The following is a 70829-nucleotide window of genomic DNA, read 5'->3' on the forward strand; positions in this document are numbered from 1 at the left end:
CAGAAAGCAAGTGGTCAGGCGCAGATCTGTTTAACGCTACTCGCTTTCTCACAGAGCTCAGGCTTGTCGCCGCTCCCCACGCCGGCATTCACTCACCGCCTGCCCCCTTTGAAAACCCTCCCGAGCAGCATCTGCGCGCTGCGGCGCGCCGGTGGCCCCTGTGTGTTCACACACGGGCGCACACGCACGCCCGTGCCCTCAAACAGCCCCCTCCCACGCGTGCACCCGCTCCGCCCACGCGTGCACCCGCTCCGCCCGCGCCCGCCTGCCGCGCCACCGTGACCACGCCGAGAGGGGCGGGGCCGGGGGGAGGGCGGGGCCAGCCGCAGGCCCCTCCCACCCCCGCGGCCCCGCGCCGTCGCCTCGGCGACGAGGCAGAGCGGCCCGGCGGCGGTTGGCGGCGGTTGGCGGGCGCGTCGGCGGCTCGGCGGCGGGGGCGGCGGCCCGGCTGGCACCGCCCGCAGCGCCGCAGTGAGTGGGCGGCCGCGGGGAGGGGGCTGGGGCCCCTGAGGGGGCATCGGGCGTCTCGGGCGGGTGTGGGTGTTCGCGCCCCGCCTGTCCGGGAGCGGGCAGTTTGGGGTGCGGGCGGCTCCAGGGTCCCACCAGGAAGAAGGAGCTGTCGGTTTAGGCTGGAGCAGCACGGGGTCTGTCATTTGTCCGCGAACAGAACGGCCTCTCCCAGGCCGATTTGTGATGGGCCGGGTCACCAGTGGTGTTCCCCCTTGTGTACGAGGAGCCAGCCCGCCCTTCAGTGCCGGGCGTGGGAGCAAAACCTCTGTTCACATCACAGCATGTGGAGATGGGGATCCTGCCTGCTTTGCTGCCAGTAAGGCAGGTCCAGGCCTTGACAGCCTGAAATCTTCATGGTTAACGGGAGGAAGCAAATTTATATTTATGAGAACCAGGGTGGAACTTCTAGGCCAAGTGGTCTTGAGTTTCACAGCCTGAATAAGTGAGAGGAGAGTTGTGCTCCCCTTTCCATGGTGAGCATATATTAAGGGAGGCAAGTATGCATGCTTGGGAAGACAGCTGAATGTCACCAGGTGAAACTAAAATGGGCCTCTGCTCTGGTGAGACCCCAGCCTGGAGTCCTGCGTCCAGCTCTGGAGCCCTCAGTGCAGGAAAGACATGGACCTGTTGGAGAGGGGCCAGAGGAGGCCACAAAGCTGGAACATCTCTGCTATGAGGACAGGCTGGAAGAGTTGAGGTTGTTCAGCCTGGAGAACACTCTGGGGAGACCTTATTGTGGCCTTTCAGTACTTAAAAGGGGCCTATAAGAAAGATGGGGACAGGCTTTTTAGCAGGGCCTGTTGCAATAGGACAAGGGGTAATGGTTTTAAACTAAAGGAGAGGAGATTCAGGCTAGACGTGAGGAAGAAACTTTTTACGAGGGTGGTAAAACACTGGCACAGGGTGCCAAGAGACGTGGTAGATGCCCCATCCCTGAAGACATTCAAGGCCAGGCTGGATGAGGCTCTGAGCAACCTGATCTAATTGAAGATGTCCCTTGCTCATTGCAGGGGGTTGGACTAGATGACCTTTGAAGGTCCCTTCTAACCCAAACTATTCTGTGAGTCTGTGGAAACAGGTATTTATTGAAACTTACAATGGTGCAGAGATGTTGAAAGATGAAAGTCTGTTTGTTCTGGATGCCACCCAAGGCTGGAGACTTGAAAGTCCAGCAGCAGGTCTCACTGAAACTATTACTGTTCTGAAACTTATAGTAGTGCCCATTGCATTGCAGAAGGAGGTTTCACAGGGGTGGGAAGAGGTAGCCTTGCTGGCATAGGGCAGCAGCATCCAGGCAAGTCACTGTTGAAACATCCTGAAAAAGTTGGTGTGGATCAATTTGTTTTCAAACAAAGGTGATGTGGAACAAAATGAGGGAAAATATTTCCAGCAAACTGGAGTTGCTGCTTTTTTGTATGCCTTATCCTGGATGTCCAGTACAAATAAGTGAAAGAACGTATCAGACTTTTGAAGATACTTTTAAAAAATTATTTAAGGTGGTATATTTGAAAGTACAAATATTTATTGTCATTGTTATTAACTTCTTGCTTGCAGCTGAGCAGTCATGCTTTTAAATAACCACTGGCGTTTGATTAGAGTAATGGATTTGTAGTTAATCTCCAGAACTGAATCCACTGAATCATGGGACCTGATTACTGTCAGCTTTACTAATATACAGTCACTACAAATAAGGTTCTTATAGCAACAATTTGTTTGTTGGTTTGTGGCTGGTTTTTTGGTTTTGTTTTGGGTTTTTTTAACTTTTAAAGTTTGTATCAGCATATATTCTGTACAGTGCAATACTGCCAGTTTTGATCATTGAGAGTAGTACCATGCTGTGTGAATGCTTTTGGTGATTTCAGCAACTGCGGTAAACAGGTTGGTGAAATTGGTTTGTGTTTTGCTTATCCATGTAGGAGGTCTTTATTGGGTCATCTAGTTTGTATTTTGATTTGAGAGTAGTTTGTTTTTCTTTAGCATGCAAACGTTTTATTTTTGGTAATGCATAATACTTGTGCAGCAGAAATGCAGATGATTTGCTGTTATTTATTACATTTTGAAGTGTAATTTAGACATCTAAAATAATTTAAAGTTCTAGTTATTGCTTAAAATAAAATACCAGTAATATAGTAAAAGTAAAAATTTGCTTAGGTTATTTAGTACTTGTTCAGGTTCTCTAAACTTATACAAATTACTAGATTCTTTAAAACTACTGTATTTTGTCCTCTATTTGTCCCCTGCTTTTATCCCTCCTTAATACTGTGTGAAAAGATTATGGGCAATATGTCATTAAGAGTATAAAACAAGCTGTTGTTTACAGTAGGACTTCTCTTTTCAGTTTGGTAGCTGACTACTATGACGATTTTACATTTTAGAACTTCATATAACTGAGGAAATAATATCGTATAAGCTTTACGATGGGAAAGGCAACTTCATAGGCTTGAGTTTACCAGAAAAGGTAGATTGAGCCCTTGCTGTTCCCGAGCTTGGTACAAAAGAGAAAACTGAACCACAAATTTGAAAAAAAGAGAGTAAAGAGAAAAAATGGCACACCTGAGCTAGGTACATGTGGTGCAAAGTACGAAGCATGCAGAATTCTGTTGTGGTGAGAAGTAAATCTCTAGAGAATTTATATTCTAACTCATGATGCTCTGTAATTCCAGTAAGAGTCAAAGAAGCCCTTGACCCTGATGTCACACCAGGCTGACAAACTCAAATGCTTGGCAGCATTATTTGTTCTAATATTGGTAGATAGTGGTGGTGAGAGTCTTGCAGGATCCGGTTCTGTGCTTCTTGGTCAACAAACATCGTTGCCCTCCAGCATTTCGTACAGATTACTGCGTGCCATAGCATTGCTGTAAAATTGAGTCTTTAAGTTGTCCACAGAACTCTATCAATTTTTTTAGATACTTCTGTTTGAAGGATGAATTCTCAAAAAAGTTGGAGAAGAGCTTAGAGTCAAGTGTGATACCTGCAGTCCTTTTTTTCACTGCACTTTCTTAGTTTTCAGTCGGTGGTGTCTCGCTATAAGAGTTCCTTCATTTGGCTTTTCTGTTAACTGTAAGTGACCAAGACAACTCTTTCCCAAGAGTCATTAGTGGAATGGCCTACCATGCATTGGTGTGGTGGTGAATGTATGCAATATGTATGATGGTACCTAAATATTGTTGTCAGGGTATGTAGTTTTCACACCTGGTTTTCTGCATATCTGTAGAGCAATTTGGACACTTCCATGTGACTATTGAAGAAATGTGCTGACATTTCTGTACTTTACTTGATTAAGGGGTTTCATTCCCTAAAAATTACAATATACAGCAGAAAAGGAATAAAGCAATAAAACATGTTACAGAACGGACAAAATACACAATTATGTCTGTGATGTGTTGCTTTACATAGGACTTGCGGGGGCAAGAAACACTTTGTGTGATGCTGTTTCAAGTGCACATGCTGAAATAATAGAATTGGACAAAAAGAATAATTGTAAAAACATGTGATTAATTTATACTCCGCAAATGACTTGGAAAGCCAATAGGATTTAGGCACCAAAATTAGAGGATTTACAGGTCAAAACTTGAGGTTTGTGTCCAGATCTGTGTCTATTTGTTGAAAATACAGACGTTTTTATCTTGATATTTTGGTTCACTTCATTAGAGAGCAAAAGGCTGGGCATGAAATGCATGCGTGTTCTCCAAATTTTTAATGTATGTAACTCCAGGATTTCAGGCTGGGGCCATCATTGGCAGATATTGCTGAATGCCGCTTGAAAACCATGTCTTAAACAACGTACAATGATATTTGTTGAAACAGAGAAATACAGGCACCCAAATCCTGTTACATTTAACGTCACTTCATGTTATATGTCTATGTATACCTATACACAAAAAGCATGCACAGTTTATCATTGCTGATGCTTTAGATGCAGATGCTGTGTTTAAAGATGTGCATTACAATACTTTCAGAAAGGTTTTGGGTTTGTTTTTTGTTAGTTTGGTTTTTTGGGGTTTTTTTGGGGGGAGGGGTTAAAATATATATATAAAACTAAAACCTGATAACTTGCAAGATATGAGTAGTTAGTATGTATCTTAACTTGGCATGAACACTTGATCATATGCTTATTACTGGGGTCAACAAATAGTCTTAAGGAAATTGCATTATTCAGGGTATTAAAGACTAGAGTGCATGCAGGCACTTTGGAAAGTAAGATATAAAGCTGAATTCTGAGAAAAACAGTAGACTTAAATATATGAAAGTCCAGTTTAAAACCCAGTCATAATTTGAATTGTCCATGACTGTTATGTTTCGTTAAGTCTGGTTTTTAGCTTTGTTATAGAATATGCTATTAACCAGCAGTCTTATTTTATTGTAGTGATGTTTTTTGGGGGGGATGGTTGAAAACTTCTTTATATTTTTCACTGCTAAACTGGTGGTTGTCTGACACAAAGATTATAAACTCAGATGTCCACTCAGTCACTTGCTGCTGGCATCTTGACAGCTGATGTAAGATACGTTCCTGGTAACAGGAGCAACAGTGAGTAACAAGGTGCATGTTACACCTTCTCCAAGGAAGCAGCATTTCAAGTCATAACAGCTTAGAAACATTGCTGTATTGTCCAGGCAGATGTTTCCTTTACAGAGCAGGCTAGTTTACTCGACAATGCTGCATTCACACTCATAAAAGTCCAATTTTGTTGTTGAATTTTGCCAGGTCTGTAAATCTCAAGCGCGAGGCTTGTTGCCAGCTGAATGTGAGTTCCTTAATCTGTTTGGACAGCCTTAGCAGCCTGTAGGTAATTCTGGCATAAGGATAAGGACTACATACAGAGCTGCATGCTGACTTCTGCATATCTTGTAGGGATAGGCTGACAGTCCATGTCAGTTGATTTGAACTTTATTTTGCATTTTCAGACAGCAGAGGCAAAAGATAGAGGTGATGCTGGAGCAGTCAATGGTTTGGTTGTATTTAAGCATTTGGGTTATGGTGAATAAATGGTGTGGTGATTGATTGTTAGTTTTTCCGAGGCCTACATAAATAAGTGCATGACTATTGTGAATTGCCTAAGTGCCTTAACGTCAGTTTTTAGGATTGTGTCTAGTAGGCAGCTGGTGCTAAGGTTAGAATCGGGATTTGTGCATAGGACCGATGGGCACAGGCATTCATCTTAAGCATTGGTGACAGTATTGTGTATAATGAAAGGTAAGGTTCAGGTTCAATTTTGGATCAGGATTCAAATTAAGGTTTACATATATTCAAAGATGAAGATTCAGCATTGTTTAATGTGAGTTCTCTTTCAAATGACAATTCAGATCTAGTCTCCCAATGCAGATGAGCTCTATACTTCTTTCTGCAGGTTTGTAAAACTGAACAATAAACTCTTCAGCCATTACTATGCCTAATCCTAACCATAACTATAGACTAAGAATTCTGTGACCTTCAGAGCAAGATATCCAAGTACATTTATAACTCAATTTACCTTGGCAAATAATGCAGGGTTTATCTCGCTTCTCCACCTCCCTTCCTCACTACTGTTACACATAGCAAGCCTGCTTACACTACCAATCCAAAATACAGCATTCAGACCCTAGGTTTCCCATAGCACCCTGTGCAAAATGTGGGTTCTTCTGTCTGTTTTCTCAAACTTCAGACCTGCCCTCATTACAAATTAGAAACCTGCAGCTGTCTGCAAATTAAGAATGAGTTCCATCAGAGGACACCAGCCTTAAACACACTACTCTGGTTCTAGGGAATGATGATAGTAATCTTGAATCTCCAGTCCCTGTTTACTCTAATGTTAATCTAGACTAGACACCTGCTGTCGTTTGAAGGATTTAAAATAACACAGTACAGTGAAGTGTCCTATTTAAAGAGCACATACAGTTCTAGGGGTTGTTATTGTTAGGTACAAGTAGTAGAGTTTTCTTTCCTAAAATACTGTAAAAATACTTTTTTTTTTTTTTTTTAAGGATCTTTGTGAGAATGACCGTGTTCTTCTGTCTCTTAAACTTTATATCTGGATCACAAAGTAGCCATAATTTGGAGGAAACTAGTGAATATTGTGCTCAGTTACGAGAAGACATTCACCAATGTAAAACAGGCTGGAAGAAGGTTTCTCTAAGAAAATAAAATAACACAGAATCCTTTAATAAAACAGAAGACATTTAGAATTTCATAAGGTATTGGCTATCCGGGCCTTGAAAAAAAAAATGAACCGTTACACAATCATGAAACAACTAGGTGATGGCACCTATGGCAGTGTGTTGATGGGGAAGAGCAACGAGTCAGGAGAGCTTGTGGCTATCAAAAGGTATGTAATATCTAAATTTAATAAAGGTATTTGGAAAAGCTTAAAGATTTTCACTTTTAAGTTTATTGTTGGATGCCATCTGTGTAGAATAGGAAAAAATGTCCCTTTTTAAGAAAATTAACATCATTGTTTTTTAAATTAAGCTGCTTAATAAGGTGATCGTGGATCAGACTTCAGCTGAGAGATCTGTAGTGAGACACATCAGTTTGTATAAGTTACTGATTAATATTGGCTTATAAAATGTTATGCTGCTTTTGTTCAGTTCAAACATGCTTCTTTCTAAAAATGTTGTTAGCTTAACACCAAAGGAAAAGCAAAATTGAATGTGCAGTTGATTAATTAGGGAGTTTGTTCATTTTATGTGGATTGTAAGAACACCCATCTTGATGGGTAGATTCAAATACCTTCCAAGCACGCCAAATCTTTTTAGGTACTGCATTAAGTTTCAAATATTGCTACAATGATAAATATCAGGTAACAATCTGGCCAGGTAAATGAAAGCTGTCTCCTTGGATCTAGTAAAGTTGTGTTGTTTGTAACCATCAGCATTGTTGTACTTGCCTAAAAAGATTATTACAGAACAACAAAAATTGTGCTAGAGGAGAGGGGAAGTTCTCCTTGTATTCCTACAGAATTGCAAGCAGGATGTAAAGCATAAGTTGAAATAACAGAAGTTGTATGTTGCTGAGATATTTTTTCCATTTATGGATTTACTGCAGAAAGAATTGTAATATAATTGACTTTTTCTTAAGAATTTCTGATCATTTCAGGTTCCTCCATATACTGCTAGTACTGTTACCTAAGTTAATACCAACCTAAACTAAAAAAATTGCAGTTGAATATTTTTATTATTTTTAGGCAAAAGGAACAATGTTTTGCAGGAAGTATTTTTCATTCTTACGATTTCAGGATTTGGAATTCTTTTGTGTGATGTTTAAGTTTGAGATTTGAGGGGGAACAGTTTTGGTTGAAGATGCATTTATTTTAAATTAAAATCATGGGTTTAAACGGCTTCACTCCAGGCACTAAAACTTTACAGAAATACAGCAAATAACGTGACATTCACAACCCCATCCCAAGATCTAAGCAACCGTGAATATCCATGTTTGTGTCTATGCAAGACTTACAAATAGATGTATTGCACTGTTCTATATAATGAATAGTTTAGACACTATTGTATATATATAAGTATTGCTTGAAAAAATGGAATCATTTTTATTCACTGTTTAATACCTTGGAACAGGTTTGTGAAAATGACTGATCAAGTCACATGGTTAATTATAATGTTAAGCAGTTAAGATACTTTGCAGATTTCAAAAATCTATTTTTCTTGTTTTCTTAGAATGGATTTAGGCACGAAGAGGTGATTTTTCTGCTTTCTAATGACCATGATTTATGTGCAGTGTCACTGTCGCTTTCCTTGTTATTAAGGGCACAATTCAAATGATACAACAGGATTTTTGTGTCTCTGATGTTTTTAGAAATACCTTGTATCACCATGGTCTCTCTGGGTAACTACTCCTCTAAAAATATGTTTGCAGTGATTAGTCATCAAACAATGAAATTTCTAGCAAATTTAAGAGTTGGGCTTGGTTTTAATTATGTTGATGGTGGGTATTCTAGAATGTTTTAATTTTAGTTCAAAATACAGTTAATGCTATACTTGGAAAATAACATGTTTAGACTTCTTTGTTCTAAAACCCTTCTATACTGTTCACTGAAAATACTTTATCTTGGACTTTTATTTTAGGATGAAAAGAAAGTTCTATTCATGGGATGAATGTATGAATTTGAGAGAAGTCAAGGTAAAGTGGTGAACATACCACATTTTAAAAAGAGTGCCTAGTTAGGTGTGCATGAAGGAAAAGGGCATCTGCAATTCCCAGCATAAGGCCAAACTTCATGAACTCTAAATGGGGGTGATGGGTTCCACAAAACCATGGGGCGCTGACGCTCCTAGAGCCGCTTCGGTTTTGTAGAATATCCCACTGTTCTCAACCAGTGGCCATATCTCTTAGCCAAGCCTCATGTCTTTGAGAGAAGATAAAGAAATTGATTTTTGTGTTTGACCAACCTGCTCCTTCATTTCACTAGCAGGTTTCTAGGTGTGTATCTGGTCCTCATATCTTGTATTTGGGGTATTTGTAGAAAGCACTGGGAGTTCTGGCCAGCCAAATGGTACAATAACACTTGAAAACCTGGGTTTAAATTCCAACTCATCCCATGTATCAGGTATCTGATTTTCTGTATATACAAAACTCCCTAACAAATAAATTGGGTATCCATAATTTAGGTTTAATTTACTGGAGATTGCACATAATCAGTATCTCCAAAAAGAAGACCCATAAGAGAGTGTGCTTGTTAATGAAAATTTCATAACATGTCATTGATGGGTTTTCTTATTCAGTTCTCTGAGCAAGAGCTGTTACAGCTTCAGAACTGTCTTTCATTGTAGGGAATTAGGTTTTTGTGTTAATCTTCACCTTAACTATGATGTAATCCCTAGAAATAGAGATTTTAAACTACTATTAATAACTTCACTGCTTTTATTTTGAAATTAATTTAAAATGCTGCTTTGTTGTTCTTTGAAACAGAGATTACAAGATCAATACAGATGATCAAATGGACATGTTTTAAAATTCCGTGTTAGAAACTTTTACATGTTAAAAATGTAATGCTGGTAAGGAATCAAAGTCACTGTTGAGTTATCTGAAGCCATATTTTGATCTGTTACAGTCTCTGAAGAAGCTAAATCATGCCAATGTAATAAAATTGAAAGAAGTTATACGAGAAAATGACCACCTTTACTTTATATTTGAATACATGAAGGAAAATCTCTATCAGTTAATGAAGGACAGGTATGTCTCCTTCACAGAACAAGTAGCGTGCTATCATGCTTTATTTAGTGATTCTTACGCTATCTTAAATAACACATTGGAATTTCTGGGTTTGGCTCTTCTTGCAGCCGCACTGATGTGAACAGGAGTTGCTGCACCTGCTCATCTGAGGGTACAATTCTGCATTGCTCTGCATTACAATATTGCATATTGTAATGCTTTTGGAAATAACAGTTTGTTCAGTTGTTAACAACAATAGTTTGCATGTCTTTGGTGTGTAGAACCATGAGAGAAATTCCAAATACCTTTTTTTCTTTATTAGCCTTCACTTTAATGTATGAAGGATTGGATAAACACTGTTCTTTCTTCTTTTGCTCATGGATTTGGCTTAAGGTGGGGATGGTCATCTGCACATATATGCATGTATGCTCAGAAGAAAGACCTGTATATGGACTGACTGTGTGATGTTGCAGTCTTGGATAAACAGTACCTAGCAAAGCTTGCAAGGTGGACTTTGGAATAGGACCTGCCTTTCCAATAACGTTTTTCTTTGGTGAATTCTTTTGCCTTTATTGTGTGTTTCCTTCAGATATTGTCGTGTACCTTTATCTCCTAATGTGCAAAGCTCTTAGATTTGCATCCCGAGATAGCTACTAGTGATAGTAGCACAATGTTACCCAATAGCTGAGCAGCATCACCCTGAATCAGGGTTCCCTGAAATGTAACGCACCTACCACAGTGCTGTGCTGTGCAGTCTCTTCCTTGCTACGTGACTGTGCATTCCATGTTCATCTGGTCAAGCACGTTACTGGCCAGCCAGCTTCTACACAGAGGTAGGATCATGAACCTCTGCAGAGAAGTTCTGCACTCAGTGAGTGAAATTAAGGCCTGGCAGCAAGCGAGTTTTGAGGTGAGAGCCAGTTGCATCTGTCTTTGTGTGCAAGGCTTAATGGCTCTGTTTTCTTCTGTTCATTATGTGTTGTGGAAAATGAAGGAATATGTATGTTCTGAAAATACATTATTTGTTCTAATTATGTGAAGCTGTTAATCTTTTTCTTTACAGAAACAAGTTGTTCCCTGAGTCAGTCATCAGAAACATGATGTATCAGATATTGCAAGGGCTAGCTTTTATCCATAAACACGGTAGGTTCTGTACTAGAGTTTAACTTTGTAGCACTTTTAAAGAAAATAAGATAATGCACAGTAATAACATGAATGAAAATATCTAGGAAAGGCTATTAACTAATTACTATCTGCTTCAAGTATGGTACCTCTTTAAAGCATACCTGAAGTTGCACCTTGTTGTTCTTGGATCAGATACTCCTCTTTCTTTTTGAAAGCACTGGATATTTTTCATACACTGTTCAATTCTTAGTTACCAGATGAATAAACAAACTAAAGAAACCTGTATGCTGTGCTATACTATGCGTTTCTGTTTCATTGAAAAGATCTCTTTAAAGAGCATTGCTACTTTACAGATGGCAATTTCTGCTGTCATGAGATACTATAACTAATATGATACCCTACATCTAAAAAAATATTAAAATATTTTGTTCACTAATAAATTCAAAAAGTCTCCTTATAAAACACAACCTGGATTTAAATATTTTAAGAGATGGGTCTTTTCTAGCAATTGCAAACACAGTATAAAGAAGGGATGCTGTGTGTTCACAACATCAACAAAAAGTTTCACAGCATTTACAGAGCTTTTAATTCTCGTGTTTTATATCTGTCTGCAAACTGCATTCTGAAATATTGGTATTAAGCTCCTTTGCATTTAAAACAGAAGTAGTTTATTCTCTTGCTCAACTCTTTTATTTTGTACTTGTCCTTCACATCACATTGGTATCCCTAAAACTTTCCAAGGGCAATAAAATATTAGCTGAAATGAAATAAGAAACAATGTTCCCAGTGATCTCTGGCTTTCATTTACCCTGGAAAGGCCTGTTGATGAATTAAAATAAATAATTAGTTCTGTTCAGTATTATCGAATACTCGGAAATTGCCATTTTATGTCTTTCTGATAAAGATCATATACTTTTCTCTGATTATTAGCATCCTCTTTTTGTTCCTCATTTCTACATGAAAAGACTTCAAAATTAGAATTTAAGAAAAAACTGCCATTTTGAAGTTACAATATTAATATTTTGTTCCAACCATAATGTTTGGGAACGAAGTGTATGATGAATTTGAACATTTACATTTCCCTAATAATTGCAGCCCATTTCTTACAGCGCTTGTCAGTATCTGCACCCAGCAATTGAATGCTTTAGTGTAGGCAAGTGAATTTCAATTAAATTGATTCATATTAACATTTATACCAGTTTAACAGCAGAATTGATTTGCTTAGCAGCTTAACTGCTGTCCAGGTATATAGGTGCTCAAGCCAGCAGTAAGCATTACAGAAACTTGATGTGCCTGCATTACTAATATTAGCATTCCTGAACAGAATTTTTATATCTTTTATATGACCATGTCTGCAAATTGTTGTCACAATGATAAATAAACTGGTTAAAAATCATTCAAGGAATTTTATAAATCAATTAAGTGTGTCAGGTGCTCAATTTTCCATTATCCAAAATGGACAAAGCAGTTGTAGTTTTTGCAAAAGATTTATTCTGAAATTGATTTGTTATTTTGTATTGCTGCAATAGCCAATTCGTTTTCCTTAGTGTGTTCATGACGGTTTACATTTGTTACCTTAAGAACACGTGGTGTATTAATCGCTGGAGGGAAAATGTGTGTGTTTGTTTGGGGGAGGGTTATTATTAATTTAATTTAATTTTTTAATTAAAAATAAATAATTAAAGTTATATTCTTCCAAAACATCCCGAAGTAAATTCTGGATTACTCTATTAGAGTTTGCTGTTTAAGAAGTGGTAACACAATAATTTGCCATTCTTTTCTGTCTGGTCTTCTGTAGGATTTTTTCATAGAGATATGAAGCCTGAAAACCTTCTCTGTATTGGACCAGAACTTGTGAAAATAGCAGATTTTGGTTTGGCTAGAGAACTAAGATCTCAGCCACCTTATACAGATTATGTTTCTACCAGGTGGTAAGTATATTAAGAAATTAATAATACGTTATCTTGACTAATTACCTTTCTCTTACCATTTTAATTTATCTATTATTTCTTTCCATCCTCATAGGTACCGAGCTCCTGAAGTTTTGCTAAGATCATCTATTTATAGCTCACCTATTGACATGTGGGCAGTTGGCAGCATAATGGCTGAATTATACACACTAAGACCTCTTTTCCCAGGCACAAGTGAAGTAGATGAAATCTTCAAAATTTGCCAAGTCTTGGGGACTCCAAAAAAGGTAAAGCTTCTAGAAAAATTCACACAATAGGATTGAAAAAAAAGTTAAATTATTATAAAACATTGAATGTTATATCTGTTTCAGAACATACATATAAATTATTGTTTTAGTAAGTGTCCTGCAGACTTAGTTTTCTCAACTATATTTATTTTAAGCTTCCATTAAGGCATGTAATGCTAGTCTTTTGTTGTATGTTAGCATCCATTGTATATCATACTATTATGAGTAGCCTTGTTCTCCTCCATGAAAGCCAGATAAAATTAGTTATTTAAAGCTATGCATATTAGAAAGAAAATCAGGTCTCCTAGGATTTCATATTGTCACAATGGAATGGTGAGGCTGGTACCTAGATTTTGGAGCTTATAAAGACAAATTATGCTTTTCTTCTTTTTAAAGCATAGAGGAAACATTTGATCTCAAATACAGATCTCATAAAATTTGATTATCTATAAAAAGTGATGGAGGAAAATGTGTAATATTTTAAAGAGGAAACAATTATTTTCTGGAAGGGCTAAATACCATTTGTAATTACAAGGAAGGTTTGGGTAGTACATACAAAAATGTATGCAATTATATTTACTTCAGTTAAAAAGTTGTTCTAGCAAATGGATACATGAACATGTGACAAAATAATGTTTACCCTCAAAATTTGGAATAAACTGAAAAAAGACCATATAAAATAAACATTTTTTTGAGGATAAGAGATGGCAGATGTGTATCGGTACCTTATGGATGCAAGCAGAGCTTTGTGAAATAACTGACTGAACACAGAGTCTCTAGATCTGGAAAGCCTAAGGGTGGGAGAGAAAAACATCCATTTCACTGGTGTTCCACTGATGTAAAATAAAGCATATTTCTTGTCCAATAAAGGAGCTATTATCAATAGACAAGTAAGGAACAAAACTTAAAACAGAAATAGATTAAGCTTAGCTAGGAACATGCAGAGCTTGAAGTGGTGGGAAGAGATCCAAGAGAACATATTGAGAAGCAGGTGCAAATTCATGGCAGCAGAGTAAAAGGTCAGAGGTGGAGAGTTATAGATGATATGTTGTGGAAGTGAAAACTGAGTCTGGAGGACTAAGTGGAAATTGCTATAATGTGTAAAATAGTCCCTAGTATGACAATTGTGCATCAGAAATGATGTGTCATATGAGCAGTATTTTAAGACTTGAGTTTTCAAACACAGAGGTTAAGTTTCTTAAGCAGCTCACAAGTCTAGGATAGTAAGAAAAACATTTTGAGTTCTTAAGTTGATAGATAGTAGGCTGGGAGGGACTGTGTTAGAAGACAAGATTAGAATTCAGAATTTCTTACAAAATTAGAGATGTAGCTTTAAAAAAAATGTATTTAGTAGTGTGTAGAGTGCTATACTCAGGCAGGAGTAACCAGCCACATAAGTATCTGGGGATAACTATCCAGCTAACACATCTGTAGAAGAGGATGTAAGAGCTATAATACATAGTACATTGTACATCAACAGTATTTTGTTGCAACAAAGATCCCATACTGGTGTGTAGAGAAAAGACTACTGTCCACTGACATGAAATAGTCTTTCTGTTTCACTTGCTATATTATAACCTGTTATAAGTTTTGCCTTTCAAGAGAGTCTAGAGAAGAAGAAAAACTTAAAAAGCCTAGACCCAGGAATTCAATTGTTTGCGTTTCTTTAGCCTATACAAAGGAAGACTGGAAGAAAGGAGAAGAAATACACCTTCTAATGCACAAAAAAAGCTGGTTTAGAGAGAAGAAGGAAATAGTTCTTGGTAGCCATGGACGATAACACACTCGGTAACGATCTTGGATTGTCACAGAGAAACCTACATTTTTCTAATTTTGAGGAGAATTTTGCTGGAAACTGGAAGCTTTTTGAGACTAATGCCTGTCTGGAAGGGACAAGGGCATGGACTATATGATCTCTTGAGTATGTTGAAGTTGCCTGTTTGAGCTCATTTCTGTGGCAGCTGGGATGTTCAGTACTGCTCCTGGTACGGCTGCACTCTCTCCTCCTTCAGACAGAATATGTCCGAGTGTGGTATCCACAATGACGGTTCCACCTTTACCTATAGGAGGGCTTGAGAAGGACTGCCATTGGAGACTGATGTTGTAATGATGTTCACTGGTGTTGTAATAATTGTAATGGGAAATAGGAATGCCCCTTTTTTTTCTATATAGGAAGGATCTATGCAGAACAAGCATGACTTAAGCTGCATAAAATTAAATTTGATCTAATACCTCAATGATATATAGTCTTTGGTCTTTTCTGGTACTCATTTTTCTTTCCTCTGAAACAGAGCGATTGGCCAGAAGGATACCACCTCGCTTCTGCCATGAATTTCCGTTTCCCACAATGTGTCCCTATAAGCCTAAAAACACTCATCCCAAATGCAAGCAATGAAGCAATACAGCTTATGAGTGATATGCTGAACTGGAATCCAAAGAAGAGACCTACAGCAAGTCAGGTCTGAGCACATGAATGATTAAGTACAAGACTGAATGTTCTTGCATTGTTAAAAATTCTAAATACAGAAACCAATTGATTGCCATAATACTGATGGCCAGATAAACATGTCATTTTGAACACATTGGTGGGATTGAGACTGCATAGTGAGGAGAGAAAGTTCTAAACCTGGTTCAGCAGACATTGTAAACTCTTTAGTTATTTCTGGAATATTGTCTTCTGTATTGGCATATTCTAAAACTTTCTCTGTACCAGACAGAGAAAAATCCGAGCTGCAAATTCTGTTTTCTGAATTGTTACTGTAAGTCACTTTTGCTGCCCTCTTTTTTCCTCCCCATCTGTACAAAGGGGAATATTGAAAATTAAGCTTTGCTTTTTGTGAAGCTGCAGATGGAATGCAGTATGGAAGAGCTAAGAATTATTTTCACTTGGAGATGGGACGTAAACTGTACTAAGTGACAAGGAAAGAACTTTGTGAAGAACGTACCAAGAGTTCACAAAGGTCACAGGTTTTTTTTCCAAGTTAATTTTAAAAAAAACATTTCAAGTACCAAAGATTGTTACATTCTACTGTTTGTTGTTGTGGTGGTGTTTGGTTTTTTTTCTCTAGTATTTCTACCTATTGCAGTCCTATTTAGAAGGTTTAAAAGGGGAATACAATTGGGAATGCTCTGTGTCTAGTGGACATGAAAAGGTCAGAGAAAAAGAATGAGATACACATCTGCATGAAGGCAAACACTGTAGTTTCCTGATAAACACCATGAAGGCACAGCAAGCACAATGAATGTACTTCAAAGCAAAACAAAAACAGGGGAAGCTGGTGATAAGAAAATGGAGAAACCTTTTTCATTAACATCCTCTAATTGTAAAAACCCATACATTAATATTAAATGGCAGTCATCACAACTGTTTGGTTTTGTTTTTTTAAATTAAAAACAAACTGTTTATCAACTTGCCAAAACATAGTTAGCAATGGAAGCATGTAATAAAGCCCATGCTAAAGGTAGCGGAGACAACCTGTTTTAAGATGATCGAAATTTGTTATTGCATGATTATAGGATGGTGTTGAATGTAAAATGCACCTCAAAACACAGATTGCACAAAACCTAGAAGTAAAGGAGGGAAAGAAAGGACATCACTGGTGTAACATGTACAAGGGGATCAATCTTACTCAATTATATGATGGGAAGAGTTTAAAATACAGAGCTGACAGTTATGAATACACACTGTTTACATATGATCCCATTATGCATCCATCTTGCATCTGTGCTGTAGAGCTCGCTCAAATGCTTCGGAAACCTAGATCCTTGGTGAGGTTACCAAAGTCAACTTCTTGAAGTAAAATTAGCATGTTATATCTTTTTCTCCAGGCTTTGAAGTACCCTTACTTTCAAGTTGGCCAAGTTCTAGGACCTCCTCCACAGTACCTGGAGAAGCAGACTCCTATTAAACCAGTTCAGTCAATCGAGGCAAAGGCAGCTTTACCCAAACTGGAAGCTATATCCAAGCCAGAACCTCTGTCTTCCCCTGATGTACCTGAAAAAACACCGCCACAGCTCCTGTCAAAGGTTAACCACCAGCCTCTCCAGCAAATTCAGTTGCCTCAGAGTACAACTAACCAGCACATACCAAAACAGCAGCAGCCGCAGGCACAACCATTTTTTCCCTCTATCAATAAAAATTCATCACCAGTAAGTTGTTTTCAATAAATATTTAGGTGGTTTTATTAAAAGTTCTTACTATATTCAACCAGATGATCCCTTGAAAATTGTCATACTTTTTATTAGAGGAAATACAGATAGATAATTTGGGACTAATTAAGGATATAACTGGCCACTTATTTTCCAGCAAATCAGAAGAACAGATTGCTTGTAACAACAACATATGTTCCTTTATAGTAGACTTTTTGACGTGCTTATGCAGTAATGTAGTTACGACAGTTATCATTTATTGACCTGTGAGAAACAACTCACAAAAATATTGCTAGTATACAACAGAGAAGTGGAAAGAGAGGACTTTGCATGCCTCAAGCAGGAAAATACCTGAGAAATTTCATCCAATTCCTAAGCTTGTAAGAATTTAACAAGATTTTTAGCAAGATAAATATTAAAATTTGGTTTGCAATCTTCATTTTGCTTTCCACTTATACTAACTGAACTACAATATGAAGTATGTTAATAGGTATTCAGAAAATACTGGAAAGCAAAGTATAGTCAGATGAAAGGACAGTTGCTAAATCTAATAATTTCATTGGAAGAGGATGTTAAGTAAAGGCCTGACTAACTTCTTTTATTTGCTGTATTTACTTTGGGGCCACAGCCACTGGCACTCCTAAACCCTAAGCGTGATTGCCATGAATGTTCTGCACCACTGTGCTCTACTTCTTGACAGTTCATCTACCACTGTTGAGAGCATGAGTTCAGCAAGACACCAGTAGCAGAGACTGAGCACTGAACTGGGTCTGCAAATAGAACGTTAACTTCACTACTTCAGGTAGATTTGAGCAATTTAAGGATGACGGTCCAAAAAAGCTACATTCAAAATATTTGCTGGCATTATTGTTATATTTTGAGTTTAAAATCATTCTGAGACTGTGACCGAAACAGGCACAACACAATGTGAAAAATTCTCGCAAAGTTCTTAAGTGATAGTCAGGAAGTGAACTTGCTACAAAATATAAAATTTTAGAATTGAATTCAAGCTTTATTTTTTCCTATTTAAAATAGAAACAAGCAGCTAGTGGCTCTCAGAATGGTACAGTAGGTCCTAAAAACTGCAGAAGACGATGGGGTCAGACTTTGGTAAAGGCTGTGGATAGCTGGGATGACTTGGATGACACTGAATTTGGAATGTCATGTTCAAAGAAGCCTAGCATTGCACTGTTAAAAGAAAAGAAAAACAAGGAATGTCTTTTTAGGTAAGTCCTACAATTCTAAAATCACTTTTTTTTTTTTTCAGTAAACAGTGTCCAGTACATTTTAGATTGATTAAGACAAATCTAAATTTTAAGTCACCAAAATTCTGTAAGAATGGAAAGAGCTGTATGAGCAGCTTTGCGTGTGTGTTGATACAGTGCCAGTAATATCCAAACTGAATCAAATTTGGTTTTAGGCGCTGTATGGTTTAGGTGTTTGTCTGTTATTAAGAAACCGTGTGTTTTACTAAAATCAGATACACTAACTTCATTTCCTTTATTGGTTAAGTTTGGTACTAAGTTCTGCCACAGTTATCCACATTTGCTTTTATTTCATAGTGCTGGATACACTTTTTGCTTCAAAGCCCCAAGTTAACTCTCATGAGGTATGAGATTTGGCTATTCCTTTGTAGGAATTAATTCTACTGAGGAAACTAGGATAAGAGAAGAGCACTTCAGGCTAGGGTCTGCTTGTGGTATTCCGAGCTGGAGATGTTGGTCACATTATTTGAGCATTTTGATTTTTCAGTGTGCCAGAACCAAAAGCTTCACACTGTATCCAGCCAGGAGGGGAAAATAAGGTTCTGATGAGAAATGATTCTGGAAGATCAAATACATCAGCAAAACAGTACTATCTAAGACAATCAAGATATCTACCTGGTAAGGCTAAAAGTCAATACATAAGGAAAATACAAGCTGTGAACAATCTACATACAGTACATTTAAACTTTAGATTTCACACTGGATAATTTCACTTTTTGTAACCAGGCTAAATGTACAAGTTTTGGACTAAATGCCTTTCCCATAATGTCTCATCACAATCAATGCAGAAGTTCCTGGCTACGTAAATGTGGAAGGGAGCTCAACACTGCTTGTACACCATAAAAGCTAATAGGCCCCCTTATGACCAGTAGCATGTAAAACCCTCAGTAATATGAATCCAACATCTCTTGGATTCCTAGGAACATATCCTGATTGACCCATAAGCAGGTGTGCCTGAGGACTAAATAATCTATCCATATATATAAATACATATGTAGTGAATAGTTCTCAGGTTTGCAGCATCAGGAGGTTTGGGGGTTTTTTTAACCTAAAGTTCTGATAAGCACAGTTCCCCTTCTTGGTAGGAAGCGTTTAGGAAAAGTGTTCAGCTACTCACACTGGCAGGAATTCAGACACTCACTTCCCTTCCCAAGGCAGTCATCCTCCTTAGAAATAGATAGCTCAGTCTAAATCTGGATGATTTTATCAGGAAAATAACGTGAAATTATGTAATTGCTAGGAATAAGAATGGGAAGGAGGAGAAAGAAAAAGGAATGTTTCCTTCAGTTAGTATTCTGAATATATTCTATAGTCAAATTATTTCCTTGGTGTCTCATGTAGTATCTTTATTACCATGATCCTTTGCACAATTACAGTAAGTGTATCATGACTTCTACTGTAATCCACATATGAGAATTTAGGTGACTTGCACAGGAATTCCTGATTGTTGGGCAAGGTTTGGGTTACAATGTATCACTGCTTTCTCAGGAATTCATTAGGCCAGTGATGACTTTTGAAATGAAATAAGTCCTTGAATGTTAAATAGGATGCCCAGAGACTCAACAGTTTAAGTCCAAAAGAGAAAAAAAAGAAAAAAATGGGGAGAGAGGGAAGCTTCCCTATCTAAAGGTAACATAAATGGAAAGTTCATCTGTATTTCTTATTCTTTTTTAAACATGCTTCTAATGTCTAACTGGTTTTAGTAGAGTTTTCAATGGGAAAGGCATAGACGTAAAAAACAATTTCAGCACTTAAGAGAATAATAGCTTCGAGGAGCACATTTGTTATCCATATTACTTTAGTTCTGTTATCACTAGATCTGGGAGCTGTTTTCGTGCTGGGTAATCCCATTGACTCTTGTAATACTCATGCTGAAGTAACAAAAACCTCTTTGTCCTACTTTTTAATTTATCTGTTGATGAGATAGTTTATTTTCAACCTTGAGAACCCTGGCTTTTGACAGGTATATTTAATTTGTGTTAATTGTTTGTGAGTCAAAAATATCAATAATGAGATTATGATTTTATAGAAACCAAGTAATTCTACTAAAAAGGCTTTTAAAAGTTCTCTTGAAAGCATGAAGATAATGTTTCTTAAATTACTGTCTCTAGTTTTCATGGTTTGGCTGAAAAATCTAACCTAGTCCATGGGCATTGTTCTTTTACATGAATGGTGTTTACATTATACCACAAATAATTCAGTGCTGTTTACTGTTCTAGAAATGTCCATTTTTCATTGGTTGCATTATGTTTGAAAATCGATATTTATAACATTTTTCACAATTTGTTTCCTAAGGTGTAAACCCTAAAAGTGTTTCTTTAGTGGCAGTCAATAAAGATGGATCACATGGAACGTGGAACAACCAGTTGTTTTCTAAACCGCTCGCACATGCTGGAGGAGGAGTGACTTTCAACAGAAATACTACAGGTAAAAGTGTAATTAAAAATTTCACATTATGTCTTCTTATACTTTATTCAGTTATTTTAGTTAAGACCATCTGGTTTAACTTCTGTTGTTAGGCTTAGCTTCCAGGCTAACATTTTTTTTCTTGTTTTAATGACAGACTCTTAAAATAACAACTTTTTCATATGTAAACTGTGTCTTTTGCTTTCAGAGCATAAAGTACAGGCCAGCCCATATTATATAATAAAGTCCTGTCAAGATACATTTTCTCCATTGTCCTCTTAGACCATTATTTTTACTGTGTTACTAATAATTTAAGCAAATAGTTTGGCCTCATTACTGCCTGGTCAGTGTGCTGTGGAACACTATTGAACAGTGGTCTCTCATATGAAAACAAGGTGGTAGGTGGTGTGCTCATGTAATAACAGTACTGCCTAATATTCTAAAGATGTCTTTAACAATCTACCAGCCTTGTCCTAAATACTCTGCTGCATGAAAACTCCCCTTATTTTCAGCAAGGAACTAGCAATAAGGCGCCTTTTGGTACAACGTTTTGTGAACTGTACAGAAAGAATTTTAGGTTTGCTTACATGCAGATGCTGCACCCTTTTTTAAGAGGACTTTAGTAGCCATTCTGCAGTGTCAACAAACCTGATTTTTCACTCTGAACGTCTGGTGAGCTGTAAATTGTTCATGTGAAATTATGTGAAAGGTTTTGTGAAAGATTTATGTGAAAGATTTTAGGAAGTGGAAAAATAACACCACCTACTAGAATTTTGATGGAATAGAACAGACTTATTTAATCAATCATCATATGTACCTTTTTGTTTTCCAAAATACAGTATCTAGGTGCCTCAGAATTAATAATATATTCATAAAATAGTCTTGCAAGGGAATTAGGCACAAAAAGGCAAAGAGCTGTTTCCAAAAGTATGCATCAGTAAGCTAGACATCTACCTACTGAATTGCACTGAAAATAAGATGAATGCTAATGGTGAAAATCCTGCTTTTGTCTAACTGGCTTAATTTGGGTATGTACCAAATGTTTACAGAAAAAAAAAAAAAACCTAAAACTGATTATTTTGTATGTTTGAAAATACTTGGCATTATTTCCTTCAGTATCTTAAATTGCATGATGTTTTATATAGTGGGGAGGCAGTAACATTTAAGACAGACACACATGAAACCAGGATAGCTGGAGCACTGATCACAGAAATACAACACGTAAATTATGTATGTTTTCTTTTTTTGTATTGACGGCATTGAAAGCTGACATTGTGCTGTTTACTGTTTAAATAACTATGGTTAGTTTATTTACATGGCTTTTTTTCTTTCTCATCCACAACATTGCCCTAAGGTGAAATAAGAGCAAATAGTTACAAATGCTTTATGAAGAACTGGAAGGTTATGATCAGTCGACTTTGTAGATACACCTGAGTGCTTAAACTTTGGATTTATGTATGGCTGGAATGTGATTGCATTGTTGCTAAATCACATTTTTATTCCTTTATTAGGAAGGACCTTGTAAGGTAACTAGTTAGAGTAACATTTCCTGCTTGATAAAACATAGGAATTAGACATTATAGTTATAAAAATGTCAGATATTTATTCTTTCTTGCTTTGTTTTCCCTCATTTCTTTTACATCACCTAGCTGGCTTCTTAGTATGCCTTTTCTAAACTTCTGTCTTTCCATCTTTTTTCTTCATTTTCCTTGTCTACAGATGAGAACTTAATTATACCTATTGAAAAGCTATCATGCAAAGAAAGATTGAATGAAAAATTAGAGGATCCAAAAGGTAATTTGTAGCCATTATAGCCTGGTTCTTTGCACATTTCATATTTATGTTTTACATTTTCTTGTAAAAGTTGCACTTGCAATGCAGATTCTGGATGATCATACACTTCATTTTCACTTGTAATCAATTTTGTCAAACCTTGCTCTCTTTATTGTGACTTCTTCTGGACTCTTGGCACTTACCGTGCTTTAAAAGACAGAGAATATTGTATTACCCTAATAATAATTTATAGCATGTCACTGCAGTGTTGCTGGATAATGGTGAAGAAGCGATCCTAAAGCAGCAGCATAGGCATTTCTCCTAAAGGGCTGCTTGTTCTTAACAGCACATGGGACTTGCAGCATTGACTGCATTCAGATTCTCCATCTGTTACACTGATTTTACAGCACTGTGACTGCACAGATTTTGGTGGACTTACTGTAGTGTAAGAGGTTGGAAAGTCAGGTCTAAACACACAGTTCACTATGAGTATTGTAAAGCTGCTGGAATGTTTCACCTCTGCCCCAGTTCCTGTTCCCTCTGGCATGTACTGCCTGTGTGATATGTCTCATTGCAACTATTCATAGGGTTGTTTGAACTCTCTACCCAGCTCAAACAATTCAATGACTTTATCCTTTATGAAGAATCAGGTCCGTGTTGTTTGAGGTAGGGGATACAGCTTGGGCCATGGTTACACTTGCTGACATCATGGCCATGAGTGCTTGCCTGTACACCTGCTGCCAGACCTCCTGGCTGCCTGATGGATGAATACCTCTATAGCAAGAACCTCTTCTTTTGGACAGTAGTGGTTAGAGGTAAGGAACTGTGTTCTTCAAAAGTTGTTTGGGTTTTTTTTATTTGTAATTATTCTTTTATATTGAACTTCTTTTTCCTCCTTCCCTTGTTCTCATCCAACAAAAGACCAGCTCTCCAGACCTCTCTGTTTCGCTAAGTCTGTTCCTCCTGGCTGCACTCTTCCATTTCCTGCAGAAGGGGTCATAAAGGACATTGGACATTGAGAGGTAAGGAGAACCAAAAAATGGTTGAGCGATTTTTGACAGATAGGCAGCTTTGCTGAGCTGTGGATAAGAAGTAGACAGAAGTAGTCTTTTTGAGGTTGTATTCATTGAGGCCTGTTATGTTCTTATTTTCAGACCTCAGAATTTTAAAGTATACTACTCAGCTGTTAGATCTATGAACCACTCCCAGTGAAATAAATAGGAACTGGAGGAATAAGAAAATGTGTGTATGTGCACAGGCAGGTGAACGAACCACTAAAACTGTGTTGCTTTTGTTTTTCAGGGAAATTCCTGAAAAGGAAGAACAAGTGAAAGACTACAAGAAAGTTAAATTTTATTAGAATACTTTATTAAAGTTGTATTTTGAACCAGGACTTTTGCGTCTTTCTTTGCTGGAGACTGGCATCAAATGGACACCGGGAAGCCACATTGAGAACCAACTATTTGTGGGACTGATAGAAGTGACAGTTTGGGGAGACTGACAGAACTGAGTTAGCTGAATGCTTTTTGTTAATGCTACTGAACAGGGAGGTGTGCAATGACCCGACATAGCTGAAATTAGCTGAGGATACCTTTTGGAGTTTGTAGATGACCAATTTTGAAGCTTATAGATCCACTGCTCTGAGCTCTAAAATTATCACAGAAGGAGTGCTTGTGGGAAGAGGAACATTTTGGGATTGCACTGAGGCCAGAGATTTAGGAGACAGAAAAACCGTTGATTGAGATATTGCATGTTTTACTGCAACTATCATTGAAACCATACTGAATATTAATATGATAAAAATGTTCACACTTGATAAAGGTCAAATTAAAACTGTGTATGGCCTTGTAGTTCACAAATTTACTACTACTCAATACAGAACCATACCACTAGAGAAAAGCATTTCTCTCTGGACACTGTGCCAGCACAGTCTTAACACTGTCCCAAGTGATGACAGACATGGAAGAGGAAGAAATTTTCTTGGTGCAGGGAGTCTTAAGTATTGTGACAGATCCCTCTGCCTTTGGATGATAATTTCAGTAATAATTTTGTGTGTAAATGCACGATGTTTCGTAGCTTCCAGATGAGGATGGTTATGGCAGCCTTTCCAAGGTAGCACTGCTCTGAAGAAAGATCTGGACCAAAACTATGCACAATAAAATTATAACCAGGGTTAAAGAAAGAGGGTAATTGGGTCTGACTTTTGTAGCAGGCCTTTAACACTGGAACCAGCAAAGTCAACCTCAAGTGGTGCACCACTTCCCACAGAAGTTTGGTTCCATTATTTTAGATAGATGTAGGCCGAACATGTTGAGCACAAGAATATCTTTGAGTGCTAGTTTTCAAATACTGAAATGCTTTAACCATCTTCCAATAAAGCAAGTAGCTGTAAGTAAAGGTAAGATCGTGCCTTTCTCTAAAACTCAGTGTAAACCTTTCTGTGTGGTCTGAGTTTAATATAAGTACTAATGAAATGTCCATCCTGCTCTGTTGTCTTTATTCCTGCTGAATTGCAGATCAGAGGTACTGGAAATGCAACTTAGCGAGCCTGTTAGTTGCTGTAAAAGGTCCAACCAATATACAAAGCAAATAACTAATATATACTTTTTCTTTTTTAAAACAGACAAGCACTAGGGAGTTTTTATAGAACACTCACTATTGTGGTACTGCAAATGTATTTTGAAGTGACTATAATAAGTAGGCAAGGTTTTCTGAATGCAACTGAAAATACTAAAACTCTCCTACGTCAACAGGAAATCCCGGTTTTGTGAGTGGTGCTGCTTACAACCCATCAGGAGTATATGTCCCTTCCTTTCATAAAAAAGAAGTTGGATCAGCTGGACAACGGATACAGCTAGCTCCTCTTGGTGCACCTGTATCAGGTAAGACACATCCTTTTACCATACATATCTGAAACAAAGAGAAATGTTAATTTCCCATGCTTCCTGAAAGATTTATGAGCCCTTTCTTCAAGGTTTTTAAATAAAATTTTGGGGCATAAATTGTTCTTAATGTAAGTCAATTGAATGTAGGTGTCTAGAGGCAGTCCTGATACCCTGAGAAACTATTGCTACTATTATTTGTTAGATAAAAAAGAAAATAAAGCTGCAAATAATTCGTAGTTCTAGAAGGTTTGGACCACTTGCTAAGCTACTGTTCATTAGTGGTGAAGGGCTAAGCAGAATTGTAAAAATATGTAACTCCACAACTCTATAGTAAATGGTCATGTAGACTGGACACAAATATAAATCCATGATTTATGCAGGTAGTAGGAATTGGTGCAGTCACCAACTGTAAAGTATGCAAAATAGATAATTTCAAGTTTTTAAAAAAAGCCTTATATTTGAGTGGATTGAGAGGAACTTTATTGACAGTGATTTTCATGTAGCTTGGGGCTGTCTTGGGTGGGTCTTTAATGTCACTTAATGCAATTGAACGATGATGATCCATGCCTACAGTGGCCTCAACAATTTCAAAAAAGGCAAAGATCTTTATCAAGTGACCTAGTAAATTCAGAAATAACGTTGCAGATATGGTATATGACACTACACTTGTACCCCTGAAATATCACAAGAGTGCTTTGTGAAATGAAACTTTCAATGTTGCTACATTACAGAAGGTAAAAGCCAAACAAGAGAATGCAAATGACCAGTTTTTAATAGTTATGATACAGTAATGATGTAGCTGTACATTGCATTAACAAACACATTAAAAGACTCTTCTATTCATCCATCAAAAACAACGTGAAATCTGTTCTGAATGTAACCATTCCCATGGTATGGATGACATTCTGAGCACCTTATTTGTTGGTACGTTTGTGATTCAGAGAAGATGAACAGAAGTGCTCAGGACATAGGAGAAACTGTTTTGTGAGTGAAGATTTAGGGCTGTTGTCCAAATGCAACAGCACACTTCAGAGGAAAGAGCAAGGCCCTAAACTAATTGTGAATTGTTTAACTAAAGGGCCTACGGCAGACCAATCGGATATGGTCCTGCTTAATAATGTTGTCTTTTTGCTGACTTGCTCTTTTTAATTACTTGTTCCCCTTAGGAACTTACAAGTGACTTCTGAGAAGGAGAGAGGGAGGGAGGGAAGAAAGGAGATGGCACACATATACAACATACGCTTAGATGTATGCATATTCTGAGTTGACCAGACACCCACCAGGGAAGGCTGGAGCTGCACTTAGTTGCGAGAGTTTTAATTTGTCACAGTGTGTGGATCAAGAAGTTCACAGGAAGACAAAATCTGCAACTATCTCTAGACTGCTGTGAACAGCGAGAATGAAAAGGAATTACTTGCAGTGATCCAAAGGGAAATAGATGCACTGTTAATCTGTAATTAGAAATGGAAAATGTGTAGTAAAACTCAGAAAGGCTGGCAGATGGGAGGTCAATTAAGAGACTCTTCCATGTCCCGGAGAAGAGCAAGAATCCTATTGCTAAACCCCTCATATTTAGCCTAAATTCTGCAGACTTGCATGGGAAGAGCGATAAGGTTGAAGGCAAATAGCAGGTTTTTTATCTCCCATCTGACAATATTTGAACATTAACATTTTTGGTGACCCTTTGCTTTGTGTTATCCAAACATTTGAAATAAGTTATGCTCTCAATTGTTTTTGCTCTCTTCATTTGTTAAGTTTTGTAATGCCATAATTTAAATAATTTAATGTAGTATAAAAGATCAATTTCTCTGAGGAAAATGCAATGCCAAGACCCGAGAAAAGTGACCTTCATTGCCAAGAGAGATTAGGCTGGAATCATACTTGCTGATGAATGATAGAGAATGCCAGCCTACAATAAAAAGGAACAATATTAGTTTTCAAAGAGGTGGAGACCTGACCTCCAGTTTCAGTTCCTTGAGATTCCTTCTTTTTAAATGTCTTGATCTTCACCTGTTCCTGAGTGGGTTCAACTCACTGTTGAGAAATGCCACCAAAAGTAGGTCATTTTCCATAAGAAACAGAATGATACATAGGCATGAAAAAAATCCGTAACATGTTAATAATAAAAAAAACAACCAAACAAACAATCAGTAATACCTAATAAAAGATGACTAAACTAAGAAAGTAGGAATGGAAGGGGCAGGACATACTTTAGGAAATAATGGTAAGGTATTAGCACGTATATGTATTTCTTATATGTACAAATCCTAATAGGATTTTTTCTTATATATAAGAGAGGTCCCAAATGATTGACCTTAAAGGCCTGGGAGAATAGCAGAATTGGTGATGAACATGGAACTTAAATCACAGGAAGCTTGAGGAAGCTGTGACTGTCTGACATGCAGAAAGGGGAAATCTGAGAAAAAAAGGCTGGGAATATAGTAGTGCACTAATACCAGGTGGATGCCAATATAAGGGGCTTAGAACAGATCCTGTGAAGTTGATAGAGAAATGGGAAACAGAGATGAAAAGGGCTCATGACCAGGTAAGGTACACCAGGAGTTCTCAGCCAAGCAGGAGGGCACTGAAAGGCATAAAATCTTAAAAGGAACAAGAGGGTCTCCAGAAGCTGTCCATCCGTCTAGGCTTTCTGGGTTTTAGTTAAGTTTAGTGATGTTATAATTATATGCTTTTTCAAATATTTGAGATAGAGGAAAGAACACTTCCACTCTGTAGCCATTTTGTAATAGAAGATGCAGCATTGTAGACATACACACTGAATTTCAGTCTCGATGTCTTCTCAAAGGATTGTTGCAAAGCAAGTATCCAGTGGATGAGGATTACTAATAAGATACACAAACTATGGGAAACATTCACCTTATCTGAAAACAAGCATAGAGAGCATTTCAGAGACCAAAGCATCCTGCTGCATTAGCATCCTTGCGTACCCCAAGTCATCTTTAAGCTCTCATTCTTTTATTTGTAAAAGAGTGAAATACCTGTTGAGTCATAACTAATTCTCGGTTCTTGTTCCTTTCAGATTATTCCTGGAAAACCAAAGCTGTTCATGCTCAGTTACCAGGTCCTACTTTCAATTCAGCGGCAAAAAACATTACTATTTTAAATCGCCCACCAACTATTCAGCCAGTACATGGAAGAACAGACTGGGTGGCCAAATATGGAGGAAACAGATAGAAAACGCCATCAGGTATAGATATTATGTGAGCTGTGTTCAGTTCTCCTGCACTGGAAAACTATTTGCTTAAACTTCTCCTAAGACTATGCAATAGTAAAGAAGAAAAAAAGACCTTGTGTTCTGCTACCTGTGGAAGAATATAATACCATGTAAAAAACTGGCTATAAAGTAGGATTTGTTGAAGTATTGTATAAAGCATATTGCCAAAACTACTGAGAAGCAGATTTCACTCGACATGCTTTTCTAGATGGATCTCCTACCATCATACTCCTAAAACAAGTTATGGTTGTTCACCCAATTCAACATCCACTATTGGCTTATGTTTGCCTTCATGTACCCAAGCAGCTAGAAGCAGGGCTAAAGCAGAGCAGCACCAAGCTTTCAGGTATTAGGCTGCTTCCTCACCAAAAAGATGAGAGTGAAAGCACAGATGGGGCTTGGTGAAGACCACCACACTCCCATACAAGAATTTCAGAACTCACTTGTACCGAAGAGTTACTTAGGGTCTGTAATGTGCAAATATGCATAATAGCAATGAGAACTTAGCTCCTTGTAGCGGGACATGAGCAATCCACTGATAAATACTACACAAAGAAAAGTCTAAAAACTTGGCTCATGTAAGGCTATAGAATGATGTAGCAATATTGGAAAATAGCTAAACAAGTATTAAGTGGTAGACTTACCTCACCAAGCTGTAATGAAACCTAAAAATTAGATGCTACTGTTATAATTAACTTAACGACCATTTTTGGGTGAAGATCTGTGGAGATTTATATCTGTCCTGCAAGGGAGTGTCACAGTGACATTTTAAGGAGCCTGAATCACTGCAGTCTGTCAGTCATTTTAAGGGTGAATTAGCCAAAAAGGCCTAACTTATCAATAAACTCGTCTTTCTACATGTCTTTATCGGGTGATCAAACTAAACTACAGAATTTGAATAAGCTGCACAAGGAACGATATTGGGCTGTTCTTCTGCTTTCTGGTTTAGACCTTAAAAGGCCAACTTAGGTACCTGAAAACACATGCAAACTTTAATAATGCAATACCTCACTGTTTATATGCTCATTAAGTACTTTGTCTGGTTTCTATGCTAAGTTTTATAGTAATATCCCACAAAGGACCTCACAATATACAATTAATTGTTTTTAGGATGTTGAACTAGGCTACTTCTGTTAACAGCTGCATTTAGAATAGATGCTTTAGATTTAGTAGTTACATTAAACCTGCCATTTTAAGTACAAAATGAGTATGTTCTTTAAAGATGTAAAGCTGTTAATGATTAAGCACTGTAAAAAATAAATGTATTTGTATTGCTTTTATAACTGCATATAAAAATTTAAATGCCTGTTGTTGACCTCATGTGCCATAATATATGGGTTACGTTAATTTACATCAATTTAATCTAAACCATTTGTACCAAAAAGTCAAGTATGTTGTTACAAAAACTGCACCTTAAGAAAATGTCAGTACTGGAAGAGCTATATAAGGATAGGGATATCTGGTTGGTAATGCACCAGTGACTTTAATTCAATTGCCATTGGTCGAGGCTTAAGTATGTCATTCCCTTAGTACTAACACATGTCCCTATGCTATTTATCTGTAGAATATATGTGTAACTCACTATGGCAATGAAGGACAACCTCAGACTTTCTATAACAGGCATAAATGCACTAGTTTGATAATTTAAAAAAAAAAAAAAAAATCACTCATCTCTAGTACAAGATGCCAGTGACTTAGTTAAATCACAGTCTGGTCAAGGAATTAACTGATAATGTGTCCATAGCTCACATGTCCATAAGGCACCTAGAGCAGAAAAACAAATAGGTACTATTTATGGCACTAAATACGGCAAGAAGAAACATGCTGTCCTTACCATATGCTAATGAACATTGGAATGGCTTTGACATAACCATAATAGCCTTTACCTTTCCATAATCGAAGCATGGTAAGTGTTAAATTCTTCTCGCAAAGAGCAAGAAAAAACAGTAATAAGAGGCTAATAGGCTTTGTACAGTCATTTTAGCTCAGAGCCATTGACATACACTGAACTGTTAGTGCAGAAATGCCATCTAATGCCTAAGAAATGTAGTATATGCTGATAAAGTTCCAAGGGGCTAAAAAATAAGTAAGACTCAAGCTTTTATTTCATCCATTTATCTGGATTACTACTGTTTCTCCTGAAAATGAAAAGTGGTAACGAGTTCTACCAGCAGTTCTCAATTCAAGCTACAGCTTTCCCAAAGCTCATGGAACAGCAGCAAGCCTTAACACTTTGGTCTAAGAGTTTAAAAGTGCATCAGTCCAATTCCCTGCTTTCTTACCATCCACCAAGAAGAAAGGTTGAGGAAATGGAAGCTCAGGATCAGTGCAGAAAGGGAGATTGGTTAAAGGAGACCAGAAAAGGGATACATTACCATCCATGTGTAGCTCACAGGATTACTTCTGCATGGCAGGTTTATATTTACACTGATTTCAGGCATCAAGGGAATCAACTGAGGACAAAGGCTGATCAACTGAGCCCTTCAGTCTTTAAATAAAGTTTCATAGAGCATTTTTCAAATCTGAAATAGATGGTTCCTCTCAAAAAAAAAAACCTAACACTTGTCTGAATATATGGTTAGTATGCTTTTGTTCTCTACACTTCCTCCCAGTTCATGGGATTTTTATATTTACAATTCACAAGATTCAGGAATGGCATAGAGATAGTTTCTACAATCTATGTTGATAAATATATTCAGACACTTGCCAGAAAGGCACTAAACTGTATCAACCCAGACGAACAACTACCAAAAAAAAAAAAATAGTTGTGTAGAACACAAATTTTTGTAATAATAATCTGTTGGTTTATTTATAATAACATTTTAATTCTCATGAAATGCAAGAGCTATGCCTACAATTCAGCATTATCTAATAAAGCATATTTTTGATTTATGAATAATAATCTGTAAAAGTGAAATTAGTGACATTTGGCTGGGCACTTTTGCTTGCAAGTAACAGGTTTGCATTCATTGTATTACAGCAGAACCTTGATAGCCTGCTCCATGATTGTGTTTTTTGAGACCAAGTTCTAATGCATAGTGCTGGGAAAACAAACATGATGGATAAACTTGCAGGGAAGCAGAAGGGGAGAGGTAATGTAATAAACATGTTTGTTATATTACTAGTGAAAAATTGGCAACTCCTCTCCCCTTGTTTTAGAGGTACAGATTATTTTAGAATGACAGGTCCAAATGTACATTTAAGCTTCAATCCTGCAACTATCTGTATGCAAGTGCCCAGAGGTCGTTGCCTACAGTAAGTTGCAGGACCAGAAGCTAAACTAATGCTATACTCATATTTTCTTGCTTCACAGAGCAGAAAACGTTAAGGAAAATACTATTTTGGAAGACGTAACAAGGGTTCTCAATGTCAGTCTTTTAAGACAAAAATCACTTGCATTAGGATATGAAAAATACAACATACAGACAGCAGTGCCTTTTCCACTTTTGTGTAGCACATTTAGGCAGTCGCATTTTCAATCTTCTCAATCACATATCTTCAAGTGACTTCATGCAGACTTATGGCTTAAGAGGCTTTTCCATTATCTGCAATCCAAGCCGTCCAACCATCAGTAAACTGTTGAATAGAACAATCATTGTAAAGAAAAAAAAAAAGGAGGGAGGCAAAAATCCCATAAAGAACAAGAAGGGAGGAAATATTGACATGATTTCATTTAGCTGAACTCTACCGTAAGATTTCATTTTTCACAGAACTTACCACATAACATTTTTAAAACAATATAATCCACAAATAAGTTAAATAAAATGCCTACTTGAAAATACAGACAAGAACAAAAGACAGGTGACTACCTGGCACCAGCAATTATCCCAGGCATTGCTTTTCTGGAGTTGTAAAACCTCATTCCCATAACAGCAGACAAGGTTCCAGACGCCACTGTTGAAAAGAAGCCCAGTCAGAACCATTTGGAATAGAAATACCAGCGCAGTGCTGCAACGCTTGGGCATTGAGCAGGGCCAACCAAACAGGCCTATGGCTACGGACACGAACACGAGGAACCATACACAGACATGTCACTTATTTTTGTTAAACAGTAGAGCTGTTGCAAGCTTCTCAGCAGCTTTGGCAAGTGTGTTCCACTGCTCGTTAGAAGCACATAGATCTCATCAGAGTTGAGACCGCTACCTAATCGCCCACAACCTCCAATCCTCTGGGCAGATTAACTCTCCCTCGCTTTCTCTTTATTTGCAGAAGGATTATTTCCTTCAATACAGATAGGCTTAAAACTCCCAGAAAGGTGGGACAGTGACAAAGTTCCATATGTGGGAGGTAAATATTACAGTTTCTCTGTGACATTCTGAACTGGGAAGTGGCACTAAATATGACAACTAAAAATAAAACACCACCATCAGAAAATATGAATTAGCAAACAGAAAGCAATCTAAGGGATCAAATTGAAAGAGCATTACTCCAAATCATTTAATCTCCAAGTCCAGAAAAATAATCCTACTGATATTCACATAAAAGTTACAGGGCCATTGTTTCCTCAAAAGGCAGGTGGAGGTGTTATATATCTTTCTCCAAAGCTTCAAGTTTGTTTGCATCAGACAGCACAAAAGATATTCTAAAGATATTCTATCAAGATTCTTTTTCTGGATTTCTACCTTGATGTACTGTGACCAACCTAAAGCTTAGTGGGAGCCACAAACTCATGCTGGAGATGCACAGCCACGCCCACAACATACCAGAGTGGAGGAGAAAGTCCAGAAGTGGAAAGTTTGCTTCACATTAAGCTGTTTTACTTTTAATTCCTTACTGATGAGGCAGTTTGGTCCTCTGCAGTATCTACCAGGGGCTTCATAAAGCCTTTCAGCAAATTACATGATCAAGTCCTATTGGTTTGAAATAGTCTTAAATCACTGTAATGCTATAGTATCATAACGCTAATAATACTACAGCGTAGTTACAGAACTAGAAGGAACCTCAAGAGGTCATCTAGGCTAACCTAGTGCACAAGGCGAGATCTATTCCTGATGGAATAGATGGAATCCAGTTATTAAAGTCCTGCAGTGGTGGAAGTACCTGAGGTTCACCCGATTTCTTCCAGTGCTTCATAATACTTTCCACTGTCATTTTATCCTTCTGCTTCACTCAAAGGGTTAAGTGCAAGCTAAGCCCACGACTTCTTGTCCCATCTACCACAAGCAAGGAGAATATATCATTCCCTCCTTTCTTCTACATACTTCAGACTGTTTCTTCCACAGCATATGATGCATTAAAACATATACTGTTCTTCTTCTGAGATGCTTGTGCAAACCAATATTCCACAAAGCCACGTACTACTTGTCACAGTGCTGTCACTGTTGCTAAAATGCCTGTTCTATGACCATAAATTAAAAATGCTGCACCACAACCAAACATTTTTCATGTACTTCTCCTGTGCCTACATTAGTTTAACATGGTTATCTTGTCTGGCAGAGGAGATGGTTTTTTCTCACCAACTCTGGCTTCCAGAAGGGTGACCTAGGTCTTGGAATCAGGTACTGTGCTCTTACACAAATACCTCCTGGCTATGGGCAGGAGGCCTTGCCACTGCTTAAAACATTTGTATAAATAAAAGGGCACAGACAGGCTGAAATGTGCTAGAAAAAAGGTTACTGCTCCCACTGCTAGCAGCAATGCTTAGTCCTTGGGCGCTGAGTAAACTTACCAAGGGAAAGCCAGACATTCTTTGGATCTTTGGACTGCTGGTAGGCACCCAGTCCTGCTAAGCCACCAAAGAGAAGACCAGCTGCGAGAGAAGGGGTGCTGCCTTGAATAAAACAGAAGATAAAGCAGTTAGTGAAAGTGCACTTATAAAGCGAGCCTGCAAAACAAACAAAACCACTTGCAAGTTCGCATTCACTACTACTAAAAAAAAAAAAAAAAATAAAAATTTTAAAAAACGTAAACCACAAAGCCAATCTAAACCAAAGAGAAGAGTTGCTTTTACTAGTACGGTACTTCGCAGGCCTCGGCCGAGCACCGTTTCCATGCAGCAAGGGTTTCGCGCAGCTTGCCGGGGTGACTCCCCGCGGAAGACCGGGCCCGGGCACCCGAACTCCCCGCGGCCCCGGCTGAGGCGGCAGCCCCCCGCGGCGCCGGCAGACACCCCGCCAGCTCCCAGGGCGGGATTTAAGCCCCGGACGCCGGCCCGGCAGCGAAACAACCCTTCCCCGCGAAGCGCTGGGACACCCGCCGCCGGGCCGGCCGAAGCAGAGCCGGGCGCTGCCTGCGGGCAGGCCGGGAAGCCGGGCCAGCCCCCGCGCCGCCGCTGCCGGCACCCACCTGCCTTGGCGTAGCCCACGACGCCGCCCGCCGCCACCAGCGCCGCGTAGCCGAAGCCCAGCCAGTCGTACTCCATCTGCGGGCAGCGCAGGCCGCAGGCAGCGCCCGGCCTCGCCCCGCCAGCCCCGCTCCGACCTTGGGCCGCCCTCCCCGCGGCGGCGCCGCCTCTGCCGGAGGTCCCGCCCGCCGGCCGTGACGGGCACCCGGGGGCAGGTCGCTCGTCCCGGCGGGCGGCAGCTGCGTGGCCAGGGCGCGGGGCCAGTGCGGGGGCAGCGCTGCCGGGGCTCCGGCCGGGCTGCCTGGGCTGCGGTGCGGCCCGGCCCTGGGGTTCCGCGGGAGTAAAGATCCCGCACCGGGTACTGACATAGGCCAAACAGGCTCGGCTTAGGAGGTTAAATTTATTGCCGATTAATAACAGAGTAGGAAAGTGAGAAATAAAACAAGATAAAACCTCCTCTTCCTTCCCGTCTTCCCAGGCTCAGCATCACTCTAGAATCCCCGGCGAAAGGGGAACGGGGCTTGCAGTCAGTCCCTAATTCCTCATCTCCACTGCTCCTTCCTCCTGATGCTCTTCCCTTGCTCCAACGTGGGTCATTCCTGCGGGCTGCAGTTCTTCACAAACTGCTCCAGCGTGGGTCCTTTCTGCAGGGTGCCATCCTTCAGGAACAGACTGCTCCAGCCTGGGTCCCCCACAGGGCCACAGGTTCTGGCAGCAAACCTGCTCCAGCCTGGCTTCTCTCCACCTGTGTGGGGTCCTCCCCGGGCTGCAGGTGGATCTCTGCTCCACTGTGGACCTCCATGTGCTGCAGGGGCACAGCCGGCCTCACCACGGGCTGCAAGGGAATCTCTGCTCCTGTTCCTGGTGCATTCCTCCCTTCTTTCTGCTCTGACCTTGGTGTCTGTAGGGCTGTTCTCTCACATTTTCTCACTCTACTCTCTCAGTTGCTACTGTGCAGCATTTTTACCTTTTCTGAAACATGTACCACAGAGGCACCACCAGCATCAATGATGGGCTCGGCTTTGGCCAGCAGCAGATCCATCTAGGAGATGGATAGAGCTGTCTCTGTCTGACATGGAGGCAGCTCCTGGTGTCTTAGAATCGTAGAATCATTTCAGTTGGAAGAGACCCTCAGGATCATCAAGTCCAACCATAACCTAGCTCAAGCACTAAACCATGTCCCTAAGAACCTCGTCTAAATGCCTTTTAAACACCTCCAGGGACGGTGGATGGTGACTCCACCACTTCCCTGGGCAGCCTGTTCCAATGCCTGACAACCCTTTTATGGGAAGAATTTTTTCCTAATATTCAAACTAAACCTCCTCTGGCACAACTTGAGGCCATTTCCTCTTGTCCTATCACTTGCCACTTGGGAGAAGAGACCAACCCCCTCCATGCTACAACCTCCTTTCAGGCAGTTGCAGACAGCGATCAGGTCTCCCCTCAGCCTCCTTTTCTCCAGGCTGAACAGCCCCAGTTCCCTCAGCCGCTCCTCATCAGACTTGTGCTCCAGGCCCCTCACCAGCTTTGTTGCTCTCCTCTGCACTCTTTCTAGTATTTCAATATCCTTCTTATGATGAGGGGCCCAAAACTAAACACAGTATTCAAGGTGGGGCCTCACCAGCACCGAGTACAGTGGCACGATCACTTCTCTAGTCCTGCTGACCACACTATTCCTGATACAAGCCAGGATGCTGTTGGCAGCTGTCTTCTCACAGAAGCCAGCCCTGCAGCCCCTCACTGCCACAACCTTGCCACATAAGCCCAATACAGATGTCAAAAGAAGGCCTGTGGATTCCCTGGAAACTCTGCTGACAGTGTGCACGTGCTGAGCAATGGTGGTGATGTGCTACAGGGCACAATCCCCAGCACCACGTGGAGCAGCCGCCCTGGCACTGCACTGGATACAGCCCCGGATTCCCCGGGAGGGTGCAGCTCTCCCGGACTGGGACTGCAGAGGTGCCTGGGACTGCTCAGCTGGAGAGTAGCTTTGCATGAAAGGCCTTTGGAATCCCAGGGTGTCACAAGAAGCTGCACATGAGGCAGCAGCAAAGGTAGATGGCACCCTGAGTTGCATTAGGCAGGTGAAGGGAGGTGATCCTCCCACTCTGCTCTGTGGTGAGACACAGCTGGAGCGCTGGGTCCAGTTCTAGGCTCACTGGTGCAAGGCAGACATGGACATGCTGAAGCAGGTCCAGCAAAGGGCTATGAAGGTCATTAACAGCTTGGAGTATCGTTCACACAAGAAGTGGCTGAGAAAGCTCGGACTGTTTAGCTTGGAGAACAGGAGGCTCAGGGGTATCTTATCAATGTGTATAAATACCTGATGAGGAAGAATAAAGATGACGGATCCAGAGACTTCTCAGTGGTACCCAGTGACAGGACAAGGGGCAGTAGACACAAGTTGAAATACAGGAAATTACATTTAAACTTAAGTAACATAATTTTCACTGTGAAAGTGGCCAAACACTGGAAGAGGCACTCAAGGAAGCTGTGAAATATCTCTCCATGGAGATATTAAAAACCCAACTGGACACAGCCCTGATCAAGTTGACCTTGCTTTGAGAAATGAAGATTGGACTCAATGATCTTCAGAGGTCCCTTCCAACCTCAGCAGGTCCGTGATTCTGTGTGACACAAGTTCCACGAGGTTGGTGCAAGTTTCCCAGCTGATCTCTACCTCCTTCTTTCCCACCTGTGCTTTGAGAACTGAGCACTGAGGTCTGTGCTTGTGACAAGATCTTTTATGTATGTTACAGAAAAGAAAATATCATGAGGTCCACCTGACACAATAAGCAAATTACCTTCTGACCCCTGGCAGGGCTTGTTCATTAATGTGTACCCACAGGTTTACCGAACTTGGCAAGTTTCAAGGCCTGCCTGTACGACAACAAAAATGACCTGTCGATCATGCATTCTGCTTTGTGGGCTTTTTCCCCCCAACTGTGCTACTGATGATAGCTATGCTTGGGCCCGGATATATTTGCAAAGAAAAAAACTAGAAGATCTGAAGCTTGCACGATGACACCAAAGAAGGGGTGAAGCAAACGGGATTTCTCTTCCCTACCACTGACAGAAGGTGCAATGCTAGCTCCTCCAAATGTCCTCTCTTACCTACATCATGTATGGAGTGACAAAAGAGGAATGCCTCCTCCTTCTCTTGCTCATTTTTAATGTATTGGACATCTTAGATGATAGAGAATGAAGGAAAAATGTTGCAGTATTTAAAACAGGCACAGAGGTTTGCAAGGTCTTGGAGCTGCTCATAGGTTCGCGGGGTCTTGGAGCTGCTCGTACAGCATCATATGATATGTAAAAAAGTCCTTAATGTTAGGAATGAAGAAGGGAATGGCTGGTTCTCATTCATAGGCATGAATCCTAACCTGTGATCCCAAAGAGGTGACAGCCTGTGCACGTGCACTTGTCAGGACTTCAGGGCTTTGTCCAGTGGGGTCCTGAGCCCCTCCAAGGAGGGAGACTGCACAGCCCCCCTGCACAGCCTGCTCCTGTGCTCGTTTGACTGTCCTTGAAGTCAAAAGGCTGCAGCTGCATGTGCCTTAGATCTTACAGTGATATTTTGTCTCCTTGGGTGAGGTGTATAGAAGTCTTCAGGAGCTCAATAAGCAGAAAGGCATCCAGTGGGTTGTCTAAGCAAGTCAAACTCACTTCAGTGGGAAGTCTGACCTGCTTGGAAATCCCGCTAGAGAGAGCAAGTTCTTTACGTGCCCCATCCCAGTCAGCTTCTCAGTGAGCAACTGAGCAGAACTGAAAACTTAGCTCCACTGTTCATACTGATTTGGAAAGGCAGCTGCAAGTTGCATTTGGAAAGATTTTACATTTTTTTCCCCCTTGCCTTAATTGTGAAAAACAAGGAGGTACAGATGAGAGTTACTCAGAAAGCAAGCTCCTTCAGTGGAGGTGTGCTGCAGTTGCTGTACTGAATCACTGTTGTTACCGTTGCACACAGGAGTGCAACCCTCCTTAACATCCTTTCTACCAGCCACCTCCTCCAGTTTTTCATCTCTCCCTGTCTTTTACTGCCATTACAAGCACTGCTGATACTGTTAGGTCACGTTGGTTCAGATGTATTTGTGGAATTCAGCTGCCAGAAGTTGTTCTGTTCTCTCTTTTGTTTCCACATCACTTCACAAATGGTGTTTAACTGTTAATGTTATTTCTTTAAAAAGAAAAAAAAAAGAGGCTGATGAGACAGCTGTTGCGCCCCAAAACCAGGCACACAGTGAAAAATTGACTTGCAGTAAAATGGAACATGCAGTAGCATTCCTGAAATAACCCCCTAAATCATGGCTGGACAGAAATCTAGGTCTCTCAGTAGACTAACCAGCTGTGATGTTTTTCTGGGTTCTTACTTAAACAGATACAACCCAATCTTAAAACACCTATATTTGTTCAGGCTCAGAGTACAACACCTTTTTATATCCATAGTTTCAAACTGCCAAGTTTACTGCTTCTGCTGTTGGGTGATATTTTGCCATTTGCCTGGGGAGTCTAAGCAATGAAATGTAATCTTATTTGTACTCAGGCCACTTTAAATATTCACATAAATTTGTGAGAATGCCTGTATTTTATTTGGGACATTTCAACTTGGGGAATATTCAGCATGGTAAAACAAAGTGGGGGCTGGTTCCAGACCTCTCAAGTTGGACACCCTAAAACTCCCTCTTTAAAAGAACGACTCTTGGATGCGCTTCTCTCTTCAGCTGCCACCATGGCAGCAAATGAGCAAAGCCCTCTTCTCCTCCCCTCCACAAAAAACTGAACAGGATTTCCACCAAAGTTCTGCTCTGGTGATAAATTCTTGGTGCCTTTCTGCAGGGATCTGCTTTATGAGGTGGTGGCAGCTATAAATGCCGAATCAGCTGACTGAAGCAGATCCTGCCTGTTCAGACCCTTCGCTGGGGGTTACCTCCCGTGCTTCAGGATGTCTCAATATGATGTGCCGTCATTTCTGAACTGCTGCAAGTTACAATCCAGTTTGCTAAAAGACCCTGAAATTAGCAATGGGTTAATAAAGTTGATGGTAAATTGCTGTTGTTCAAGAGGTGCCCTTTGAGCTGTCTTATTCAGAAGAGAGACGGGAGAGCAGCACATCCCGATTTATACTACCTCTGTGATGCTGACTAGGTCACTCAACAGTGCTGCTAAAATGCCACATAAACACAACCATCATAGCCACAGGAAGAAGCATTTGTAGTTTTGCTTCCTTGCTTTGATTTTTAGGACATGATGACTGGTACTCATAACTTTTACCTTCTGCTTGCCATGCTAAAATATTCCCGAGCACTGATTTGTTCTCTGCAGTATGTCTAGTCTGTTGAGCTTTTGTGTGCTTTGAAGGGTTGTGTAGACTTAGAAGGGAAAATCTGACCTCCCTCTAGTGGCCGTTACTGGGGAATAAAAATAGGGCTGTGATGAAGTGAATCCCAAGGTTAAGCAGGTGCATTAACCATTATATTAAGATGAAAGGAAGTAAATATGGGCAGAAGGCTTATGTTATGCCATAGGAAAAATATGACACAGAATTACTGAGTTATTGCCAAAGGTCAGTTACTGCTCTTTAAGTCCTGAAAATATTTTTCTTGCTACTTCCTTTCCCACTTTCCATCTCTCCCTCCATGTCCTTACAGGTGATGATCTAAGGACACCAGTGGGACAGAGTTTTGGGGTTTTTTGGGGGGTTTTTTTTGAGTTTTTGTTTATTTGTTTTTTTTTTTTTTGTTTTGGGTGTTTGTTTGTTTGTTTGGGGTTTTTTTTGGTTGGTTGGTTGGTTGGTTTTGGTTTTTTCCCCCAGCTCTGTTAGTTGGCCATGTAAGACAAATATGCAAATTCCTGTTTTTCAGACATGGAGAAGGGCTCCTGTGCCTGAAAGCCTTATCTGATTTTTCTAGCCACATCCACTGATCTAGTAAAAGATCCTGTTTTCTCTTACAAACCTTGTCGCAACAGATACTTAAAAAACAGGTAAGATCTGGCAAGTGCAGCAACTTTATTACATTTCCAGTACTTTTCTGTCAGTTCTCTGCAGTAAATATAAGTATCTTTGACAAAATGATATTTGGATATACAGCCATCAGTTGTGTTCCTGTTTTTAAGATCTTGCTGACAGTGACTCCTCACCTTTTTGATTACCAAGTGTGCATAGTTGTCTTTCAGACATGAGAAGTGCCAGGGATGTGTGACTCCATATTTTTATAGAAAAAGTTAGCAATGCCAGTGTAGCAAGATAAAAGCTAGAGCTGGAAAACAGCCCATTAAAAATGGCAAAACTGCAAAGCTCTTCCAGCTGCAAGAGGAGCTTTGCCCTGGTGTCTCTTTTGGGATCTCTTGCACTTTGGCCCCCAGGTGTTAAGTGGAAGGTGAGGTTTGCTGGCAGTGTGAGACAAGCCAACCCAAGCTGTATCTGCAGAACATCCTAAAGAAAATCATCTCGCGAGTTTATGCTTCTGGCACAGCAGAAATTAAGATTGCTGCTGCTATTCTCTTGACAGCTTTTACTGATGTTGTAGCCTGGGGTTTTGCTTGCTAAAAATACCAGTTGGGTTCCACCTCAACCTCACTCTGGGACAAGGTTCTCTGCCGATGTCTCAGCTCCAGGCACTCCACAGTCAGGGGGTATGTTCTGAGCTCAAACTTATTTGCAAACATACAACTGGAGTTAAAAAGCCACTTGAGGTCACCTGTTCCATATATGCAAATGCCTCTAACGTAGTGGCCTGCCAAAAGAAAACGAAAAGAAAGCAATGTCAGAATCAAGGATCCAAATCATTCTTTTTGAGAAGTTTTATCTGCAAAGCCATGATAAATAATCTCCTACACAATAAACATGTTAAAAGGCCTATTGGACATGCAATGGGATGAAATGAAGAAAGTTACTTCAGAATAAATAATGAGTTAAATAAGGAGAAAGTTCAGAAAAGAAGTGTTACTTCTTGAGACTCTTCCTCAGAAAAGACTGAAACACACACGGATTTTTCTTCTGTCAATGAAGAGAAACTGATATTTCTCCTCATACTGAATTTTCCACTGACTAATTCTGGGTGGTATTGGTGTAATTTCACTGATTTCAATGCAGTTATGCTGATGTGAAACTGCTGCAATTGAAGCTGACTGAAGTTCTCAATATTTTTCTCCTCAACACAAACAACTCTGTTGTGGATTAAGAATTCTTGAAATAAAATGCATATCATCAGCATTTTGTTATTCCCTTTCTTGTCCCACTTGGATATGTCAGAAGTAGCAGCAGTATGCAATGTACAAACCAGTGACTGAAAAATTAAGTGTGCCATACAGAAGATTATCTACTGCTAATGTCATGTCATGACATAATGTGACATAGGAAAACTCAAAGCTCAACCATCATTGTCAGCCCACAGCTCCTCAGGCTGTGGCTCTGGCAGCATCGGTGCCCAGCTGGGAGCTGGGAGTTGTTTCAGTTCCCAGAGGACACCTGCCTTGCACACTGCTGCCGAGTCTAGCACATCTCCCAGCCTGGGATATACACATGGGCTATTCCCACCCACCTGCAAGAAAATTCACCCAAGGCCTTCAAGGAAAGAGTCAGCTAACTCATATGAGCCCTAAGCGCCACCAAATACCCCCCTTTCCAAGGCTGATATATTGTATAAAATTCCTGATGCAGAAGCAATTGTTCAAGCTTTCTCACTATTTATACGGCTACTATCATTCACGTATGGACTATGAAAATGAGTCCTTTTTAATATCTTCTCTCCAAGGAAGTGCTGTCTAAAGATTGTCTCACATTATGGTTAGAGGCTGTAGGAGTACAGGAACAACAGCCAAGTGTTTCTCGCTATACGAACAGGAAGAAGAAATGGAGAAAAATGTACACATTACCATGACAACCTCCATGGGTCTCTTCCATATCAATCCACTTCACTGCCTTCAGGTCACCTTCCCATGATGCGTTTGGCATAGAGCCTGGGACACCTGCAATTAGATAACAGAAAATCAAATAATTAGTCCTTTTAACAGGCATGTGTTCAAGTTTATGTCCGCTCTCTGTGACCTTTCTCCGCAGAACTGGGATGAAATACTTAGGAATATGCACCAACAGACACCTGGCTGCTAACCTTGTTGTCAAGTTTCTTCACTGAAAGCAGCTTTCATGACATAAACACTATGTCAGTACAAGAGACCTAAACATTTCATTTGAGAAATAAAATCCCTCTTTTGCAACAGCCTCAGTATGATACTGCGTGCATGTATGATCACTCACCTAGCCTTCCCAACCAGCACTGCCCTCCAAAGGCCATTTGAACACTGGGCCACTGACACATAAACACGTAATACCTTCACGTGAATTTAGTGGTAAATACTGTCTTTTTTTTTTTTTAAGAAAAGAGACTCACAGAACAAATTCAAGCATTATACAACTGGATGAAACTGTCGAACCTCAATTATAGACTATAATATAATAATATGTATAACACTAGGCAGATCACAGGATCTGACTAGGAGATAAGCTGGTAAGAGGCCCTCTCCTTGTCAGTAAATGATCAAGTCCTGCTATAACCTGGCAAATGTGCATTTTAAGTAATTAAGGGGAAAATGCTTAACATTCAGTAGTTGGTATTTGCTGAAGTGTAAACAGGCAACATGCACGCAACATGTAGGGAACTGCTATGAGCCAAGGGAATTCCAGTATCTTCAGCGCAAGGCGGTAACTATAACAGCCCATTGCCATGGGATGAAGTCCTTGCCTTTGAAAGCAAGAGCTGATCAGATAAATACAACTAGGGAAACCTCCTTGCCTGACCTGTGCTGCAGTATCAGATTCAGTTCAGTGAAAGAAGTTTCTTGAAGTACTTCCTAAAACTGTCTTCAGAATACAGAAGAAAAAAAAAAAAAGGCATAAAATAGTATAACAAAAGCTTTCTATGAACCTATCCCTCTCAGTGAGTTTTGTCTTTCTTGTTGGTTCAATCAGTTGTCGGAGAAAAAAACAATGATAGAGACTGTGTAACTGCCACCCCATGTACAAACCACTTATCTGAGAAAAGCTGGAAAAGCCCCAGATTCTCACTGCAGCACAAATACTTGTGTATAACTTATTTGCCTGCTTGGAAGAAACTAACCATCTCTTGTTGTTTCCTGCCCAGACAGCAATGACCATAGTGCTGCCCCCGAGCTATCAAATGGCAGAAGAGGCAACATGTGGGGAGCTAACATGCATGCCAGCAGGCACAAAAATGCAGACATTATTTCTGCTTTCTCCTGATGAGGCTGAAAGCAAAGAAAAGAGACTGAGTTGTGATTTGCTTGAATGCAAAGAATTACTGCAGCGTTACCGCTGAGGAGTACCTGGGACTCACACTTTTTAGCAGACACAGCAGAAGTGCCAGCACTGATGGGTGTCAGAGCCCGGGGAAGAGTGGATTTGTACCAACCCAGATGCTCTCCATGCTCCCCTAAAGCTCAGTCCCAACCCCAGAACCCCCCATAGCGAATAGCCCTCGTCCCTCGCAAAACTCTGCGATTTTTGTCAATCTCTGCTGTACACACAGCAGGTAGGAAGTCTGATAGTGATGCCAGTATTAAGTATTATTACAATTAATCAATACTATTAAACCCTGATAACAATCCAGTCATAGTTGAAGCAAATGTTAACCTGTTTTAACAGCTAAACATTTTCAAGTGGTTTTCCTCCAGATTTTTAATAGGGATATTTAAATCCTGTTATTTGTACTTCCTCCTATTTTCCTTTTAAAGGAAACAGTTACATGAATGACATGGAGAGAATCATGCAGCCTTTTTATGAAAACGTCCTCATAACTTTCGTATTATTATCAGTCGTTTCTACTGACTCTGTATACTGAAAAGATGGCAATTGTCCTCAATGTACAGAGAGATGAGAGTGAAGCCTTTTAGAGCTTGTACCAAATACGTAATAGCACTGGTTTGGATTTGTGGGACATGTGCAAAGACAGGGAACCTAAGCCCTTCAGGTATGATTTTTAACTACAATAGAACAGACATTTTAATCTCCAGTTCTGACCTCTCTAATGCCCTCCTCCTGGTTCTCGTAATTTCACTTAAAATGTATATTAATATAGTCTATTTATTTTGGTGATTAACTACGAGCCTAAATGGGGTGATTTGCCAGCAGTTCTGTAAAGCACGATTTCAGCTGGTGACTGCAGCACACGCAAGAAGCCCTAGGTGCTGAAATGGCAGCTGCGAGACTGTCATCGTCCCAACCTTGGAGTCTTCTAAAAATTAAAGGTGAAAGCAAAGGAAGATTTTGTTACAATTTTGTTTTCTTCTGTTCCTTTCCTGGATGGCAATAAGTATAGTACCGTTACAGTTACTGTAACCGAACAACTATTTCGTTTGTGAAGAACAAACCAGAATGTAAATGAACTCTACAATGTCAAGGAGGTTTGGTTTAGGTGGGTTGGGTTTTTTTGAGAAATTCAATGGGATTAGGTTAAACATCTTTGTTTGTTTGTTTTTCTGTTTGCTTGCTTTTCTCTGTGTTTTTAAGGATAGCTTGTTCCTGCTAAGTAAGGATTTTTTTTTTTTTTTGCAAATACCAAATAATGACTTTTATATCAGATGCAAAAAGGAATGTATGTGCCAACAGCAGAACCACCATAGCACTTTGCCATAAACAGAGATATGTGGCAGGTATAACCAGAACTTCACAACCTTATTTCTTCCCCTTTGTATATTAGGCCATTATCAAATTTAAAAAAAAAAAAAAAAAAAGTGTGCGTTTGTCCTGGGGAAAATTCAGAAAACATTACTCTGTCACAGAAAGCATTAATCTAAAGATTAGACTTTATAAAAGGCAAAAAGAGGCAGTGATGGCAAGGGATAAACACTTTAAATATCCTGCAATGTGCATTAGCATCCCAAATTAAAAATATGTTCACAACAGATGGCACTAAATGTGATCTGTGGAAAGACTTGGAAAATGCTGAGACAATGGGAAAGCAGAAAGATGATGGACGAAACAGGAACAACCCCAGGACATCCACAAAAACACTGGAAGGCTCTGCCTTCCAGGAATACAAAACTACTGACTTCACATTATTCACCCTCTCCCAAATTGAGTAGATGAGGCATTTTTGTAAGTTAATTAAAGAGTGGGGGAAAATGTAGCTCAGCACTGGAAAAAAAAATGATTTACCACATTTTTTTCTAAATATTTGTTTGAATAACTGATTTGAGATTCGGAAGCTGTTCTAGGTTCCTGTTCTGATAAATATGGTTTGTCTGAAAAGTGGTGCTGATGGTGAAAGTTAATATAAACTTTGGCATGAGTTGCTTACTTTACTTTTATCCAGCTCTTATGTCCCACTCCATTGAGATTAACAGAGTTTTGTCTCCAGAAACAACAAGGAGTGAAGAACCACCTTGTGGGAAGCAGTACTGATCACTGCCCTGAAAACAAGTTTGCCACCACCGGGTCTTAGCAACAGCTGCCACCAGAACAGCACCACTTGGGTATGAAAACAATCACAAGTGACTGGGAAGAAATGCCAGCCCCTCCGATGCCTTTTATTTCGTGTCTTCTCTTGGTGCAGAGGTTTAGAGGCAGGAGAGACACTGCTTCAGAGCCTGGACCTCATCCACAGGACAAAGGCAACACAACCTCTTTCTTTGCTAAGCCCTCCCTGGGTTCTTTTGCCATTGCAATTCCAGTGAGAGTCGATCTTCATGTGTTGGCTCCAAGAGGCAGCCCAGTCCCTTCTCTCCTTGCATCACTACCATGTATTATAAGACAAGTATTTGCAGCTCACACAAAATGACCCACTGTGTTGGCATTTCTGCAACATGCACATAAACTGACATTGAGATGGAAATCTTGTAGCAGATTTGCCTTGACCTTCCATGTCCTGTACCTGAGATTCCAGGATCAAACCAACACATCGGTTAAAACCTTGCTGCCAATGGCTAGTCTTCATCAGTCCCCTGACACAGCCTGTGCTTCCTCGTTGTCATCTCTCTCTAGGCAAGGTGACTTCTTTACACTTCTGTGCCCCAAGCTGATCTGAACTTTTCTCCTGCACTTTATAAGCTGGTGCACAGGAGTTTGTACTTCAGAAATCTGCCTGAAATGGTGTACATATCACCCTTAGGAATATAATTCTGCATGACCTAGTTGAAACCCACCATAACTTTTGCTGGACTTTGGGGCTATGTTTGGGAAACACACAGGGCTTGGGGTGGGCCATGTATAGGTGGGCAAGTCCATAGCCTCTCCTCTAGAAGTGAAGGTGTGCAGCCCATCAGTGTGAGAGGGACTCAGAAATTCACAAACCCCTTTGGTGGTTTTTGGAGAAGCAAGATGATACAAGGAAGCACACGAGGGACTAGTGAGACAGAGGGTGGAAGTCAAGTGGTAGCCAAGCTGCTTCCCTGGGTCTTCATGGGACAGGGCAGCTGCTGGTAAGCAGGAAGGAATGTGGCATTCCTGAATCCATCACACTGCAAAGCCCACCACGCCTGGGGACCTCCCTTTTACCCACTCACTGGTGCTGTTCCCATCACAAGACAAGTGAGCCAAATGAATAAATCAAAATCAAGAAGGTTCACTACACCTTCCTTGCTTGCCACTAGTGCTGCCAACACAGGCTGTCACCTGCCTGGGTGTTTCTCCACATGAAACAACGGGACTGGTGACAACCTGCTGGTGGGCACCACTAAGAGCCACAACTGGAAACACCTTCATGGATACATGAACCATGGTGGCCACCACAAAGACCTGGCACCACGCAATGGCCAAGTGGCAGCAATTGCCAGGGTGGCAAGTGCTGGCATGGCAACACCCATGCCTTCCGTGGACCTGGTGTTTTTCCTGGGATCCTGTTGAGTGTCACCCAGAAATGCTCATCAGGGCTGCAGGTATCCTTGGACCAGGTCAGCAGATTGATGGCTTGCCGGTCCTGCAGCACGATCTCCACAAAGGGCTGGGCGATGGCCACAAAGCGCTGGGTGATGGCCACAAAGTGCTGAGTGATGGCCACATAGATGGAGCCAAAGCAAAGGATGATGTTGTGGGGTAGAGGCAGTTTGCACAGCCAAGGGGTGACCAGCCCCAAGGTGTTGTGCCTAGCACCTTCCCTGTCCACATATTTCGTGTGTGTGGTGATGCGAGGAGCCAGTAGCATCCTGGAGGTGATGTTCTTTCCCCCAAAGTCCTTCAGCAGCCAGATGATCTCCCAGTTGGTCTTCAAGGGGAAGTTCTGGCCACAGGTGTTGAGCAGGTAGCACCAGGGCACGGGGGAGGCCAGCAGGTCTCTCATGGAGTGGAGGTCGGCCCGGCGGTGGGAAATGCTGCCACAGACCACTCGCTCCGCCCGAGAGGCCAGAAAGCTGTTGGGGAAGCAGCCCACCAGGCGCTGCACTGCCTGCTGAGAAGGAGCCAACACCTTGGTGTCCACATGGATGTAGCAGATGTTTTGGGGCATGTACACCACCCTGAAGAGCCACTCAAAGGTCTCGAACTCCGTACGCAGAGTCATGATGTAGGCGATGGGGAAGGCAGCCTCCTTGGCCAATAGGGTGCAGGTGATGTGGCGGCTGTGGACAGGCACACACTTCATGGGACTGCAGCTGCTGTCCCTCAGGCAGGGGCTCTGCCTAGCCAGCAGTGAGCCGCACACCCACACCAGCACCATGGCCTCCGGGGACACTCCGCTGCCCACCACTTGACGCCCGCTGTGCCACAACAACATGGCTGCCAGCAGCCCCACCACCCCCGTGTGGCCCATGCTGCCGGCCTCAGCCCAGCCCTTGCTGGCTGGCAGCTCCTGGGCAGTCCCACACCAAGAGGACACCAAGGCAAGGCTGACCCACAAAACACAGTGCTGCAAGCCCCCTCCCACACCCAGGAAGGGCTATCTCACCACCACCCACAGCTGGCCCAATGCCCCAAGGTGCTCCCTGCACTGGCCGCCATCATGGCGCGTTTCCAGACGGATCCCCCAGGTTGGTGCTGCCAGTGCTGGGGACAAGGGGACATGTGCCCTGCAGGCTTGACCTTGTCTTCTGGTGGTGGTCACCACACTTGTAACCCTCCTAGCTGCGTGAGAGGTCCCACTCATAGACATAGGGCTTTACTCCCAGGTTCATCTGCTCTATTTTAGTTCCTTCCAGGTTCTCCGACAGTCAATTATGTTTGTTTTGGGTGGCTTTTTTTTTTTTTTTAAACTTTTGTCATCTTGCAGGACTGCAATAGGGAGAAATCAAGGAGTGAAGCTCTTAGTGTTAGGAGGATGAAGAGAAACTGATGAGCAAACATGGGTAGGATGGAAACAGTCACCTCTTAATCCTGTACAGCAGCAAGAATTTGTCTGACCAGGCTCCTAAGACAGTATGGAAGAACGATTTGCTTTGAAATCCTGGTTTGTCTGTTTTCTTGTTTGTCCTGTAAGACAAGTTCTCCCACCTGTTCATTGGAGGCAGGTGGCTGGTAAAGATATGAGGGAGTCCTCAGATGAAGAGATTTTTCTTTCAAGATGAGACTGAAACACTGAAGGAAAAAAACCCATCACTCCTCCTTAAAAATGTACAAAGGCTCAATTTTGTGTTTTGCTGTCATATATTTTCCTTTCAGTGGGGTATGTGAATGCAAAAATGTGTGGGTGGAGGGGTGAGGAGCTAACTAAAACTCAAGATTGTCAAGCTTTAAAGCAGACCTCAGAACCTGAAGAGAAGGAAATAAAGCTGGGGAGCGGGGGAAATTAAAAAAAAAAAAAAGAGAAGAAGTTTACTTAAAACTACATCCTTCAAGATGGCAGTCTAAAGCAATGCGCACTACCTCCTTGAGCCGTCAGACTGTTGATCATCCTCAAGAGACCTAAACTGCACCTCTTGTGTTGAATCATCTGATGGATAATAAGGAAAGGGTCTCAGTTCTAGTAGCTTCATTTGATGATATGTTTTGAAGGAGGTATTTCTGAGCTGTTATTGACGCATAAACTAACTCTAGTGTCTTTGGCAGGGTTGAAGTCCTCCATCAGAGGAGCTGAACTCTACAGGGCCATTCAGGAAACACCTGCTTCCCGGAGTGGGAGTGGGTGGACCTGTGGGGACATGCTGGGGACTGAGGACTTCCACACTGCCTGCCCAGGCAGGTGCTGGTGTTAGGCTTTGTTGCTCAACATGCTTAATGCAGCTTTAGGTGTGGTCAGATGAATTTGCTTGTAGGTGAAAGGAGTGGACAGGTTCGGGTGGCCTGACTGGAGTTCCCCCTTAGCAAAAACAAGATCAGCATCTGGGAACATCAAGAAAAGTCTCTGTTACTGCAGCTAGACTGAAGTTGAGTTGGTTACATGCATGAGTTGTGACAGACATTACCTGATGCCAGAATTTAGAAAGAAAAACCTTATTCCTTAAATTACTGTCATCTGATTCTTTTCTTCAAGGAGCTGTGCTGTCTGAAGCCTATTACACCAATATCTGATAGTTATGAAGGTCAAGGAGAATAAAGTGAAGGAGTGCCAGTCCATTTGTTAGCTGTGGCTTTTGAAATAGACTTCTTGAAGACATACCCTTGTCCCATCGTCACTAAGCAGTGCTTTAGTGAGAAGGGAACAACTGGTTGTGAGGCAAAGTATTGCTCCTATTGAAAGCAGTACTTAAATTCCAATGACTGCTGATAGCACAGACTAAACCCTATTTTAAGCTACATCTTCTCAGATGAATTATAATATCTGGATGGTGGATAAAGGACAAGACTAATTTTTCAGGAAATTCTACCTTGAAGAAGGTGTATTTGCGATTGCAGTGACTGTGTTGCCACACCTTCCGTTAAGCAGGTTTTGCAAAAAGAGGCTTTGATGATGAGACTACAACAGCTTTGTGGGCATGAGACTCAATAACGGTCACAGGAAAATCCCTGGTTTTTAATAGCTTATTCCTATGAGAAGTTCTTGCTCAATAAGGAAGTCTCATCAAAATAATGAAGAACAGCAACAAGAGAACAATGATTAGTTATGCGAGTAATAATGCAGACATAGATATAAAGTATTTTTTTTCTAGAGCAAGGAAAAGGAACAATTTTAGCAGGCAGAACAGAAATGCAGTGGTACATATTAATATAACGCATGTTTTGCACAGAAGGTTGTTCCAAGAGACCGTCTACAAATGACAGTGGGATGGAGAGTTACTAAAGTTAGTAAAGTAGTTATGAATTATTAAGTTGCTGTAGTGAGTTCAGTGCAGGCTAAAACATTTGAAATAAATAAACAAACACACAAAAATGGTTCTGTTTGTACAAGCAAATGGCCATATAAAAATGTAAAAATAAAGAACTGGCTAATGTGATTGATTAATGTGCTAGCAATGCTACTCAGAATTTTCTTGTATTACTCTTGCATCTCACACTCACATCCAAGGCATGTGAACGAGATGTTCCTTGAGAGACTCCGGTTCTAATTTGAATGTGAAACTAATGCTTCAGATAAACTGCAGTGAAATTTTAACAAGGAGAACTTCATCCTGCTTTGGGAGAGATGAGGAGATTCTGAGTCTTCACACTGAGACAGACAAGATACGCAGCTGTTCCAAAAACACTTAAAATTGTGGTAGGCACACAGCTGGGTGAATCCTTGGAACAGCGGGCGTGAGCTAGAATGCAAAATCATGTTCTCTGGATGGGTTCCCAATTTCCATGTCAGATTAGCAGCCACGGGAGAAAGAACCTCACTCAAAGAGGTTGAGGTTGCTAATGTCCCCAGGTGCCTGTGCTCAATGGGAAGTTACTGGAGGCCCTGTGGTTCTGTGATCTGCCCATTCACATCCAAGAGTGGTCTGGGTTTCCAGTCTTGCACAGGACACTGTGGGCCACCCCTTCTGGCAATCAGCTATCTCATGTTCACATTGATGCAAAAGTTTGCGTAGTTTTGCAGCAGAAAGTGATGGCATGCGGTGTGCTCAATGTCCCTTTCAGGCTGGCACAAGAGCAAAAGTGACATGGTTCTCCTTTTCCCGCTCCCCCTCTCTGGGACACATGACCCACAGCTAGTTCCCGTTCTACAGGCTTCTTGAAGAAACCAGGAATAAAAATGATTCTGCCCTGGCACTCTCCCTGCAAACCCCCAGCTTCTCTTATGCTAAATGACTGCCAAGCATGACTCTTTATCTCTGTGGAGGGATGTGCATGACCAAGGCACGTCCCAGAGGCAGGACCATACTGTCTGTGGGTGGTCAGGTGAATTTTGTGCTGGCCAGAATGAAAATGAGGAAGAGAGTTGCATTACTGTGGCTAACAGCTGGCATGGCTGCTAACCACCCTGCACTCTGTATAAGGGCAAAGCACCCCAGAATTGTTGCTGTTGCATTCTGCAGTGACAGGAACCAAAGAATTACAGAGCATGGCACCACTGCTACATTGCCGGCATTCAAGGAGAGAGAAAGGAACCACGTGTTAGAATCTTTTCATAGAAGCTTAGAAGGGCAGCCCTAGCATGGCAGGATGCACCTGCAGCCTCACTTAGTTGCTGGAACATAACTGAGTACTCGTACAGGTCAGGGAATGATTGGGTGATTTCTGTAATAGCCAGTTGCTACACACAAACATTCTCTTGCAGCTCATAGCCTGAGGGGGTTGCTAGGGATTTAACAGGTCTTACCATGGGACTGGCAGTACTCATTGCATCTGTACAAAGTGAAGACCGGTGCCCTGGACAAAGTGATCCCCCAGCAGCCCAGTGTGTCCCCACTCTCACCTGCCATACATGTATCTGAGTTGGAGACATTGGTACAGAGGCTGGGGTGAGGTAGAAAAAGCAGTGTGCCTGGGTGTGTGTGTTCTCTTGCTGGGGTTTTTTTGTGATATTCAGGAGCGAGGATCCTGGGTGAGTGCCAGAACCTGCAATCTCCTGCACTTACCACGAAATAAGAAAAGCAATAGGAAAGGGAACATTGAAAAACAAATGAGAGCTGAACAAAGAAGTTCAGCCCAGTTCAGGTGAAAGATGGAGAGCAAGGAAAAAGTACTGAGGCAGGAGAAATGTTGTAGAGATAAGAAAGGACCAACCAGACTGTGGAACAACTGTTGTTCAGCAACTGTGGAAGCCCAGGCATCACCTGGCTACTTAAGCAACATGAGCCCTTGGCATTTTGGAGTCTTCTACTGGCACAAACTTGCCAGTGTGCACTTTAGAACCAGCACTGTGCTTGGCAGTGGTGCAAGGCTGTTCCCTGATTCGGATCCCTCTGTCCCCCTGAGATGCTGCAGTGCACTAGATGTGCTGCTAATACACAACTTCTGGTTTGATTCCACCAGAGAAGGGATCCAGCCCTCATCCACTAAGATCATTATCGGAGTAATAAAGCAAGTGCACAGTCAGAGGGAACTGTTGGAAAGAAATCACTTCAGAAACACATTGCTGCTCCCAACTAAAACGTTAATCGTATAACTACAATCAGCAAAGGAAACATGTCTCTGCAAAGTAGGGTTCAAAGCACTGTGTCCTGTCTGTGCAGCAATGCAGTGCCTTTCAAAGGCATACCAAATAGTTGCATGATGGTGATTCCTCAACCGTTTTCCCCAGTGACAGTGCCAGAGGAAGCGTATTCCTGAAGTTCTCACTGCTCATGTTCATGGCTCTGCATAGGCCTCTCAGTTGTGTTAATGCAAGTTCCATGGAGCCACACAGTGAAACCTGGGGGCACAGCACCCTGCTAGGAATAATTCTTCCCCAAAAGCATCAGAGTGCAAGTGCAAAACCTGTTTTCTCCTAGTGATAGCTGGGTTTCGTGTTATGCCTAGACTGCTTGTAGTATTTGGCCAGCTTGGATATCGCAATGCAACACTCCACTGTGCCTTTCCAGTGTGCTCCCACAAGAGTTGTTCCCAAACTTATCTGCTTCTCCACCCAATTTCTTGAGTCTTGACTGCAGTTTGCTCTTAAATCCAGCTGTAGCTGTGGCCCCAGATGTAGCAACTCCTGCCCCTGGGAACAGAGAGGTCCTTCATATCTGCTAGCAAACAGAGCAAAGGGCACATCAGGCCTGGCTCTGGCCAGAGGTGCTGGAGAAGAGGATGCTCTGCCAGCATCTGTTGATGACTAAATAGCCAAGACCTCATTTGGTTTTCAGTGGTACAGCATCTCCATGCATGTTGATTAAGTTTTGAAGCTAAAGATGGTGACTTAATGCACCGCTGTCGGCATCGCAAGGCAGAAGCTGTTGCACGTACTCCAGTAAAGCAAGTCACCCTGAGCACAGCTGCCACCCAGAGCAGCTGGACAAGGGAAGGATAAGAAAGGTAAAAAAGGCAACACCACGGGTGGGTTTAACAGGTTGCAGTAACAATTCTACTCTCTTTTTAACAAGGCAAAGAGGACAGAGGCAAACTTGCCAAGAGGTTGTTGGAAAGGACTGTGGTAAAAGCCTCACGTAGTAACGGCAGTGCGATGAACTCTCTGGTCTGGATAAAACAGGACCTTCTTGGCACGCCTGAATTTGGAAGAAATTCCCTAAAATGAAACCTGAACGAGAAACTTGAAAAACAGGTGCAGGGAGGTAGGAAAGAGACTTGCTTCGCAGGTGCACAAGTGTGTTCAGTCACAGGGTTGAGAGAAAGAATCAGGATGATGCTTAAAGTGCTCTGCGAGATAAGCCTCTTACCTAAGTACATATTGCTGGCCTGTGGAGATTTATTCCCTGTCCCTGAAACACGCTGGCTCTTCATTTCCATAACCACCAAGCCCCTTCAGTCCTGCCAGCACAGCCATTTCACAGAATCCCAGAATGTTAGGGATTAGAAGGGACCTCAAAAGATCGTCTAGTCCAATCCCCCTGCCAGAGCAGGAACACCCAGATGAGGTTACACAGGAAGGCGTCCAGGCGGGTTTTGAATGTCTCCAGAGAAGGAGACTCCACAACCTCCCTGGGCAGCCTGTTCCAGTGCTCTGGCACCCTCACTGTGAAGAAGTTTCTTCTCATATTTAAGTGGAACCTCTTGTGTTCCAGCTTGAACCCATTACCCCTTGTCTTACTGTTGGTTGTCACCAAGAAGAGCCTGGCTCCATCCTTGTGACACCCACCCTTTACATATTTATAAACATTAATGAGGTCACCCCTCAGTCTCCTCTCCTCCAAGCTAAAGAGACCCAGCTCCCTCAGCCTTTCCTCGTAAGGGAGATGCTCCACTCCCTTAATCATCTTCGTTGCCCTGCGCTGGACTCTCTCCAGCAGTTCCCTGTCCTTCTTGAACTGAGGGGCCCAGAACCGGACACAATATTCCAGATGAGGTCTCACCAGGGCAGAGTAGAGGGGGAGGAGAACCTCTCTCAACCTGCTAACCACCCCCCTTCTAATGCACCCCAGGATGCCATTGGCCTTCTTGGCCACAAGGGCACAGTGCTGGCTCATGGTCATCCTGCTGTCCACCAGGACCCCCAGGTCCCTTTCCCCTACACTGCTCTCCAACAGGTCGTTTCCCAACCTCTACTGGAACCTGGGGTTGTTCCTACCCAAATGCAAGACTCTACACTTGCCCTTGTTATATTTCATTAAATTTTTCCCTGCCCAACTCTCCAGCCTGTCCAGGTCTCACTGGATGGCAGCACAGCCTTCTGGCGTGTCAGCCACTCCTTTGTAGGACTATGCAGTGATCCAGGGCAAGGACTGATTGCAAATAAACTCTTTTAGGTTTCCAGACTAGTGTTAACACAGATCATTTAAGACAGAAGAATCATCTGTATAAATGAACCTGGTGCCAGCAGCACCTAGTAGAAAGGTCAAAGTAGAAAACAGATGCTATTTTTATAGGATACTGCAGTAAACTACCTGTGGCATACAGATGACATTTGTTCTTCAGACTATGACCTAGCCCTTTTAACCTATCTATTTTGGCTTTGATGATGCACTCTTGAATGTTTCCTTAAAGCTTACTTGTCAGTTGGAGGGTGTGAATGATATAATCTTTAAGATTAAAGCAGACAAAGCTGTGACTTGTTTCACTGTGATCAATGTGAGAGAACTTCTCATAGGTAAAAGCCTTAGCACGAAGACCTGGGCATGTGAGTTTTAGACAGGCAACGTTTGTAAGAGTGCTATAACCTATGGGACTTTAAAGTTTGTAGTTCCATACCCTCATTTCCTAGAAATATATCTTAAATGCAATAACAAAAATCTGTTCCATTAGCAGTGTTGGATTCCCCAAATACATCTCCTGTTTGTATTGGGACAAAAATTGTACAGAAACTGTTGATTCTGATAAAACATCTGTAATGCCTTTAAATATTTCTGTCCTACTCTTCCAAGCTCAGATATTAAAAAATGCCTGTATGCAGGTGATGTTGTAGAAGGTGGCTTAAGCCAGGCTCATGGCTCATCATCACTGCAAGGAGAAGGTCTGTCTCCTGTTCCTCCTCCTCTGCCCATTTTCCTCTCATTTTTACTCACATCTGTACCTTCGCCCTCAGCTTTTTTGTGTGCTGACTTCCGTGCTGGCCAGATTCTTCAGCACGTCCATTCAGTTCACAGAATCAGAAAAAAAGTAGATTGTTTTTCTTCAGATCTAGTGAGGTGAACTGGCAAAGCTCCTGGCACAGGTTTTCTGGGCAGGAGGGGGTGAGAAGGGATGAGCAGGAAGCAGGAGAAATTTTCCTATTTTGGCAACAATGAACTTTCAGAGGTCAGCTGTCTTGAAGGCCCCTTAGTGAAGGAATGGGGCTAGTGCAGAAATGACAGTGCAACCACACTCCCTTATTCTGCAGGGAGCTAATTCTGAAAAAGCAGTTTAGTGCAGTGCATTAGACTGGGAGTCAGGTGTCAGCAGTCCAGTGCCGGCTTTGCCCATGGTATGGTATAAGAAACTAGGAATATAATTTTGCCACTTTCTGCCTGCTTCTTTGAATGGGAAATAATAGCGCTGATAGCCCTTGTAAAGTGTGTTGGTGTCTCTGAACAAGAAGTGTTGCTATTACTTCTCCCGACTTTTTTATTTTCCCACTTGAACAATGTGTAAGTTACTAGTAGACCAATGTATGTGTGTGTCAATGTACATATCGCTATGTACCCTGAGGGTTTATCACCTGAGACTGACTGTATCCTGAGTCATGCATATACTGTGACCCTATCCCGTGAAAGCGAGGACAGGACTTTGGCTTGGAAGAGGATTCAGTAAGGCTGCCCTGAAGGACTCAGTAGCATGGACTGAGGATGCACACCCCTCCTGTGGGGACCAGAACCTCCTTTCTGCTCTACGTGAGCAGAGAGGGGAAAGGTGGCCCAGTGGCTACGCTGCTGGCCTGGAATGTGGCCACTAACCAGCACTGTGGTGGTACACCCTTCTTGTGCAACCTGGGGGAAGTGATTTAGGGCCAGTCACTTCAGGCCTACATACTTTGCAAATACTTTCCCTTAGTTTCCCCATGCTTCTCTTCCTTATCTGAAAAGTGACTTTCAAGAATTTTCTGTCACACAGGAGTCATGTGGGAGATAAGTGGCCTGCGATAAATACCAAAGATAAGTTAAGACTGTAATTTGAAAACCAACAGAATGGCAATTGGAAGTCTCTAACCTTTAGGGAACTAAAGAAAATCTTGGTTTTCATTGCATGGCTCTGGGTAATCAGCATGTCGTTTTAAGATTTGGGGACCAAACATTGTTTTTTGATATTTTGATTGAACTGTCATAGGTCTCTGAAACTACAAATATCTGTTTGGCTTAATTCTTTCATGTTATGCTGTACATTGAAACTGGTCCTTAAATAATCTCTGTGCTTGCCTGGAGACCTTCAGCTATTTGTTCTAACAGCTGGACCACTGCTTTGACACTTTTATCTCCCTTTGTACACATGAAAAGCTAAAAGGAAGTGGCTTGGCTGAACTTGGACAAAAGATTTTCGTTAGAGCCAAGAACAAATTCCCAGGCTAACACCCCATGCACTGAGAGGGAATTCTCACAGCAGAGTTGCTCAGAACTCTAGATCTGACTCAGATACACTCAGGTGAGACACTCCATGCTGGGCTTACAAATTTGGATTCAAAATCCTGGACAACAGCAGCCCTGAATCCTGAGTACATCTGTGAGAGCTGCATGGCCACTTTTGTTCACCCTGAAGTGATGGCAGGGAATAAAGGAATAGGGAGGAAACAAGTCTGCTGTGGAAATGTTTCATCTTTTTTTGGATTCTTCTTTCAGATATAAAGAGAACAAACACAAAAGAAATGCTACACCAATGTGCAACACTGGAAAGTGTACAATGATGATCATGAAGACAAACAATTAAATACAAAGCCTACATAAGCTACACAGTGCAGCACAACAAATGGCATCCATCTAAAGCTTTCTGACTGTGGAGAATGTATCTGGTCCCAGGTTTATTGCTTCTGAGGCAATGGACTACAATAAGATCACAGCAACCAGCTTTCTGGAAAAGTCAGCTAGCTACAAATAATATATGCTGACGATTATACCATAATTAATCAGTAACCATTTGTGCATCTTGTGCATACTGGTTGTAAAATATAGTTATCAGAATAGCAAGCACTATTCTCAGAAAGAGTTATGTGATAATTTGAAAGCAGACTGGCCTTGCAAAATGGACCCACAGTCTGCTGCTTAGGTTAAAACAGACATGCTCTGCCTCTCTGTTACTGCTCCTTGTTTTTTTCATTCCCCACATGTTATAGCAGGGAAAGGATGGGAAGGTAAAAAAAAAAAAAAAAAAAGGAAGGAAGAAGAAATTTATCCTTACTTCCGTTCCTCATATCCCTGCTTTGGGCTGCTGTGAAGCTCTAGAGATTCAGAAGCACTAAAGTCCTACCAAATGCTTCTAAAAGCAATATACATGGGGGAGAAGTCCTGTGCATCTTCTGACCCTTTTCCAGTTGTATGAACAACATAAAATTACTTGTAAGTACATAAGGTAAAGCTGAAAATACTGGCTCTGATTCTGTTTCTCTGAACAAATCTTTGATCCTGTACAATGGAGTTAGGCAGCCATCATGAGTACTTTTTTTTTTTGCAGGTGTTACAGGAGAGCTGATGTGTGTGCATGTGTTTGTGCCCAAAGAAATGCACATGAAGACTAGAAGCCTGAACTCAATTTTTCTGGCTGTGTAGCAACAGATAGAGAAGGAGGAATTAACTGCTATTTGTGGAAAAATAAAATTTCCCCCAGCAAAATGAAGGTCTTGTAGAAAACACCTTCACTACAATGCTTACATAGCTTACCTGTTTTAATTTTTATTCCTTCTCTTTTCTTCATCTCAATTTTTACAAGTCAAAAGCTCGAATCAGCTGAAATCTCCAAGGATTTCAGTTTGAACTTAGATCCCCTGAGCTTCCTCCTGCTCAGACACAGAATGATAATGCACATCCTGCATGGCACAGTCATCCCTCCTTTAAGTGGTGAGAAAAGTCAAGTAAGATTCTTTGACAGATCAGCCACTTATGATCCAATTAAATTTTTTGTCTAGGCTTTGTCAAAATCAGCCTCAGATATATGCCTCTGTGTGTGTGTCTGCGTGCACATGTGCAGCTACAGGAAATGAAAGTGAAGGTGCACTCACCCGGGATCCTGTTGAGTGTCACCCAGAAGTGTTCGTCGGGGCTGTAAGTATCCTCAGACCAGGCCAGCAGATCAGTGGCGCGCTGGTCCCGCAGCACGAACTCCACGAAGGGACGGGTGAGGGCCACGTACGCGGAGCCGAAGTAGATGGTCATGTTGTGTGGCGGGGGTGCCTTGCGCACAAATGTCCACAGCATGAAAGAAAAGAAAGAGTATAATTGCTCCCTGTGCACGTACTTGGTGCGTGTGGTGATGTGGGGGGGCGGCAGCCCCCCAGGGGTGATGTTCTTCCCCCCAAAGCCCTTCAGCAGCCGGACGATCTCCCGGTTGGTCTTCAACGGGAAGTCCTGGCCGCAGGTGTTGAGCAGGTAGCGCCAGGGCACGGGGGAGGCCAGCAGGTCTCTCATGCAGTGGAGGTCAGCCCGCAGGCGGGAGATGCCAGCGTAGACCACCCGCTCCGCCCGGGAGGCGAGGAAGGCATTGGGGAAGCAGCCCACCAGGCGCTGCACTGCCTGCTGAAAAGTGGCCGGCGCCTTGGCGTCCACGTGGATGCAGTAGATGTTTTGGGGCATGTACACCGCCCTGAAGAGCCGCTCAAAGGTCTCAAACTCCTTGTGCAGAGTCATGATGTAGGCGATGGGGAAGGCAGCCTCCTCAGCCGATAGGGCGTGGGTGATGTAGTGGTTCTGCGTGATGTACTCCGTGCAACTGGATTCTCCGAATGATGTCTTTAAAGCGTTTTCCTTCAGAAAGTACACCTTGTCTTCAACAAGTGCTTTACAGGCTTCTTCTAAAGTTGAACTCACCGAGAAGTTCAGCCTCTGAAGAGATTTTTGTGCATGCAAGTTAACAGCATAGAAAACAAATGGAAGTGAAACACCGAGAATCAGGACAGCGAAGAAGCAATATCTGAGTGTATACATTGTTGCTCAGAAAAAGAGTCTTACTTGAAATATTGCAAAGTCAGATCAGACACTGCAATCAGCTTGCTTTGCTGGCTGTGCTTGCTTTCTGCTGGAGAACGCATGCGTCTGTCTGACTCATAGTATGCAGCTGCTGTCCTTACTTTCAATATTAATAGTTTCGTAGTCATCATTGATGTGAAAGCAACATAAGTAGTGAAAAACTTGCAGATGGATGCTCTCCACAGCACCTTGGAGATTAAAGAGACACATTGCATAATTACTGGCTTGGCAATGAACAATTAATTCAATTTACGGATATGTTCTTAAGTGCTCCCTCCTCACTCTTCCTGCATGTATCATATAGCTGTAAAACTTCCTGTTTGTGCATGTGATGGGAAACCTCATATTCACCTCTTGTATCCTTCTAGTTTGTTTTTACTTATAGGAACTTTTTTTTGAACCACCCAAGTGTATCAGTCGTCACTGCTTCAGAATTAAAAAAGGCTTGTTCAGCACACCGTGCTACTGTGTAAGGCCACCAACACTCACATACAAGAAGAAGGAGATTCATTTTTCCTCTGTGTAGAATTATATCAGAGCCATCAGGTTTTCGCAGCAATGTTTTCTTTATTTGTAAATTTGAAATCCACCAAATAGTTTCTGCTAAGTGCCATGGATGAGTTGTGATGAGCTCCGGGCTTACATCCATCACAAGGAACTGGGTTAGCGAAACCTGCTATTTAAACTACTTAAGTTAATCTTAGGCTTTCTGATCAGACATTCTTGTTCCTAAGAACCATACATAAATTGGGTATAACAACATATTTATGCAATGAGAGCTTTTGGCACAGCTCTGACTAAAGGGAAATACTTGGTAGCTCTCCCTCTTCCAACTCTAAGTCTATTCATGCGGACCTGCTGCCATAAGACGGCATGTTCAAAGCATATAAACTTTGTCCAACATCATGTCATTTTGCTCCAATATGAAGCGATACTGAGGCAATATCAGGAGATCTGAGATTACACCAATAAATGTTTTGACTAGGCAGTCCAGCATGCTACAAAAGCAGAAATACCATCACCTATCTCCCAGCTCATGCAGACAAGGCACCTCAGGTGCTGGCAGGTCCTTCCCAGAAGCTGCACTTTCCTCCCGTCCTGGCCCCAAAACACTCTCTGGGAGTTTCAGTTCAAACAGATCTAAGGCTGCAAGCAGTGGCTTCAACCCACAGGGTACAGTCACAAGTTGTAATGAGGAGAGTAGCAGTGGAGAAACCTTTTAAGAGCTGGAGGCTAGATTGTCTTCCAAGTGAGGCCCTTGTGCAGGACAGACCTGGCAGTCAAGCTTACCTGTTGGTGGCAAGCAGCAGAGCAGCTTCTCACCAGGGTGTCAGCAGGGACGGGTAGGGACAGCTGTGGTCACACTGGAGATCCCGTGCAGCCTTCTTCGTGGACACCAGTGCCTTCAGAGGGAGAAGAGCTCCTGTGGAGCCAAGGGGCTGGAACAGAGGTGTGCAGGGCCCCAGGGAGTAACAAAGACTTGTCTGATGCTGCTGAGAAATCATCTGGAAAATGCTGCCACAGCCCAATAGCACAGCTCATTAAAAGAGGATTCAGAGAGATGAGCAGATGCTGAGCAGAGGCCACTGTCCAAGTCCAGCAAAGAAATGCACAGTGAACACCACCATGAAGGGAAAATATGTCCTGGCTCAGTGACTGGTGAATGCTGTCACGAGGTACACAGATCTGCCTGCAGTGCTTCAAACCACTACTCCTTCCTAATTTGACTGTTACAGTGAATTACATCCAAAAGTGAACAACATTTAACCGCCTGACACCTCAGTAACACAAACTGCCATCATCACAGGTGATGATAAAGCCAGCAGCCTCTGCCTTTCCACAGACCATTTTGTTCAACATCTTCCCACCTGCTCACTGGCTGCAAGACCACTTTTTCCCCTGTGACATGGTCTTAACATGAGACCTCCATCCAGCTAGAGTTAGGAAAATGTGTAAGAAGGAAAACAGGGAGCGGGTGCCAGCATTCCTGCAGGAGCCAGGATTTCCTTGGGGAAGTCTCAGTTAGGGGAAGAGAACACAGGTAGTTTTTCCAAAGTGCCAAAGGCTGAGATCCTCCAAGGCATTTAGATGTCTTTGAAACTGTCTGCCCAAATGCTTTTAAAACTCTAATTTAGGCACTGTGTAACCTACTATACAGCCAGGCAGACTTTTTAGAACTTAAAAAATATATATTTATACATGTGTGCGTGTGTTTATGGAGACTGGTTTATCTTAGGTGCTGAAGTTTGCATTACTACTGTGGCCGTAGCAAACAAGTAAGCTATGTGCAGAAAACAAGAGAGAGGCCTGCTCATCATAGGAGTGAAATATAAGACTTAACTTTTCCATGGTGTCTTTGCATGCTTGGTGTTACTTCTTAATCCTAGTGCCTCAGTTCTCTGGCACAGTTGTATTTAAAAACCTGAAAACATGCATGCAAATGATTGCTATGGAAAACCAAGCTCTCAAAACTTTTGTGTTTTGGTTTTGTTTCAGGTTTGTTTGTTTGTTTGTTTTGTGTCAGTTTTGTTTGTTTGTTTGTTTTTAATAGTTCTACCTTGTGCTGATCCTTGTGAAATAAGATCCATGCCTTGGATTATAGCCAGAAATCACAATAGATAGAGAGAGAGAGAGAGAGGGAGAGAGAAAGAGTAGGGAATCAAAGAAGTAGAGTGTACACATCACATAAGCCACCTCAATGGAAAAGCTCTTTCTCAGTTATTGGTGAGCTATAGATTTTACAGACTCATCTGAAGCTCAGGTGGAGAGAGAAGCCAAATCTAGATGTAAATCTGAACCATATTATGGCAAATGCCAGTGGAAAAGCATCAAGGTAGCAGGAGACCTCGTGATCCTCATGGCTTCTCTTGTTGTGGTTTTACTGGACCTCAGCATATTTTGTGTTCAAAACCAGAGTTACTGGACAAAAGGGAAAATCAAATTTACCATGCTATTTGACATAGGCTGCATAAGAGGCGTCTGTGCTGGTACAGCTAAAACTGCTGCTGACGGAGACTTGCAGTGCGGCTCCTTTTTATAGTTCCCTGGACCTGCATTTTAGCAATTCTCATTTTAGTATGAGAGAAGGTCTTGGTGTGGCTCCTGTAGCGAAAACACACTCCCCAGTAAGATTAACAATTGAAATGCCTTCCCGGTGGGTAAATGGGAACAGACCTTTCCAGACACAGAGCGTATTATCTTAGGAATATAGTTAGTACTCAGTAAACTGCTCCTGGCCTTAATCAATATAGATAATAGGTTTCAGCTGATTTGTCAGCTAATTAAAAAGCAAGATGCACAGGCTTTGCACATCAGGTTTGAGTTCCTGTTTGGCCTCGGTTAGTAGTGACAAACATTACACATTTCACGTCTACTTGGAGTCACTTGGCATTTTCTGTTCTATTGTTAGGACAAAAACTTCTGTATCATGACACTCCTTTTCATGACCCTTGCATGCAAAGCTGTCAGTCTGAATTGTCAGCGTTGTTACAAAAACAGCGAGGCCGTTGTGAGCTAACAATTTCTGCCCAGTGTGGTTTTTCTGGTTAGGAAATGCGGGTAGCCGCAAGTCCACTGTTTTGTGCCCAAGTAAAGAATCTCCTCCTCCCTCACACCTTCTTGCACTAAGATTAATTTTCCCAGGTCTCGTGCTGCTCTGGGATGCCGTGCAATGAGCACAGTCTCTTCAAAACACCGCTCTTGGAGCAGCCCTGCCTGGAAACTATTTTCTCTAACACGTGCATTACTCACATGCCCTGCCTGAGCTGGAAGGTATATACATACTGTGGAACACCGGGAAAGAGAAAGCAGCCTCAGCACAATAACAGTTAACGTTTATTCCTATCTCTTCTGCCCTCTCTTTTTTTCCTGTTCAGAGCAGCCCCTGGCATTCCTGCACTTCCCAGCCAGCCACAACCTGACTGTTCAAAGAGAAGAAAATACAAGCCTACCTGAAACAGGAGCTCCCAGGCAGACGCACTGACACCGGACAGTCACAACGCAGCAGCACTTGCAGCGAATGGGAGGAGAGATGAAATGACACATCAAGGCAAACGCTGTCTCAGCTCACATGGTCCAGTGAAATAATGGAGTAATCTAATCGTACGCAGTCAGTGAGCACATCTGTCTACACAAACAGCAGGGGCCGGACAAGACACCATCCCGTCTGCTTTTGTCTTGCCGTGCTCCGTGCTCTCAAGCTCCAGAGGCAGAGCCTCTTATACTGCGGGAACTTCACTGCTTGTCTGAATTTGCATTAGACTTTTAGATATAAAGGTTTCAGGAATAGGTAAGCTGCCTAGTCTCTAGCAGAGCACATTTTGCAAGTCAGACTTGCAAATGATCCAAAGCAGAACACTCTACTCCTCCCTTCTCCAATTAATTTCAACAGGGACACGTACTCACCTCTGTGTAAACTACGCCTCATCAGCTGCTCAGGAGCAACAGCACGGCATTCTCTTCCCTGCTCGTTTATCCTCCTGCGCAGAGAAAGCAAGACATAATTAAACCTGTCCTAATAGAGGATAGACAAGCTGTGGTGGTGAAGCTGGTTTTCTTCTGTTTAATATGACTGGATTTTATAGGTGGCACTGGTGTAGTCAAGGCATGGAGAGAGATCCGTTTTCTTCTGCAGACAAATGTACAGGTTAGTGTACAGTAAAGTACAAATCCTAGAATAATTTTGGTTATAAGAAACCCTTAAGATCATCTAGTCCAATCATAACCTAGCTCTAGCACTAAACTATGTCCCTAAGAACCTCATCTATGCATCTTTTAAACACCTCCAGGGATGGTGACTCAACTGCTTCCCTGGGCAGGCAGTGCTTCACAACCCTTTCCACAAAAAAATGTTTCCTAATATCCAATCTGAACCTCCACTGGCGCAACTTAAGGCCATTTCCTCTTGTCTTATCACTTGCTACTTGGGAAAGGAGACCAACACCCTCCATGCTATAACCTCCTTTCAGGTAGTTGTAGACAGTGATAAGGTCTCAGCCTCTTTTTCCAGGCTAAACCACCCCAGTTCCCTAAAACATGTATACGTGCAGCTATTATTTGCACTGGAGGAGTGTCCAAAGGTAGCTTACACTGGATTTTGCAAACATCTGGGCACTTGCTAACTGTATAAGCATGAAGCCAAGGTGTTCCCCTCAGTGGGTGAAGTGGGGCAGCTGGTGTCAGACCCTTAGGGAGGTGCCAGGTCCAGGGCAGTGTCTCTGCATGGCCAGGGACCCACTCCCAGCTGCAGGTGCCTTAGCAGCTTGAGGAACAAAGCAACTCCATTTGCAGGTTGGGATTGACCTGCTCTGCCAAGCAAGGCTAACCACAGCCTTGCTGCTTGTACACATATCTGGCTACGCCAGAAGGAGCAGCTATATGGATCACTCCTTTCATTTCTAATGGCTCCACTAAACATTTAGCATTATTGTGCTCTTTATTCTGGCAATATGAGTTTTTGCTGGGTGTGAAATGAGCAGAGAGTCCCTGGGGATCTAGAAAACATCACCTGTCAGGAATGACTGAAAAATATATGTAGTTATTTTATCATTAAAAAGAAAAAAAAAAGGCAGAAAGTCTTCAAATATGCAAAAAAGTAAAACGAGAAGCAAATCTTGGTGCAAATAGGAAGGGAGTAGCTGATTTTCCCTCTTCTCTGTGCATAGAAGGAGAACTAATCATCTTAGATAACATCAGAAGAAGTGAAGATCAGACATTAGGGAAGCTTTGTAGTGATAAACAGCTAAATGTGGATTAGATTGTCTGGAGAGGCTGGAATTTTCCTGCTAATGGTTTTCAGGAGCAGGTTAGGCGTAGCTTTTTCAGCAGTTTTGCAGGTCATACTGGTCCAGACCCAGTAATTTTCTAGGTCTTTTCCAGGTGTCTTTCCTATGATTGTCTACATTACAGAATCACCTAGCTTGGCTCTAGCTGGGCTGGGGATCCCATTACACTCAGGAACTGTAACAAAAGGACTTTGTCATCATTTAGAAATATGCGCATCATTTCTTCTAATTACCATTAGCATTGCAATTTGGGTAAGCTCAGGACAGTCCTGGAGCACTCTAGGAGGAAAAGCATTTGTATGATACTTTTGTGACTCATCCCAAGAATAAAGAAAAATAATTTAACAAATGATAAATCTGTAACTGTTTACCTATTAATGGGTATTTCACCTCTTATGTCTTTTCTCATCATAACACAAATTACCTGGATGCCTGTTCCATCACTTTGCTTAGTTTTCTTTTGGTAAATTATCAGGATCCCCTTTCCCACCAGTTGTGAGCAACTGTGAGGTACCACCTGGTTTGTGAAGCTCCAGAGTCTCCCAAAGGGCCTTAGGATTTAATATGTGCCCACCACACTGCACTCTGGGTGTGCTCGGGAGATAATTGTAGATATCCATTACCATTAGAGCCTGGCAGGTTCTTAGTGAGTCATGACAAACCACTGGCAGAAGTAACTTGTGACAAGTGACAAACGCTGGCTGTCAGACTGGGAAAGAAGTTGGCCAGCGCTATGCAGCTGCGTTTTTCTTCCCACTAGCAGAAATGCCACCCTTTTAGCCTAGAGTACAATGTTTTTCTTAAGGTTTGGCCTAAGATTTTTCAGATTTTTTTTCCTTCACAGGCTTTATATATGCCAGTGTCTCCTGTTTGTATAACCAACAGTCTGAGCAATCTGTATTGGTGATCCATCTGCCTCACACTGCATAAGCCTCAAACTTGCACTTAAAATTGCCACTGTACTACTGTGAAAACAGTCTTTTTTTTTTCCTCCTGTCCTTGCCATCCACATCTATTAACTAGTATCACCATTTTCAGATGCAGCTCTGCTTCAGACTGTATCAAGTTTTCACATCCACCGCCGTGAGTTTTTTCTGATTATCTTCTAGAGCTGCTGATATAATGCGCACCCAAAACAATGCTCAGCAAAAGCCCCAAACTCCACTCCCAGGTGTTTTGAATTGCCAAGTGCCTTCTTGTTTGCCTTTGTTTTGGGTGGAGGCTCATGCTTATGTTTTGGTCCCTTGTTCTATTGCTTACGCAAAAACTTTTTATGGCTCTCTTACGGGAAAAAGAGTGGCTGCAATCACCAGTCGCCATGAGGTCAAAGACAGACCCTGATGGCATTACTGAAGCTGAGACAATCTCGTCTCGCCATATTGGGTAGCTGGAAGGTCGTAAAGAGGCTAGAAAACTACTGGAAGCCGCCTACGTTGCACAACAGTACATTCCTCAGCTTCTGCAGCCAGCCTCGTCTTGTCTGGTCCTTTCCTGCTAAACTGCCTCTCCCAGGCCAGGGTTTTCTTGCTGGGTTCCCCGGTTACCACACATACCTGGCAGCTGGTACCCTGGCTTGGGCTTTCTGTCCCGTGACAGGTTATTTCATGGTGCTTTCTGGGACCTTCCTTTTGCAGTGTGCCTGAATCCTGCCTTGAACTGCAATTCCACGCTGCAATCTCAAAATTCTGCGTCGGTTTCTTTAATTCCAGTTTGGCACTGTTTCTCTGTTTGGGAACTACTTACAGCTTCTTGCCTGTTGCTCACACTGATAATGCTCCCTGGCCTGAACCCCAAGGCTATATTTAGTTAGTTTTTGCTGTACCCCTTTTCATTTGCAAAGAATGTGCACAAAGGCCTCTTTTCCCCATATCTACAACAAGAGGAAGGTAACAGGCTGCTTTGCTCCTAAATTTCTGCTCACTCCACCTCTCTGTGGTGTCTGTTCAAGTGGATGGATAAGTTCATAAGAGACAGGGCTATCTTGGATACACAGCAACCACATCCATCTCAGCAAGACCCTGGTCTGAAAATGGTTGGAGGCTGGAAGAGTATCAGGAGAAGTGCCACATTTGTTTGTCTTGCTCCTTTGTTCTTCCACGGGCCTCAGCTTCTGGCACCTTCTTGGGACACAATACTGGGCTGGGATGTTACAACCCTCTTAAGTTCCTGCTTTGTCTCAGAGGTGCACAGACAGTTGCTTTTCTCACTCTCAGATCCTTTTCGTATGCATGCATATAGCTCAGGAGAGCTGCAAACACTATTCTGCTCCAGACTGTTGGTTGTCAGTGGATACTGAAGTTTCTGCAAGTCAGGTCTTGCTCAGGACATTATATGCAGTCTGTGTCTTGGACAGTGGCTTCTGTTGTTTCAGTGATGACTAAATAGTGTGGGAGTTTGAGTTGCACCGGGTGGTTAGCCTGAACAGACCACAGAGAGGTACATGGCATCTCTCAGCAAGCTCTGGGGTCTCTTACATACCCAATTTGCCACATCCAGCATGAGGCCACCACGTCATATAATCAATGCAGCAGTTCTTGAGTGACTTGGCTTCTCTGTCAGAAAATAATGGCTGAATTCATGTGCTTGTATTCAGACAGTCCCATCTCAAAAATTTCAGTCGGGCCATCTCATACTGGAATTAAGACTTTTTCCAGGGGCATTAGCTGTGGGATCTCCAGAGTTATAGCCACATTAATCATTAATTCCCCAGGAAACTGCCCTACCCCATTAAATACACTGGCATATTTTTTAATAAGGTCACCTGCCTTGTGTCGGCTGAGATGGAGTAATTCCCACTTTCATTACCACTTTGATCAATTTAATATCCAGCCTGCTCAGGGACTGAGCTCTAGTGATGCCTCTGTGTGTACAGCATGAAATTTGCAGTGTTTTACATCCTATTCAATTTGGTCTAAAACCACACCAAGTCTGTTGATATCCCCCTGCTTTACTTTTCTCTTGCAAAGGTGGGTTCTTGCTCTCTCTTCCTTCAGCCAGTCCTGCTTTTGCCACACCACTGGTGTTTTTACAACCAATTCATAGTGAAAAATGGCTGTCATTGGCTCCTTCGGATTGGGCTTTAGTCCTTTGTAACCCGGCTGATTCAGCGGGTTTCCCTCTGGGCAACAAGAAATGGCAACATGGCCAAGGCATGAAGTGGGTGAGTGATAGATATGTTCCAAAGCCCTGACCAGATCAGTGTACATATTACAAGTTTTCTTGGGAAAAAGAATGACCATATGTTTTTGCAGATTATTTTTACCCGTAGTCTTCTGCATTAGTTACTTAATGCTTGAGGGTTTGGGGAGCATCCTGGCTAGCAGCATCTCAGAATTCCATGGCCAGGTGAGTGCATTAGAGAGACCACTTCTACTATAATCAGCTCTGCAATCTATAAAGCAATAATAAAGCAAACTTCTGCCTACTAAAGCACTGAAAATCTATACCAGGGAGAGAAAAAGAAAGAAAGAAACAAACAAAAAGCACCACAAAACAACAACAACAAAACCCCTTCAAAGCCAAGCAGGATTTAGGCTCCATTGGCAGCCATTGTCTGAAAGCGCCTGGGTGCCCCTCAGGTCACGCACCATCCCCTGGTTAAGTTCAATGTTCACCCCATTCTCCACAGCATCCCAATGAACAGCAAGCTGGTGCTAAACAGTGACGTTGCAAGCTATCAAAAAATGATGTCTTATACCCAGCCATTAGGATGCGGCCCAAGTTTGGGCTAACCGGTCGAGCTGCATCATCACCGAGAAAAGCGATTAAACGATGACGAAGGTTCCCGCCTCCTACCGCCGAGCCGCTCCGCTGTCATTTGTCCCCTGTGCCACTGGATGGCAATGCTGACTAAAGTATCGCCGAGGTTTCGCGGCCGGCAGCGAAGATCGAGGCGAGGAGGAGGGTTGGCAGCGCCGTCGTGCTGTGTCCGTGGGAAACGCGTCTCGCTGGGACATCGCACCCTTTGCTGTCACCTCCAACCTGACAGGAGATGCACAACTCACAGCGGGTGATTTCTCAGGACCCCCCCGATTTAGAAGAATTGAATCCGAGCAGACTAATATTTGGTGTCGAGGTTTTAAGCTTAGGAAGAGATTGCCAGCAGGAGTGACTAAGAGTCATGCAATAGCACGGCTTGCTAGAAATTGCCCAATTTTACTTAAAACTGTACTTAGACTTTGTAAAAAAAAAGACTTTGTAAGCATGGCATTGCTGGGCTCAATGACTATTCAGTGAACTCATTTGAATGTGCACAGACAGGGCTTGCTTGAACTGCTGCATCAAAGAGAAATGCTGAAATGAGTCATTTGTGAATCACAGCTTATTTTCTCTTGTTAGCTCATCTGGAATCCCATGGTGATCAAACGGCCTTTTACAATGTGTTAATACATTGCTACTCCATGTGTTTAGCAACAGCTCGGTTCCAATAAATTGTAGGTAGTCACCCATTATAAAGAGCTGTGTGTAAACAAGCTGGGATGAACTTGGAGTTGAAAATGCATGCAAAAATTAATGCTGTTCCAAACAGTCTTTTCTACAGTTTCGACTCCGATTTTGTACCTGCTTTCTGCCTCCTCATTTGCACAGTCCA

General features: G+C 41.8%; 4 protein-coding genes across 5 annotated transcripts; 1 reads left to right on the forward strand and 3 right to left on the reverse strand.

Annotated features, from left to right (window-relative positions):
* The first annotated feature begins 425 nt into the window (after nt 1-425).
* Nucleotides 426-29862, forward strand: MAK (male germ cell associated kinase). 2 transcript variants are annotated; one of them, XM_065627255.1, is made up of 15 exons: nt 426-471; nt 6472-6812; nt 8563-8617; nt 9549-9670; nt 10713-10792; nt 12573-12705; nt 12800-12971; nt 15263-15430; nt 16800-17120; nt 18156-18346; nt 18873-19003; nt 20681-20812; nt 22511-22585; nt 25318-25446; nt 28490-29862. In XM_065627255.1, the coding sequence occupies exons 2-15, from the start codon at nt 6712-6714 to the stop codon at nt 28642-28644; spliced, it is 1965 nt and encodes a 654-aa protein (XP_065483327.1). In that variant the 5' UTR covers nt 426-471; nt 6472-6711; the 3' UTR covers nt 28645-29862. The 2 variants fall into 2 exon arrangements, with proteins under 2 accessions (XP_065483327.1, XP_065483328.1); XM_065627256.1 differs by lacking the exon at nt 22511-22585.
* Nucleotides 29863-31465: 1603 nt separating this feature from the next.
* Nucleotides 31466-35148, reverse strand: LOC135984757 (transmembrane protein 14C-like). Its single transcript, XM_065627257.1, has 4 exons — nt 34970-35148; nt 34353-34454; nt 32494-32578; nt 31466-32260 (listed from the first exon to the last, which is right to left on the reverse strand). The coding sequence occupies exons 1-4, from the start codon at nt 35043-35045 to the stop codon at nt 32203-32205; spliced, it is 321 nt and encodes a 106-aa protein (XP_065483329.1). The 5' UTR covers nt 35046-35148; the 3' UTR covers nt 31466-32202.
* A 6362-nt stretch (nt 35149-41510) lies between these two features.
* On the reverse strand, nt 41511-48727 carry LOC135985004 (N-acetyllactosaminide beta-1,6-N-acetylglucosaminyl-transferase-like). The gene is made up of 3 exons (XM_065627925.1): nt 47800-48727; nt 42843-42935; nt 41511-41701 (listed from the first exon to the last, which is right to left on the reverse strand). The coding sequence occupies exons 1-3, from the start codon at nt 48725-48727 to the stop codon at nt 41511-41513; spliced, it is 1212 nt and encodes a 403-aa protein (XP_065483997.1).
* A 1374-nt stretch (nt 48728-50101) lies between these two features.
* Nucleotides 50102-60413, reverse strand: LOC135985005 (N-acetyllactosaminide beta-1,6-N-acetylglucosaminyl-transferase-like). Its single transcript, XM_065627926.1, has 2 exons — nt 59492-60413; nt 50102-50232 (listed from the first exon to the last, which is right to left on the reverse strand). The coding sequence occupies exons 1-2, from the start codon at nt 60411-60413 to the stop codon at nt 50102-50104; spliced, it is 1053 nt and encodes a 350-aa protein (XP_065483998.1).
* Nucleotides 60414-70829: the final 10416 nt, after the last annotated feature.

This window comes from Caloenas nicobarica, chromosome 2, assembly GCF_036013445.1.
Source record: "Caloenas nicobarica isolate bCalNic1 chromosome 2, bCalNic1.hap1, whole genome shotgun sequence".
Lineage (NCBI taxonomy): Eukaryota > Metazoa > Chordata > Aves > Columbiformes > Columbidae > Caloenas > Caloenas nicobarica.

Coding starts and splice junctions, on each gene's coding strand:
- LOC135984757 (XM_065627257.1), bottom strand. CDS start 35,045: ATGGAGTACGACTGGCTGGGCTTCGGCTACGCGGCGCTGGTGGCGGCG. Junction 32,579..34,352: donor GAATGTCTGGCTTTCCCTTG/GTAAGTTTACTC, acceptor TCTTTTCAACAG/TGGCGTCTGGAACCTTGTCT. Junction 32,261..32,493: donor GGGATAATTGCTGGTGCCAG/GTAGTCACCTGT, acceptor TCTATTCAACAG/TTTACTGATGGTTGGACGGC.
- LOC135985005 (XM_065627926.1), bottom strand. CDS start 60,413: ATGTATACACTCAGATATTGCTTCTTCGCTGTCCTGATTCTCGGTGTT. Junction 50,233..59,491: donor GACACTCAACAGGATCCCGG/GTGAGTGCACCT, acceptor TGATGTTCCCAG/ATGCTGATCTTGTTTTTGCT.
- LOC135985004 (XM_065627925.1), bottom strand. CDS start 48,727: ATGGGCCACACGGGGGTGGTGGGGCTGCTGGCAGCCATGTTGTTGTGG. Junction 42,936..47,799: donor GATCCCAGGAAAAACACCAG/GTCCACGGAAGG, acceptor ATCTAATTGCAG/GTGTCCCAGGCTCTATGCCA. Junction 41,702..42,842: donor GACCCATGGAGGTTGTCATG/GTAATGTGTACA, acceptor TTCTTTTGGCAG/GCCACTACGTTAGAGGCATT.
- MAK (XM_065627255.1), top strand. CDS start 6,712: ATGAACCGTTACACAATCATGAAACAACTAGGTGATGGCACCTATGGC. Junction 15,431..16,799: donor AGAGACCTACAGCAAGTCAG/GTCTGAGCACAT, acceptor CTTTTTCTCCAG/GCTTTGAAGTACCCTTACTT. Junction 22,586..25,317: donor AAAATTAGAGGATCCAAAAG/GTAATTTGTAGC, acceptor CTACGTCAACAG/GAAATCCCGGTTTTGTGAGT.